This window comes from Triticum urartu, chromosome 1 (assembly GCF_003073215.2).
Source record: "Triticum urartu cultivar G1812 chromosome 1, Tu2.1, whole genome shotgun sequence".
NCBI classification, from domain to species: domain Eukaryota; kingdom Viridiplantae; phylum Streptophyta; class Magnoliopsida; order Poales; family Poaceae; genus Triticum; species Triticum urartu.
This window is the reverse complement of record NC_053022.1, coordinates 85,511,266-85,583,354: the sequence shown is the minus strand read 5'-3', so window position 1 is coordinate 85,583,354 and position 72,089 is coordinate 85,511,266.

The following is a 72,089-nucleotide window of genomic DNA, read 5'->3' as shown; positions in this document are numbered from 1 at the left end:
TTCATATCCGACAAGCCCAAAGAGCCGCTCGACGAGGGTATGTCGAGATGAGCTCGGGCCGGACTGCATAATCATCTTCGGCATGAGCAAAGGCAGTACAATAAAACATACCATGAAGTACTATGTTGTCCGGACACTTACGACTTCGCGAGGAGCTTGTCCCTGGGTAGCCACTCGTCGCCGTTGTTGGCGGCTGTCGTGGCACAATCCAGAGGGAGGGTCTTTCCCTTCTTGGACCCTTCGGCCTCCCCGGATGGGTCGGCCTTCCTTTTCTTGTCCCCCCCGGCTGGGGGGGGGGGCTTTTCTCCTCCTCCTCGTTTCCATGGGAGGAGTGCACGTCGGACTCATCGGATGATGAGTCCGATAGAACCTTGCGCCGGAGACCCTTTCGGGTCCCCGCGGCCTTCTTCTTGGCCTTCTTTTCTGGCACCTCGTAAGGTGCCGGAGTCAGCATCTTCGTTAGAAGAGCGTTTACAGGATCTTCAGGCAGGGGGGCTGGGCAATCAAGCTGCTCCGTTGTCTTTATCCAGTCCTGTTAATGACATGAAAGCTTAAATCCAGCACATAACTAAACCAGGGCAAATAAATACCCTGAGAGATATAAAAGCCTACCGGATGGGCGTGGCACTTTGCACTAAGTCCACGGTCCTCGGTGAGGGAGGGAGTCATCTCAGCGCCGTTGAACAGCACCCTCCAGACGTCCTTGTGCGTCGTGTCGTAGAGCTCTCACAGCGTATGGTGCTGGGCCGAGTCAAACTCCCACAAAACAAATGCCCGTCGTTGGCACGGAAGGATCCGGCGGAAGAGCATAACCTGGACCACATTGACGAGCTTGATTTTCTTGTTCGTCATGTTCTGGATGCAGGTCTGGAGTCCGGTCGGCTCTATAGAAGAACCCCAGGACATGCCCTTCTTTTTCCAAGAGGTGAGCCGCGTGGGGATTCCGGATCGAAGTTTGGGGGCCGCCACCCAGTTGGAGCCACGCGGCTCGGTGATGTAGAACCACCCCGATTGCCACCCCTTTATGGTATCCACGTAGGTACCCTCGTGCCAGGTGACATTAGGCATCTTGCCCACCATGGCACCTCCACACTCGACTTGCTGGCCACCCACCACCTTCGGTTTGACATTGAAGGTTTCCAGCCATAGGCCGAAGTGGGGCCTGATGGGGAGGAAGGCCTCGCACACGACGATAAACGCCGAGATGTTGAGGATGAAGTTGGGGGCCAGATCATGAAAATCCAGTACGTAGTAGAACATGAGCCCGCGGACAAACGGGTGGAGAGGAAATCCCAGTCCACGGATGAAATGGGTAAGAAAGACTACCCTCTCATGGGGTTCAGGCGTTGGGACGATCTGCCCCGCATTCGGCAGCCGGTGCGCGATATTCGCAGCTAGGTATCCGGCTTCCCATAACTTTTTGATGTTCTCCTCCGTGACGGAGGAGAACATCAACTTGCCTCCTGCTCCGGACATGATTGGAGTGGTTCGAGAAGAAGAACGCGAGCTTGGGCGCTAGAGCTCGGGTGTGCGGGAATGGGTAAGCGAGAAGGAAGAAGGCGTGGGTGAAAAAAGTAAATCTTTGTCCCTTTATAAGGGCGGAGGAGGCGATGAGTCTCCCCACTTGCCTGGCAAAACCTGTTATTCCCCAGGCGCCGTAATTGAGGGCGCGGTTGGGTTACCCACGTCCGTATTGATGAGAATCCCGTAATAAGGGGAACACGATATCTGCTTTGACAAGACGTATCAAGAAAACCGCCTCGCGATATGTGCGGAGCTGGTTGAGAAAAGCGGTTCGAATAATAACCGGGCCATGGTGTGATGTCATGCTGTCGAAACATGTCAGCAGATTAGATTTGTGGAAATATTATTCTTTCTACGGTGGTATGTGGAACTTATTTTGCAGGGTTGGACACTATCCTTGCATTCAAACTCTTCCATGGTGTATTCGGAGGAGGAACCCGCCTTGCAATGCCGAAGACAATACTGCGCACCGGACTCATCGTCATTGAAGCCTGGTTCAGGGGCTACTGAGAGAGTCCTGGATTAGGGGTCTCCGGACAGCCGGACTATATCCTTTGGCCGGAATATTGGACTATGAAAATACAGGATTGAAGACTTCATCCCGTGTCCGGATGGGACTCTACTTGGCCTGGAAGGCAAGCTAGGCAATACGGATATGGATATCTCCTCCTTTGTAACCGACCTTGTGTAACCCTAGCCCCCTCCGGTGTTTATATAAACTGGAGGGTTTTAGTCCGTAGGACAAGATACAATCACACCATGGGCTAGCTTCTAGGGTTTAGCCTCTCTGATCTCGTGGTAGATCAACTCTTGTAATACTCATATCATCAAGAACAATCAAGCAGGACTAGGGTTTTACCTCCATCAAGAGGGCCCGAACCTGGGTAAACATCATGTCCCCTGCCTCCTGTTACCATCCGCCTTAGACGCACAGTTCGGGACCCCCTACCCGAGATCCGCCAGTTTTGACACCAACTAGTCCACTGAAGGTCCCTTTGCAGGAACCCACAAGGTTTTGGGATACTGCTCAGGTTTCCAGTAGGTCCCATCAGCATTTAGTTTCCTCTCAAAGGCATTACCCTCTTTCCTAGGGTTCCTATTGAGTATCTGCTTTTTAAGCACATCACAAAGTGCCTGATGCCCTTTGAGGCTTTTGTACATGCCTGTCACATACAATTCCTTTAGCCCTACATGGTCAGTGATACTAGCAGCATCCTCATATGAGGTATTTGTGATAGCAGAGATAGTTGAAGAATTTGCACCAATAGAAGCATTTGAACTTTCAGGTGAAGAATTAGCAGATTCACATTCAATGCATTTCAAACATGGTGTAATGAATTCAAGCTGAGTGGAATTGATTTGTTGAGCAAGCAATGAATCGTGTTCCTTCTGAAGATCTTCGTAACTCACCCTTAGCTGCTCAAGATCTTGCTTTCTTTGAAGAAATTCATAAGAAAGATTCTCATGATCAGATAAGAGTGTGTTATGATGACTCTGAAGATTATCAAACTTAGTCTGAAGTCTCTGAAGACTTTCAACCAAAGCTTTAGAACGATACATTTCTTCACCCAACATATCATCGCTCTCATCTAGCATGTTTTGAACTTTCTCCAAAGCTCTTTGTTGTTTAGTGGCAAGGGAAGCAAGTTTGGTATAGCTGGGTCCAAATTCTTCACCAGATTCATCATTACTGGACTCAGATAGGTAGCATTCAGTTACCTTGTCACCTTTTGCCATAAGGCATGGTGCAGAGGATGATGATTCTGGATCGAAAGTCATAGCCTTGCGCGACTCCATGAAATCCTCAAACCAGGGATCATGATGAGTTCGATGACCTTCATAGACCTCAGAGAGTCGGTCCCAGATGAGCATCGCATGGCTGATGTCTACTACACAACATTCTTCTTGTAGACGTTGTTGGGCCTGCAAGTGCACAGGTTTGTAGGACAGTAGCAAATTTCCCTCAAGTGGATGACCTAAGGTTTATCAATCCATAGGAGGCGTAGGATGAAGATGGTCTCTCTCAAGCAACCCTGCAACCAAATAACAAAGAGTCTCTTGTGTCCCCAACACACCCAATACAATGGTAAATTGTATAGGTGCACTAGTTCGGCGAAGAGATGGTGATACAAGAGGTATATGGATGGTAGATAATAGTTTTTGTAATCTGAAATAATAAAAACAGCAAGGTAGCAAGTGATAAAAGTGAGCGTAAACGGTATTGCAATGAGTTGAAACAAGGCCTAGGGTTCATACTTTCACTAGTGTAAGTTCCCTCAACAATACTAACATAATTGGATCATAAAAATATCCCTCAACATGCAACAAAGAGTCACTCCAAAGTCACTAATAGCGGAGAACGAACAAAGAGATTATGGTAGGGTACGAAACCACCTCAAAGTTATTCTTTCCAATCAATCCGTTGGGCTATTCCTATAAGTGTCACAAACAGCCCTAGAGTTCGTACTAGAATAACACCTTAAGACACAAATCAACCAAAACCCTAATGTCACCTAGATACTCCAATGTCACCTCAAGTATCCGTGGGTATGATTATACGATATGCATCACACAATCTCAGATTCATCTATTCAACCAACAAAAAGGACCTCAAAGAGTGAACCAAAGTTTCTACCGGAGAATCACGACGAAAACATGTGCCAACCCCTATGCATAGGTTCATGGACCCGCAAGTTGCTCACCTTAACATACATCAAGTGGCACGCGGTATCCCATTGTCACCACAGATATCCATGGCAAGACATACATCAAGTGTTCTCAAATCTTTAAAGACTCAATCCGATAAGATTACTTCAAAGGGGAAACTCGATTCATTACAAGAGAGAAGAGGGGGGAAGAAACATCATAGGATCCAAATATAATAGCAAAGCTCGCGATACATCAAGATTGTATCATCTCAAGAACATGAGAGAGAGAGAGAGATCAAACACATAGCTACTGGTACATACCCTCAGCCCCGAGGCAGAACTACTGCCTCCTCGTCATGGAGAGCGCCGGGATGATGAAGATGGCCACCGGTGAGGGTTCCCCCCTCCGGCAGGGTGCCGGAATAGGGTCCCAATTGACTTTTGGTGGCTACGGAGGCTTCTGGCGGCGGAACTCCCGATCTATTGTTGCGTTCTGGAAGTTTTAGGTCACATAGGTATATATGGGTGCAGGAGGTACGTCAGGGGAGCCACGAGGGCCCCACGAGGCAGGGGGGCGCGCCCTAGGGGGGTGGGCGCGCCCCCCACCCTCGTGGGCAGCTCCCGTATCTTCTGACGTGGGGTCCAAGTCCATCAGGTGTGTTTCCTTCCAAAAATAACTTCTCCAGTTGATTTCGTTCTGTTTCGACTCCGTCTGATATTTCTTTTCTTCGAAACACTGAAATAGGCATAAAACAGCAAATCTGGGTTGGGCCTCTGGTTAATAGGTTAGTCCCAAAAATAATATAAAAGTGGAAAATAAAGCCCAATATTGCCTAAAACAGTAGATAATATAGCATGGAGCAATCAAAAATTATAGATACGTTGGAGACGTATCAAGCATCCCCAAGCTTGATTCCTGCTCGTCCTCGAGTAGGTAAATGATAAAAAAGATAATTTTTGATGTGGAATGCTAGTTGGCATAATTTGAATGTAATTCTTCTTACTTGTGATATGAATATTCAGATCCATATGATTCAAGACAAAAGTTTAATATTGACATAGAAACAATAATACTTCAAGCATACTAACAAAGCAATCATGTCTTCTCAAAATAACATGGCCAAAGAAAGTTATCCCTACAAAATCATATAGTCTGGCTATGCTCCATTTTCACCACACAAAATATTTAAATCATGCACAACCCCGATGACAAGCCAAGCAATTGTTTCATACTTTTAATGTTCTCAAACTTTTTCAATCTTCACGCAATACATGAGTGTGAGCCATGGACATAGCACTATAGGTGGAATAGAATGGTGGTTGTGGAGAAGACAAAAAGGGAGAGGATAGTCTGACATCAACTAGGCGTATCAACGGGCTATGGAGATGCCCATTAATAGATATCAATGTGAGAGCGTAGGGATTGCCATGCAATGGATGCACTAGAGCTATAAATGTATGAAAGCTCAACAAAAGAAACTAGTGGGTGTGCATCCAACTCGCTTGCTCACGAAGACCTAGGGCATTTTGAGGAAGCCCATCATTGGAATATACAAGCCAAGTTCTATAATGAAAGATTCCCACTAGTATATGAAAGTGACAACATATGAGACTCTCCGTATGAAGAACATGGTGCTACTTTGAAGCACAAGTGTGGAAAAAGGATAGTAGCATTGTCCCTTTTATTTTTTTTATTTTTTTATTTGGACTTTCTCTTTTTTTGGCCTTTCTTTTTTTATTTGGCCTTTTTTTGCCTTTCTTTTTTTACTTTGGGACAATGCTCTATTGAATGATGATCATCACACTTCTATTTATTTACAACTCGATGATACAACTCGATACTAGAACAAAGTATGACTCTATATGAATGCCTCCGGCGGTGTACCGGGATATGCAATGAATCAAGAGTGACAAGTATGAAAGAATTATGAGCAGTGGCTTTGCCACAAATACTATGTCAACTACATGATCATGCTAAGCAATACGACAATGATGAATGTGTCATGATAAACTGGATGGTGGAAAGTTGCATGGCAATATATCTCGGAATGGCTATGGAAATGCCATAATAGGTAGGTATGGTGGCTGTTTTGAGGAAGGTATATGGTGGGTTTATGGTACCGGTGAAAGTTGCGCGGTACTAGAGAGGCTAGCAATGGTGGAAGGATGAGAGTGCGTATAATCCATGGACTCAACATTAGTCATAAAGAACTCACATACTTATTGCAAAAATCTATTAGTTATCGAAACAAAGTACTACGTGCATGCTCCTAGGGGGATAGATTGGTAGGAAAATACCATCGCTCGTCCCCGACCACCACTCATAAGGAAGGCAATCAATAAATAAATCATGCTCCGACTTCATCACATAACGGTTCACCATATGTGCATGCTACGGGAATCACAAAATTCAACACAAGTATTTCTCAAATTCATAACCACTCAACTAGCATGACTCTAATATCACCATCTCCATATCTCAAAACAATTATCAAGTATCAAACTTCTCATAGTATTCAACACACTCATAAGAGAATTTTATTATTCTTGAATACCTAGCATATTAGGATTTTAAGCAAATTACCATGCTATTTAAGACTCTCAAAATAACCTAAGTGAAGCATGAGAGTTCATCTATTTCTTCAAAATAAAATTACCACCATGCTCTAAAAGATATAAGTGAAGCACTAGAGCAACAACAAACTACTCCGAAAGATTTAAGTGAAGATCAATGAGTAGTCGAATAATTATGCAACTATGTGAAGACTCTCTAACATTTAATAATTTCAGATCTTGGCATTTTATTTAAACAGCAAGTAAAGCAAAATAAAACGACATTCTAAGAATGGCAAACATCATGTGAAGAAGCAAAAACTTAGGATCAACCGATACTAACCGATAATTGTTGAAGAAGAAAGGTGGGATGCCAACCGGGGCATCCCCAAGCTTAGACGCTTGAGACTTCTTGAAATATTATCTTGGGGTGCCTTGGGAAACCCCAAGCTTGAGCTTTTGTGTCTCCTTAATTCCTCTCATATCACGGTCTCCCTAAATCTCAAAAGCTTCATCCACACAAAACTCAACAAGGACTCGTGAGATAAGTTAGCATAAACCATTGCAAAAAACTTATCATACTCTACTGTAGAAAATCACTAAAATTATTATTCAACATTTCATACCAAATTCCTCTGCATATTTAATAGTCCTATCCTCAAATAGAATCATTAAAGAAGCAAACATATGCAAACAATGCAAACATAACAGCAATCTGCCTAAACAGGATAGTCTGTAAAGAATGCAGCAACATCCATACTTCCCTAGCTCCAAAAATTATGAAATAAAACTCCCACTGTAGTAAATTTATCAGAGCTTAATATTCAAAAGGTTTCAACATTTTATCACATTCTGACTTTTCTAGGGAATTATTGCAACAGCGGTAAAATTTCTGTTTTCAAACAGCAACATGTATACTTGTAACATAGGCATAGTAAAGGCTATCAATGCCACTTTTATTGAAATAAAATATGCAAAACATTGTTCTAAATAACAGAAAGCAAATCCTCACAAAATAAATTGACGCTCCAAGAAAAACACATATCATGTGGCGAATAAAAATATAGCTCCAAGTAAAGTTACCGATGAACGAAGACGAAAGAGGGGATGCCTTCCGGGGCATCCCCAAGCTTAGGCTCTTGGTTGTCCTTGAATATTACCTTGGGGTTCCTTGGGCATCCCCAAGCTTAGGCTCTTTCCACTCCTTATTCCATAGTCCATCGAGTCTTTACCCAAAACTTGAAAACTTCACAACACAAAACTTAACAGAAAACTCGTAAGCTCCGTTACCGAAAGAAAACAAAACACTACTTCAAGGTACTGTAATGAACTCATTATTTATTTATATTGGTGTTAAACCTACTGTATTCCAACTTCTCTATGGTTTATAAACTCTTTTACTAGCCATAGATTCATCAAAATAAGTAAACAACACACGAAAAACAGAATCTGTCAAGAACAGAACAGTCTATAGTAATCTGGATCAAACGTATACTTATGGAACTCATAAAATTATCAACTAAATTGCTGGACCTGAGGAATTTATCTATTAATCATCTTCAAAAATAATTAACTAAATATCACTCTCCAAATAAAAATGGCAGCAATTCTCGTGAGCGCTAAAGTTTCTGTTTTTTACAGCATGATCAACAAGACTTTCCCCAAGTCTTCCCAAAGGTTCTACTTGGAAAAAACACTAATTAAAAGCATAAAACCACATCTAAACAGAGGCTAGATGAATTATTTATTACTAAACAGGAACAAAAAGCAAGGAACTAAAATAAAATTGGGTTGCCTCCCAACAAGCGCTATCGTTTAATGCCCCTAGCTAGGCATGATGATTTCAATGATGCTCACATAAAGGATAAGAATTGGAACATAAAGAGAGCATCATGAAGAATATGACTAGCACATTTAAGTCTAACCCACTTCCTATGCATAGGGATTTTGTGGGTAAACAACTTATGGGAACAATAATCAACTTGCATAGGAAGGTAAAACAAGCATAACTTCAAAACTTTAAGCACATAGAGAGCAAACTTGATATTATTGCAATTCCTACAAGCATATGTTCCTCCCTCATATTAATTTTCAGTAGCATCATGAATGAATTCAACAATATAACCAGCACCTAAAGCATTCTTTTCATGATCTATAAGCATAGAAAATTTACTACTCTCCACATAAGCAAAATTCTTCTCCTGAAAAATAGTGGGAGCAAACGCAACAAAATAACTATCATGTGATTGAAAATTAAGATCAAGATGACAAGTTTCATGGTTATCATTATTATTTAAAGCATACATGTCATTACAATAATCATCATAGATAGGAGGCATGCTTTCATCATAATAAATTTGCTCATCACAACTTGGGGGACAAAAAATATCATCTTCATCAAACATAGCTTCCCCAAGCTTGTGGCTTTGCATATCATTAGCATCATGGATATTCAAGGAATTCATACTAACACATTGCAATCATGCTCATCATTCAAATATTTAGTGCCAAACATTTTATAGATTTCTTCTTCTAGCACTTGAGCACAATTATCCTTTCCATCATACTCACGAAAGATATTAAAAAGGTGAAGCGTATGAGACAAACTCAATGCCATTTTTTATAGTTTTCTTTTATAAACTAAATTAGTGATAAAAACAAGAAACTAAAAGACTCTATTGCAAGATCTAAAGATATACCTTCAAGCGCTAACCTCCCCGGCAACGGCGCCAGAAAAGAGCTTGATGTCTACTACACAACCTTCTTCTTGTAGACGTTGTTGGGCCTGCAAGTGCACATGTTTATAGGACAGTAGCAAATTTCCCTCAAGTGGATGACCTAAGGTTTATCAATCCGTAGGAGGGTAGGATGAAGATGGTCTCTCTAAAGCAACCCTGCAACCAAATAACAAAAAGTCTCTTGTGTCCCCAACACACCCAATACAAAGGTAAATTGTATAGGTGCACTAGTTCGGCGAAGAGATGGTGATACAAGTGGTATATGGATGGTAGATAATAGTTTTTGTAATTTGAAATAATAAAAACAGCAAGGTAGAAAGTGATAAAAGTGAGCGTAAACGGTATTGCAATGAGTTGAAACAAGGCCTAGGGTTCATACTTTCACTAGTGTAAGTTCCCTCAACAATACTAACATAATTGGATCATAAAACTATCCCTCAACATGCAACAAAGAGTCACTCCAAAGTCACTAATAGCGGAGAACGAACAAAGAGATTATGGTAGGGTACAAAACCACCTCAAAGTTGTTCTTTCCAATCAATCTGTTGGGCTATTCCTATAAGTGTCACAAACAACCCTAGAGTTCGTACTAGAATAACACGTTAAGACACAAATCAACCAAAACCCTAATGTCACCTAGATACTCCAATGTCACCTCATGTATCCATGGGTATGATTATATGATATGCATCACACAATCTCAGATTCATCTATTCAACCAACACAAAGGACCTCAAAGAGTGCCCCAAAGTTTCTACCAGAGAATCATGACGAAAACATGTGCCAACCCCTATGCATAGGTTCATGGACCCGCAAGTTGGTCACCTTAACATACATCAAGTGGCACGCGGTATCCCATTGTCACCACAGATATCCACGGCAAGACATACATCAAGTGTTCTCAAATCTTTAAAGACTCAATCCGATAAGATTACTTCAAAGGGGAAACTCGATTCATTACAAGAGATAAGAGGGGGGAAGAAACATCATAGGATCCAAATATAATAGCAAAGCTCGCGATACATCAAGATCATATCATCTCAAGAACACAAGAGAGAGATAAAACACATAGCTACTGGTACATACCCTCAGCCCCGAGGGAGAACTACTCCCTCCTCGTCATGGAGAGCGCCGGGATGATGAAGATGGCCACCGGTGAGGGTTCCCCCCTCCGGCAGGGTGCCGGAACAGGGTTCCGATTGACTTTTGGTGGCTACGGAGGCTTCTGGCGGCAGAACTCCCTATCTATTGTTGCGTTCTGGAAGTTTTAGGTCACATAGGTATATATGGGTGCAGGAGGTACGTCAGGGGAGCCACGAGGGTCCCACGAGGCAGGGGGCACGCCCTAGGGGGGTGGGCGCGCCCCCCACCCTTGTGGGAAGCTCCCGTATCTTCTGACGTGGGGTCCAAGTCCATCAGGTGTGTTTCCTTCCAAAAATAACTTCTCCAGTTGATTTCATTCTGTTTCGAATCCGTCTGATATTCCTTTTCTTCGAAACACTAAAATAGGCATAAAACAACAAATCTGGGCTGGTCCTCCGGTTAATAGGTTAGTCCCAAAAATAATATAGATGTGGAAAATAAAGCCCAATATTGCCTAAAACAGTAGATAATATAGCATGGAGCAATCAAAAATTATAGATACGTTGGAGATGTATCAATGGCTGAGATGCATAATGTTCCTGAATTGATTTTGGGACAGCCCGGAGCAGATGATGTCCTTCGCCATGAGGTTAAGTAGAGTGTACTTGCGAATATCATCAGCCTCCGCCATTTTGCATAGATCGGTAAGACCAATCTCAGTGATGGTCCATAGTTCGCTGTTCATCGCCATGAGGCGCTTCTTCATCATGGCCTTCCACTTGGGATAATCATGACCGTCAAAGATGGGGCATGTCACTGTCTTCATTCCTGCAGTCGACATAACTAAAACTCTAGGAGGTTAAACCAAAATCACACAGAACAAGGGAGTACCTTGCTATGATACAAATTGAAAGTACATTAAGTCAACTAGAGGGGGGTGAATAGGCGATTTTTACAAATTCGTCGCTGAGGAATTTCACAGTGAGGAAATTCCTATGTCACAAATGACTAGCAGCGGAATAAGTACTCAGATGCAAGCACAACAGAACAAAAGCATAGTCATCATGATGAAATGAAAACAAGCACAGAGTACAGAAAGCGTAAACACAGGATAAGAAGGCTGAAGACAAGCTGACTAAAGAAATTGAACTGAGGAAATTGAGAAAGTCTTCAGTTAAATCTTCAAACAGTTGCAATCAAGTACACAACACAGTAATGCAGAAATGGAAGGGTTGAGGAAATAGAACCAGTTAGCTTGGTGAAGACAATGATTTGGTAGACCAGTTCCAACTACTGTGACAGTCGTACGTCTGGTTGGAGCGGCTAGGTATTTAAACCTGAGGACACATAGTCCCAGACACACAGTCCTCACCGTATTCTCCTTGAGCTAAGGTCACATAGACCTCGCCCAATCACTCGTGGGAAGTCTTCAGGTGACTCCCAAACCTTCACAAACTCGGTCACTCGGTGATCCACAGTTTCCTCTTGGATGCTCTAGACCATGACGCCTAACCGTCTGGAAGATGCACAGTCTTCAAAGGTAACAAGCGTCAGATCCACACAGGAACAATCTCTTCCATGATGCTCAATCACTTTGGGTTGGTAGGTGTTTGGTTTGGGGTTTTGGGTTTTTACTCACTTGATGATTTTCGCTCAAAGTCCTCGGAGGATGGAATGCTCTCAATGACAAGTGTCAGTTTCTCGCGGAGCAGCCAACCAACTAGTGGTTGTAGGGGGCGGCTATTTATAGCCTAGGGAGCTGCCCAGCATGATAAGACATGAATTCCCTTCAATGATATGACCGGTAGGTGGGTAGATATTTTGGGACAGCTGGCGCATAGCACAACAACGGTCGAAAATTTGACTATCAAATTACTCAGGGCTATCATGTTCCTCACTTGTAGGCAATCCGCACTGGCGAATTCCTAACTCCTCAGTCAGAACAAATTCCTCAGAGACCAGAAGAACTTCATCTCTGTCACTGAAGAAATTGACTGAACTGTATGATATTTCCAATGGCTTCACTCGAAGGGATTGGTAGGTGTATGATTTTGAGATGAGCATCACTTGGAAACTTTTCTTTAGTTTTACCTCGACCCCCTTTAATAGTACGGTGTTTCCTATGACTCAAGAAAGAGAAAAACAAAACTATGAAAACAAAAGTCTTCGAGCTTCATATTCCTCGCATGAATATCAAGTCTTCAGGATCACACCAATTTCTTCACTTTCAAAGTCTTCAGAAAGCCAAAGTCTTCAGTTGAAGACATTCATTTTTAGGGGCCGACTTTCTCTGTAAATATCAAACTCCTCATAGACTTATAGACCTGTGTACACTCACAAGAACATTAGTCCCTTAACCTATAAGTCTTCAATACACCAAAACCACTAAGGGGCACTAGATACACTTACATTCAGGCGCAACACTAGAGGTTTCCCTGGCAATTTCATCAGCGGCTAGAATAGCTTCATCAGCCCTGGTACTTTCATTTTCATCGCAGCCTAATTTTCATCAGCAGTGCTGGCATGTTCTTCAGTTGGCTGGGCAGATGCTTCATCCTGAGGAGATTCATGTTGCGTTGGGGCTGCAACATTGGAGGTGAATCCCTTCACCATGTTGACGAATCTGACTTTGGCTCCCAGCCAATCTGCACGGTAGATGTCAAATTCATCACCGAGTGCCTTGATCTCAGCTTGCACAGTCACAAGTTCATCGGTTGTCATTTTAATAGCGTTCTTCTTCAGAAAATTCTCTTTCTTGTACTGAGCCTTCTTGAGCTTCCTAGCCTTCTCGAATTTCCATTTTTCTTCGCCTATGAATGCGGTCATCATGTGACTTTGGCCAGGAGTGAGCTTGAAGTCAGGCATAGGTGTGTTGGGGTCCTTGTGCCAGAGATCAATGAAATCAAGGATCATCTTGGGATCCAACAGAAGAGGCACATCCATGCCTTTGGCTCTAGCGGCCCTTTGTTGTCTATCTCTAATGATTTCAGCGAGTTCTTCATCATCAGCTTCATCTTCACTGGACGGTACATGAAAGGCAACCTGCTTCTTGTGAGGACTTGGTCTAGAGCCTCGTCCAGCAGTAGCCTTGGTCTTCAGCAAGGTTGGGCCTGTTGAGGACTGCGGACGAGCTGAAGAACTTGTAGAGGCTCCTGGGGCAATTGAGATGCCTGTGGTCCTTTGGCAAGTGGCGAGGTGCACAGGTGCCGAGGACTTTGTCGGAGCAACTGAGGTCTTTGCAACAGGAGGAACTAGAGAAGCTTGAGGAATTTGCCGTGAGGGTGAGGGCATTTCTGAGGAACTTGGTGGTTTGCGAGCTGCCTTCTTGGGCATAGCCTTCCTGGGCTTGCTAGCAGAGGCCTCAGTAGTAGCAACAACAATGTCTTCATTGAATTTCCTAACTGCCTCTTTGGCCACTTTGGCCAATTTAGCTTGTCGCTTGGCCCATTCAGCAGGAAATTCCTCACCTCTTCTGATGCTAGAGGGATCAACTTCTTGACCAGGTGCCAGTGGAGGTCTAAGGCATGGAGGGTGTACGACGAATTTCTTCATGTACTTGGGAGTGACATAGCGATATTCCCTCCATTCTCTGGCCCATCTCCTCTCAATACCCTGCATAGATGTCTTCAGGGATTTCAAAGGCAGTGTTGACTTCCAATTTCTTCCCTCCCTTCTAAGGTTTCTTGCCGTCAGCCATTTTCTTTAGCTGAGGATTTTGAAAAATTGAGTTCTCTGAAGAGGTCTTCGAGGAACGCTGCAAATGAGTTAAGTTCATGAGAACCTAGTGATTCAGCAGTGGACATGTGTACCTGTGAACAGAGTATAGGTGCGAAGAATGTGGAGAGGTCACATGCGCTCTTAGAAGTTTTTGCAAAAAGAACAAGTTTGAGGAATTTGACCAGAGGTGTCTTGAGGAATTTCACTAAGCGTTTTTTGAGTTAGGTTCCAGCGTTGTATAGATTGGAAATCCACACAATTGAGGAATATTGAAGAAAAATATTGCTTAGAGAAACAGATCAAGAACAAATGCTTATGTGAGGTGTTTAAAGTGTGTAAGTTGAAGAATAAACACCTTTTGAAGATTTTGAAGAAATCACAGAATCAACGAAGGTAGTAAAAGTTACTTTTAATTACCCTTGATGAAGAACACGACGAACTGGGAGTAGTAGTTTGGAGGTTCGGCAGTCCAGATCTTCCACGCACTAACTTGGTAGAGTAAGACAGCTATGGGGGCGGCGCAGAGAAGAAATCCACGGCCGGCGTGAGTACGACGGTGAAGAGGTCGATGCAGTGAAGCTGTTCCTCACCGGCGATGATGGAAGTAGCGGCGGCGCTAGGTCTGGAAGCTCGAGTGAGGGGAAGTGAGGTCGAGCGGGGTAAATGCAGCCTGAGGAGGGTGAGGGGTATATATGGAGCCGAGGTGAAAAACTGCTCACCCGAGCAAATTGGACGAACGTGCCCCTGACTCTTCTCATCCTAGCGACATGTGTCACCCATGTATAGAGTGATGGCGATCGTGTGAGATCATGGGTGAATAGATAAGTCTTATCATGGGATGTGAACCGGTTTGAGTGGCAAAAGCCAAAAATTTAGATAAGAATATTTTAAGTTTTCATTCGCAAATTCTTTAGCTGACAAGGACACAGTGAAGATTTTGAATGGGTTTCAAGTAGAACGCACATGAAGAATTTGTGAACATATTGGGTTGAGTTTAGCATAGAGGGGGAAAGGGTCCGATCACATTCACTTAGCAGAAAAGGCAACTTGAAGATTTAGCAATAAGTCAATGTTGTAGAGGACTAAAAACTCAAGTATATATATAGCCAATGAAGAACAACGACAGAAAGAGTGAAGACTATGCAAAGTTGAAGAATTTGAACAACTGAGGAAATTCAAACTGAAGAAAAATTCAAATTGAAAAAAATTTCAACTTTTGTTGGTGGCGTAACCCACCGTATAAGAATGATGATTTCAAATGCCGCGTAAATTTGTCGTAGGGCTCTAAGAATCAAATTCTTCATTAATTTCTTCACACTTAGAGGGTTAGTCTTCATTGATTGAATAAAAACATTACTTCGTGTGTTGCGCATCTAAGTCATCAATTTTGCATGTGTTAGGATGCGTGTCCTTTTCAAAGGACATTCAAAGATTCTAAGATATTTAGCTCACACCGCAACTTGCTAAATCTCTTCTTATCCAAGGGCTTTGTGAATATATCGGCTAGCTGTTCTTCAGTCTTCACGTGCTCAATAGAGATCTCGCCCTTCAACACATGATCACGAAGAAAATGATGAAGAATCTGAATGTGCTTTGTCTTCGAGTGCTGAACAGGGTTATGAGCAATCTTGATGGCACTCTCATTGTCATAGTAGAGTGGCACATTCTTCACATTGATGCCGTAGTCCTTGAGGGTTTGCTTCATCCATAGCAAGCGAGCACAGCATGAACCAGCAACAATGTACTCAACTTCAGCAGTAGAGAGTGATATGCAATTCTGTTTCTTCGAGGACCAACATACCAAGGATCGTCTGAGGAAATGGCATGTGCCTGATGTTGACTTGCGGTCCACACGATCACCAACATAGTCAGAGTTTGAATATCCAATGATATCAAAAGCCGAGCCCTTGGGATACCATAATCCAAGTGTTGGAGAGTGAGCTAGATATCAAAGAATATTCTTCACAACCTTATGGTGTGATCCTTCGGTGTAGCTTGAAAGCGGGCACACATGCAAACACTCAGCATAATATCTGGCCTAGATGCACACAAATACAATAAAGATCCAATCATGGAGCGGTATACCTTTTGATCTAAGTCTATACCATTTTCATCAGTGCATAGATGGCCATTTGTGGGCATATGGATTTTGACGCCTTTGTAATCTTGCATGCCGAATTTCCTCAATAACTCCTTGAGGTATTTCTCCTGAGATATGAAGATGCCATTGCATTGTTGACGTATTTGAAGACCTAACAAGAATTTCAGTTCTCCCATCATAGACATTTGATATTCTTCACTCATCATATAGGCAAATTCATCACTATAACGTTGGTCAGTATAGCCAAAGATGATATCATCAACATATATTTGGCACACGAATAATTCATCATCATAGGTTTTGTTGAAAAGAGTTGGGTCAAGTGAACCGGGTTTGAAGCCTTTCTTCATGAGGAATTCCTTCAAAGTATCATACCATGCCCGAGGGTCCTGCTTGAGGCCATAGAGGGCCTTTGTTGAGTCGAAGACTTTGTCAGGATGCTTTGGATCTCCAAAACCTGGGGGGTTGAGCAACATATACTTCTTCCTTAAGCTTACCATTGAGGAATGCACTTTTCACATCCATTTGATATAAGATGATATTATGATGGTTAGCATAAGCTAGTAATATGCGAATAGCCTCAAGTCTAGCAACAGGTGAAAAAGTTTCATCGAAATCAATTCCTTCAACCTGTGTGTAGCCTTGAGCTACAAGCTGTGCCTTATTCCTCACCACAAGGCCATTTTCATCTTGCTTGTTGCGGTAGATCGATTTGGTGCAAATGATATTGTGCTTGCGTGGGTCTGGTCGCTTGACAAGTTCCCACACACTGTTGAGCTCGAACTGATGTAATTCCTCTTGCATTGCTTGAATCGACTTAGGTTCCAGAAATGCCTCATCTACCTTAGTGGGCTCTGTAATAGAGACGAAAGCAAAGTTCCCACAAAAGTTAGACAAATGTGAAGCTTTTGAGCGTGTGAGAGGGCCTGGTGCTTTGATGTCGTTGATGATTCTCTCAATCTGCACTTCATTTGCAACGCGAGGATGAGCTGGTTGACGACGTTGAGGGGGCTCAACATTTTTTTCAGAGCCATTTTCCTCACGTGCACTAGCATGCTGTTCTTCACAATCAGGAATGAATTCTTCAGCAGATTCTTCGGTAGGAATGAAATCCTCAGTGGCCTTGAACTTAATGGATTCCTCAGGTGGTATTTCATCTAGCAAGGAGGTAGGTGCTCTCTTTGCGAGCCGTTAGTTTCATCGAACCGCACATCTATAGTTTCATCAACCTTGTGGTGATAGGTGTTGAAGACTCTGTAGGTGTGCGAGTCCTTTCCGTAACCAAGCATAAACCTTCATGTACTTTTGGTGCAAATTAGAATTGTGATGATGATCTCTAGTCCAACATTTAGCACCGAAGACTTTGAAATAACTCACATTGGGTTTCTCGTCAGTGAGGAGTTCATATGAGGACTTTTTTAAGAATTCGTGAAGATATATATACCCTGTTGATGATGTGGCACACAGTATCAATTGCCTCAGGCCAGAAGTAAGGAGGCATCTTATATTCATCAAGCATAGTGTGAGCCATCTCAACAAGAGTCCTGTTCTTACGCTCATGACGCCATTCTGCTGAGGAGTATAAGGAGAAGATAACTCGTGAATAATACTAAGTTCATCAAGATAGTCATCAAGACCAGTATTCTTGAACTCAGTTCCATTGTCATTTCTAATGTGCTTGATCTTCACACCAAAGTTGGTTGAAGCCCTCGAGGAAAATCGTTTGAAGACTTCCTGCACTTCAGTTTTGTAAGTGATGATATGCACCCATGTGTAACAAGAATAGTCATCAACAATGTCAAAGCCATATAAAGATGCAGCATTGGTAAATGTGGCATAATGAGTAGGGCCAAAGAGATCCATGTGAAGCAATTCAAATGGACGAGTGGTAGCCATGATGGTCTTTGAGGGATGCTTGGCCTTGGTCATCTTTCCAGCTTCACAAGCTCCACACAAGCGATCCTTGAGGAATTTGACACCCTCGATGCCAATGACGTGCTTCTTCTTCGCTAGAGTGTGCAAGTTCCTCATGCCAGCATGACCAAGTCATCAATGCCATAGCCAGCCTTCTAAAGCTTTTGCAGGTAGACATGTAGCAGGTTGTGGTCCTGTAGAGAAATCAACAATATATAGATCTCCTCTCCTAAATCCTTCGAATACTTTGGAATTGTCAGCTTCCATGATCACAACACAATGATACTTTCCAAAGACAACAACCATATCAAGATCACAAAGCATTGAGACAGACATGAGGTTGAACCCTAAGGACTCGACAAGCATGACTTTGCCCATGTGTCGATCCTTTGAGATAGCAACCTTACCTAGACCCAATACCTTGCTTTCGCCTTTGTTAGCATAGGTGATATGCTTCAGATGTGATGGACATAAAGCAGTGTCCCTCAATAAGTTGCTGTCACCAGTCACATGATTTGTACAGCCACTGTCGAGGACCCACTCAGTGGCTTTGGGTTGACCATCCTGCAGATGAATTAGTGCATCTTACGAACTCATATACTTTAGTAGTGAAGAATATGACATCAAATTCATCAGATCAATTTCATCAAGTGATAGAATTGATATAGCATAATAAGGACGTGAGAAATGAAAGTTCATTTCTTCATGATTAGATTGCGTCCTTTCAAGCATTTGCAGGTCTCTGGCAAATTCTTAAGACGTTTAGGTTTGTCTGGAGACCTGACCCTGCATAAGAGATTAGTTCTTTTTCTTCACCACCCACATTTGGAGGGGAGGCAAAGAGTTCATCATTCTGCGAGCTCCATAAGAGAAAGGTGGCATTGAAGCCAATCCACTTCGTTTCACATAAGAGGGGTTAGAGTAAGCATATGAATAAGCAGAGAAATTCTTCCAGGAGTTGTGAATGATACGTCTCCAACGTATCTACTTTTCCAAACACTTTTGCCCTTGTTTTGGACTCTAACTTGCATGATTTTAATGGAACTAACCCGGACTAACGCTGTTTTCAGCAGAATTGCCATGGTGTTATTTTTGTGCAGAAATAAAAGTTCTTCAAATGACCTGAAAATCAACAGAGATTATTTTTGGAATATACAAAAAATACTGGCAAAAGAATCAAGGCCAGGGGGCCCACACCCTATCCACGAGGGTGGGGGCGCGCCTACCCCCTGGGCGTGCCCCTCTGCATCATGGGCCCCATGGTGCTCCACCGACCTCAACTCCAACTCCATATATTCGTGTTCAGGGAGAAAAAAATAAGAGAGAAGGATTCATCATGTTTTACGATACAGAGCCGCCGCCAAGCCCTAATGTCTCTCGGGAGGGCTGATCTGGAGTCCGTTCAGGGCTCCGGAGAGGGGAATCTATCGCCATCATCGTCATCAACCTTCCTCCATCACCAATTTCATGATGCTCACCACCGTGCGTGAGTAATTCCATCGTAGGCTTGCTGGACGGTGATGGGTTGGATGAGATTTATCATGTAATTTAGTTAGTTTTGTTAGGGTTTGATCCCTAGTATCCACTATGTTCTGAGATTGATGTTGCTATGACTTTGCTATGCTTAATGCTTGTCACTAGGGCCCAAGTGCCATGATTTCAGATCTGAACCTGTAATGTTTTCATGAATATATGTGAGTTCTTGATCCTATCTTGCAAGTCTATAGTCACCTATTATGTGTTATGATCCTTTAACCCCGAAGTGACAATAATCGGGATACTTACCGGTGATGACCATAGTTTGAGGAGTTAATGTATTCACTATGTGTTAATGCTTTGGTCCGGTAATCTATTAAAAGGAGGCCTTAATATCCCTTAGTTTCCAATAGGACCCCGCTGCCACGGGAGGGTAGGACAAAAGATGTCATGCAAGTTCTTTTCCATAAGCACATATGACTATATTCGGAATACATGCCTACATTACATTGATGAACTGGAGCTAGTTCTGTGTCACCCTATGTTATAACTATTGCATGAGGAATCGCATCCGACATAATTATCCATCACTTATCCATTGCCTACGACCTTTTCATATATTGTTCTTCGCTTATTTACTTTTCCGTTGCTACTGTCACAATCACTATAAAACCAAAAATATAACTTTTGATACCGTTACCACTACTATCATATTACTTTGCTACTAAATACTTTGCTGCAGATATTATGTTTCTAGGTGTGGTTGAATTGACAACTCAGCTGCTAATACTTGAGAATATTCTTTGGCTCCCCTTATGTAGAATCAATAAATTTGGGTTGAATACTCTACCCTCGAAAACTGTTGTGATCCCCTATACTTGTGGGTTATCAAGACTATTTTCTGGCGCCGTTGCCGGGGAGCATAGCTCTATTCTTTGAGTTACTTGGGATTTATATATGTTGATCACTATGAAGAACTTGAAAGATCAAAGAACCAAGATTTTTTCCTCAACTACGAGGGGAGGTAAGGAACTAACATCTAGCTCTGCACTTGATTCACCTTCTGTTTTGAGTAAACTTTCGACACCTACTACTGCTATTGATTCCGATAGGTCGCATGCTATTGATGATGCCACTTCTGCTATGCGTGATATTTATGATGAAACTACTTCTATGCTTGATACTACTGTGCCATTAGGTGAATTTCTTGATGAACAACTTGCTAGGGCTAGAGAGAATGAAATTATTGAATCTGATAATATTGATGAAAGTGATGATGAAGATTCTCCCCCTAGATATGAATTGCCTGTTGTGCCTGAGGGTTATGTTATGGATGAAGAAACTGCTAGATACTTCTTAGCTTGCAATGATTGATATGATCTTGAGAAATTATTAGCTAAGCTGAAAGAAAAATCTTTGAATGCTAGAATGAAATATGACCCTGCTTTTGCTACTTCACCTATCTTTATTATTGATAAGGATTATGATTTCTCTGTCGATCCTGAGTTAATTACTTTGGTTGAATCTGATCCTTTTTATGGCCATGAATCTGAAACTGTTGTGGCACATCTTACTAAATTAAATGATATAGCCACCCTATTCACTAATGATGAGAAAACTCGCTATTATTATATCCTTAAGTTATTTCCGTTCTCTTTAAAGGGTGATGCTAAAACATGGTTTAATTCGCTTGATCCTGGTTGTGTGCGTAGTCCCCAGGATATGATTTATTACTTCTCTGCTAAATATTTCCCCGCTCATAAGAAACAAGCTGCTTTAAGGGAAATATATAATTTTGTGCAAATTGAAGAAGAGAGTCTCCCACAAGCTTGGGGGAGGATTCTCCGATTACTTAATGCTTTGCCTGATCATCCTCTTAAGAAAAATGAAATACTTGATATCTTTTATAATGGACTAACCGATGCTCCCAGAGATTACCTAGATAGTTGTGCTGGTTGTGTTTTCATGGAAAGAACTGTTGATCAAGATAAATTTCTATTGAATAATATGTTGACAAATGAAAATAATTGGACACTTCCTGAACCAACTCCTAAGCCAACTCCGAAGAAAAGGGGTATTCTATTTCTCAGTCCTGAAGATATGCAAGAGGCAAGGAAATCTATGAAAGAAAAAGGAATTAAAGCTGAAGATGTTAAGAATTTACCACCTATTGAATAAATACATGGTCTTGATAACCCGACATTTGTAGTAAAGGTAAATTCTCTCTATAGATTTGATGAAGGTGATATTCCTCATTATAAGTCTGCCAGCCAATGCTTAGATGAGTTTGATAATTTTATTGTGAAACAAGAAAACTTCAATGCTTATGTTGGTAGACAATTGAAACACAATGTTGATATGATTGAACACTTGAGTGATTATATGTCTAGAGTTAAAGGTGAATTTAAACTTGTTAGTAAACATGCTTCTATGGTTACCACTCAAGTAGAACAAGTACTTAAGGCTCAGAATGATTTGCTCAATGAATTAAACAATTAGAAAAATGATAATGCTATTAGAGTTATGACTTGAGGGGGTAAAATGACTCAAGAGCCTTTGTATCCTGAGGGCCATCCTAAGAGAATTGAGCAAGATTCTGAGAGAACTAATATTGATGCACCTAGTTCTTCTAAGAAGAAGAAGAAGAAAAATGATAGGACTTTGCATGCTTCTAGTGAACCTGTTGTTGACACACCTGAGAAACCCAATGATATTTCTATTTCTGATGCTGAAACACAATCTAGTAATGAACATGAACCTAGTGATAATGTTAATGATGATGTTCATGTTGATGCTCAACCTAGCAATGACAATGATTTAGAGATTGAACCTGCTGTTGATCTTGATAACCCACAATCAAAGAATCAACATTATGATAAGAGAGACTTCGTTGCTAGGAAGCACGGTAAAGAAAGAGAACCATGGGTTCAGAAACCCATGCCTTTTCCTCCTAAACCATCCAAGAAAAAGGATGATGAGGATTTTGAGCGCTTTGCTGAAATGATTAGACCTATCTTTTTGCGTATGCGTTTGACTGATATGCTTAAAATGAACCCTTATGCTAAATACATGAAGGATATTGTTACTAATAAAAGAAAGATATCGGAGGCTGAAATTTCCACCATGCTTGCTAATTACACTTTTAAGGGTGGAATACCTAAAAAACTAGGAGATCCAGGAGTACCAACTATACCATGCTCCATTAAAAGAAACTATGTTAAAACTGCTTTATGTGATCTTGGAGCCGGTGTTAGTGTTATGCCTCTCTCTTTATATCATAGACTTGATTTGAATAAGTTGACACCTACTGAAATATCTTTGCAAATGGCTTATAAATCAACTGCTATACCTATCGGTATTTGTGAGGATGTGCCTGTTGTGGTTGCAAACGTTACTATTTTAACGAACTTTGTTATTCTTGATATTCCCGAGGATGATCGTATGTCGATTATCCTTTGTAGACCCTTTCTGAATACTGCAGGGGCTGTTATTGATTGCAACAATGGCAATGTCACTTTTCATGTTAATGGTAATGAGCATACGTTACACTTTCTGAGGAAACAACCTCAAGTCCACAGTATCAATTCTATTGGAAAAATTTCAACAATTGCTATTGGAGGTTTTGAATTTCCTCTTCCTACTGTCAAGAAGAAATATGATATTCTTATTGTTGGGGATGTGCATATCCCCGTTGAGGTAACCTAGTGTTATTCGAAATTTCTCCGGTTTCATGCGATTCGGAATGGGTTTGTTAACAAGACATGATCAACCTTGTTAGTGGATTCCTTTTGATGAGCATGAGATGGATGAAGTTAGAAGGCACAACCTTCCGTACCATCTTTTTACTTTCTGTTATTTATATTAAATAAAGCAAAAATAGTATTTTCTGTCTGTTTTCTGAATTATCCTTGCAATTAAAAATACCTTGAAAATAAAAGTTCACCAAACGCCCTAAAAATGAAACATTATTTTTTCCAGAATATTTAAGAATATATGGCACTGAGAACACACCATGGGGACCCACCACGTGCCCACGAGGGTGGAGGGCGCCCAACCCCCCTGGGCGCCCCATGCCTCGTGGACCCCATGTGGGTCCCCTCCACTTATTCTTGCACCCACACACTTCGTATTGCTCCATAAAAAATCACCCACCAGCTCAAACCCGAGTTCTAGCTCATCTTGCTGCCATTTTCGATCTCCTTGCTCAAAGCTCGATTCACAAAACTTCTTTGGGGGATTATTCTTTGGTATGTGACCCCTCCAACAGTCCAATTAGTTTTTGTTCTAGTGCTTTGTTCATCGCAAATTTTTGCTGCTTAGGTGACCCTGTTCTTGAGCTTGCATGTCAAATTTATGTGGTCAAAAGTAGTTTTAATGCATGATATAGCCTCTAGGCACTTGTAGGAGTAGTTGCTATCAATTTTGTTGAGTTTGGTTCAGTTTTATTTTGAGTCACTAAAAATTTCAGAAATTTTTCAGAGGAAGAAGTATGTTTTGGAAAATGTACCAAGGTGGCTCCTCAAGGAAGCAAGGCCCAAGGCTCGCAATACGGGAGCCGAACAATGAACTACCAAGGGAGGCTCAAGTGCGGCCTTGTGAATGGCCGTCAGAGGATTTCATGTTTTGGGCAGGCACCAAGGAAGAATTTAACACATATGTGCGTAACGCTGATCTAGAGAGCTTCGAGGCAGATAAGTGCCGGCAATACCTCTACTTAACTGATACATTTGTGAGAAGGTTTAAATTTACATCATCACACAATTGTCAAACTGTCCTATTTGATCTTTATGATAAATCTTATACCATGGACTTAGAAGATTTTAATACTGCATGTAAACTCCCATAGTGGGGTAGTGCTAGTGAGCCTCGCAAATCTGAATATAAATACTTTCTTGCGAGTATAAATGTGGGGGAATCTAGGGAAATCACGCAAGCGACCATAGGGAGCATTCATTTTCCTGCCATACATTATTTTGCTCTCTTCATAGGTAGGTGCATTAATGGTAAGGATGAAGCATGTCACATGTGTGTTCCCGACCTAAGTGTTCTCAAGAGTGCTGTATTAGGAGATAGAGAATATAACTTGGGGGCCATTGTTGCACGTAGGTTGCATACTAATAATATTAATGGAGATTTCTTTGGTGGAATTTAGGCAACCCATTTAGCTGATTTTCTTGAGATACCCATACGCGGAGATGGTATTGAGTTGCCTCCTTCTTATTTAGATTATAATGCCATGGTTCGTCATCAGTTTGTTGAGAGGAATGACCAGTCCCTCCAGTACCGACTAATCTTTGACAGACAACGCACCTATCACGTCGCTCTCCCTGCTCCTACTTTCTTGGACTTTCAGGCAAAAAAGAGATATGTTATAACCAGGGAGGAGGCGAACGAGTACGAGAGGAGGATGGAGGCAGCTCGCCTCCAAGCTGCAGCTTTTCAGCCAGTAGCTGATGCATCTCAGTATGACCCCATCTTCATCTTCGGATATCCACCAGGCCATCCATGGGCATAGACCAACTTATGCCAAAAGCCTAAGCTTGGGGGAGTACGTATCTCTCACCGACATTACATTCATGTTCACACACTCATGCCAGTTGTCGGCGCTCATATTTTTTCATTGTATCATCCATGCTAGTTTATTTTATTTTTAAGCTTTCTTCTTGTGCGTTTGAAAAACCTTAAGAAAAACCAAAAAAATAGTTGTAGCTTTTAGCTAGTTTACTTTCCATGCCTGTAGTAGTATTAATTAAAAGAAAACCCAAAAATATTTCTCGTTCTTCTTCTGCTGTTGGGAGCTTTCCCGTGTAAATAGTTTTGTTCCTTTCTTTTCTTTGGGGGTCGGGAGGAGAAGACCATGATGAAAATGTTGAGTGGCTCTTATATGCATTAGTGTTGATATAACAAAGATCCCATATTACCTTGTCTTCTCCAATGTATTGAATGCTTGCAGATTCCAGCTTAGTCCAATGCACATGCACTATTACTATTATCCACACTATTCGGTTGTGCAAGTGAAAGGCAATAATGACGATATATGATGAACTGATTGAGATGACAAAGGCCGGTATGAAGTCGACCTCTCTTGTTTTTGTAAATATGATTAGTTCATCATTCCTGATTCAGCCTATTATGGATGAAACATGTTTGCAATGACAATTAGAGATTATAGTTGCTTATGTCATGCTTAATTAGCTAGGAGTTTATAATGGTTTACCTTGCTTGTCAACATGCTATTAAAATGGTTGTGATGTGGTATGATAGGGTGGTATCCTCCTTTGAACGATTCGAGTGGCTTGACTTGGCACATGTTCACACATGTAGGTGAAACAAAATCAACATAGCCTCCACGATATTTATGTTCATGGTAAATTATATCCTACTCATGCTTGCATTCAGTGTTGATTAATTTTAATGCATGTTCATGACTATTGTCACTCTCTAGCTGGTCGCTTCCCAGTCTCTTTCTAGCCTTCACTTGTACTAAGCGGGAATACTACTTGTGCATGCAACTCCATAAACCCCAAAAGTTGTTCCATATGAGTCCACCATACCTTCCTATAAACGGTATCTACCTGCCGTTCCAAGTAAATTTGTATGTTCCAAACTCTAAACCTTCAAATAAACATTCTATTTTGTATGCTCGAATAGCTCATGTATCAACTAGGGTTGTCTGTATCTTCCATGCCAGGCGGGTTATTCTCAAGAGGAGTGGACTCCACTCCTCACTCACGAGAAAATGGCTGGTCACTGGGATGCCCAGTCCCATGCTCAAATCAAATCAAAATAATTGCAAACAAAATTCCCCCAGGATTGTTGTTAGTTGGAGGCACCCGTTGTTTCAGGCAAGCCATGGATTGATGCTTGTAGGTGGTGGGGGAGTATAAACTTTATCATTTTTCTTGGGAACCGCCTATAATGTGTGTAGCATGGAAGATATCGAGATCTCTCGGTTATTATGTTGACAATGAAAGTATACCGCTCAAAATATTATTCATCTCTATTTCAAAAGCAAGCTCTAGCACCTCTACAAATCTCTGCTTCCCTCTGCGAAGGGCCTATCTATTTACTTTTATGTTGAGTCATCATCCTCTTATTAAAAAGCACCAGTTGGAGAGCACCACTGTCATTTGCATGTATTATTATTAGTTTACATTGAGTATGACTTGACTGGATCTCTTTTACCATGAATTACAATTTCCAATCAGCCCTTGATCTTCAGGGGTGCTCTGCATTTATGTTTTGCGGTCTTAGAAAGGGCTAGCGAGATATAATCTTGTTATATCATATATGATTGGTTTGAGAAAGTGTTGTCATCCGAGATTTATTATTATTGCTCGCTAGTTGATTATGCCATTGATATGAGTAAACATGAGACCTAAATATTATTGTGAATATGGTTAGTTCATAATCTTTGCCGAAAACTTGAATGCTGGCTTTACATATTTACAACAACAAGAGCAAACAGAGTTTGTAAAAGTTTTTCTTTATCACTTTCAGTTTGTCAACTGAATTGCTTGAGGACAAGCAAAGGTTTAAGCTTGGGGGAGTTGATATGTCTCCAACGTATCTACTTTTCCAAACACTTTTGCCCTTGTTTTGGACTCTAACTTGCATGATTTGAATGGAACTAACCTGGACTGACGCTGTTTTTAGCAGAGTTGCCATGTTGTTATTTTTGTGCAGAAATAAAAGTTCTTGGAATGACTTGAAAATCAACGGAGATTATTTTTGGAATATATAAAAAATACTGGCGAAAGAATCAAGGCCAGGGGGCCCACACCCTGTCCACGAGGGTGGGGGCGCGCCTACCCCACTGGGAGCGCCCCCAGCCTCGTGGGCCCCCTAGTGCTCCACCGACCTCAAATCCAACTCCATATATTCGTGTTCGAGGAGAAAAAAATAAGAGAGAAGGATTCATCGCGTTTTATGATACAGAGCCACCGTCGAGCCCTAATCTCTCTCGGGAGGGCTGATCTAGAGTCCGTTCGGGGCTCCGGAGAGGGGAATCCGTCGCCATCGTCATCATCAACCTTCCTCCATCACCAATTTCATGATTATCACCACCGTGCATGAGTAATTCCATCGTAGGCTTGCTGGACGGTGATGGGTTGGATGAGATTTATCATGTAATTGAGTTAGTTTTGTTAGGGTTTGATCCCTAGTATCCACTATGTTGCGAGATTGATGTTGCTATGACTTTGCTATGCTTAATGCTTGTCCTAGGGCCCGAGTGCCATGATTTCAGATCTGAACCTATTATGTTTTCATGAATATATGTGAGTTCTTGATCCTATGTTGCAAGTCTATAGTCACCTATTATGTGTTATGATCCTTTAACCCCGAAGTGACAATAATCAGGATACTTATCGGTGATGACCGTAGTTTGAGGAGTTAATGTATTCACTATGTGTTAATGCTTTGGTCCGGTACTCTATTAAAAGGAGGCCTTATTATCCCTTAGTTTCCAATAGGACCCCGCTGCCACGGGAGGGTAGGACAAAAGATGTCATGCAAGTTCTTTTCCATAAGCACGTATGACTATATTCGGAATACATGCCTACATTACATTGATGAACTGGAGCTAGTTCTGTGTCACCCTAGGTTATAACTATTGCATGAGGAATCGCATCCAACATAATTATCCATAACTTATCCATTGCCTACGAGCTTTTCATATATTGTTCTTCGCTTATTTACTTTTCCGTTGCTACTGTCACAATCACTATAAAACCAAAAATATTACTTTTGATACCGTTACCACTACTATCATATTACTTTGCTACTAAATACTTTGCTGCAGATATTATGTTTCCAGGTGTGGTTGAATTGACAACTCAGCTGCTAATACTTGAGAATATTCTTTGGCTCCCCTTGTGTCAAATCAATAAATTTGGGTTGAATACTCTACCCTCGAAAACTGTTGCAATCCCCTATACTTGTGGGTTATCAGTGAACATATTGATTTGAAGAATAATGCACATATTCATAGCCCTTAGATCTTCCCTGCGGAACAGAATTGTTAGCACTATGATGTTCATATGATGACTTTGATCCACGTGAGGAATTTGGTCCATATGAGGACTTGGATCCGTATGAAGACTTTGGTCCATATGAAGAATTTGATCTGGGGTTCCTTTTCTTCATAGGTGGAGTCATGATGACATTCACCTGAAGACTTTCAAGGCACCTTTTGGGAACCCAGATTTTCTTCGTAGGGGGACCGTTCCTGCAGTTAGTGCCAACATATCTAGCAAATACTTCACTATTCTAATTTTTGAACAGTTTATAGTTGGAGTCAAATGACTCATCAGAAGAATATGAAGATTCACACATAAAGCAAGATAGAGTAGATGGATCCACGGAAGGTCCCTTTGCAGCAACCCACGAGGTTTTGGAATACTACTTAGGTTTCTAGTAGGTCCCATCAGCATTTAGTTTCCTTTCAAAGGCAATACCATCTTTCCTAGGGTTCCTATTGAGGATATGCTTTTTAAGCACACCACAAAGTGCCTGATGCCCTTTTACGCTTTTTTACATGCCTGTCACATACAATTCCTTGAGCCCTGCATGGTCGGTGATACTAGAAGCATCCTCAGATGAGGAATTTGTGATAGCAGAGAGAGTTGAAGAATTTGCAGCAATGGAAGCATTTGAACTTTTAGGTGAAGAATTAGCGGATTCATGTTCAATGCATTTCAAACATGGTGGAATGAATTCAACATGAGTGGAACTGATTTGTTGAGCAAGCAATGAATCGCGTTCCTTCTAAAGATCTTCACAACTCACCCTTAGCTGCTCAAGATCTTGCTTTCTTTGAAGAAATTCATAAGAAAGCTTCTCATGGTCAGATCAGAGAGTGTTATGATGACTCTGAAGATTATCAAACTTAGTCTGAAGTCTCCAATGATTTTCAATTAAAGTTTTGGTGCGATCCATTTCTTCACCCAACATATCATCGCTTTGGTCTAGCATATTTTGAACCTTTTCAAAAGCCTTTTGTTGTCTCACAACAATCTTAGCAAGTTTAGAATAGCTAGGCTTGAGATTTTCATCAAATTCATCCTCACTTGATTCAGAGGAGGGATATTTGAGTACCTTTGCACCTTTTGCCATGAAGCAATAGGTGGGAGCGTAGTCATCATCATCGTCATCAGCAGTGTTGGGGAGGTCATTTTCCTAAGAATTGAAGATGGACTTGCTGACGAACGTGGTAGCGAGGGCTAGGCTTGCCATACTAGAGTCTGACTCCTCAGATGCCTCCTCTTCCTCACTTTCCTCAGATTCAGCCTCAGGGTCCATTTCCTTGCCAATGAATGCCCGAGCCTTCTTGGAGCTGCTCTTCTTGTGAGATGAAGACTTCGAGGATTTTGATGATGAGGACTTTGAAGATTTCTTCTTCTTCTTTGAGTCATCAGAACTGTAATCCTTGTACTTCCTCTTCTTTGATTCCTTTTCCCATTGAGGCAATCTTGAATGTAGTGACCAGGTTTCTTGGATATGTGGAAAGTTCTCTTCTTGTAGTCACGGGATGAGGAATCTGATCTCATGTCATCATTTCTTGATGATTTACCAAAGCGACCACGTCTTGAGAACTTCTGGAATTTCCTCACGAGCATTGCAAGCTCCCGGCTCACTTCTTCAGGATCACCAAGGCTACTACCATAATCCTCACCTTCGGATTCAGATACTGCCTTGGCCTTCAGAGCGCGTGATCTGCCATAGCTCGGTCCGTAGAGATCTCTCTTCTCAGCAAGTTGGAAATCATGAGTGTTTAGCCTCTCGAGGATATCAGCGGGATCAAGTGACTTGTAGTCTCCATGTTCTTGTATCATCAGTGCAAGGGTGTCAAATGAGGAATCAAGCGATTTCAGTAATTTCTTCACCACCTCATGGTCGGTGATGTCAGTGGCACCAAGTGCTTGAAGCTCATTTGAGATGTCAGTGAGGCGATCGAAGGTTTGCCGAACATTTTCATTGTCGAGTCTTTTGAAGCGGTTGAAGAGATTGCGAAGAACATAAACTCGAGAGTCACGCTGTGTCGAGACTCCTTCATTGACCTTGGACAGCATATCCCAGATAAGCTTTGCTGTCTCCAAAGCTCTCACTCTGCCATACCGCCCTTTGCTCAGATGGCCACATATGATGTTCTTTGCTTGAGAGTTGAGTTGCTTGAATCTCTTCACATCAGCAGCATTGATGGTAGGAGTGACAGAGGGAACACCATTTCCCACAACATACCAGAGATCATTGTCAATTGCCTCAAGATGCATTTGCATCTTATTCTTCCAGTAGGGGTAGTCCGTCCCATCGAAGGTAGGAAACCCACTAGAGACCATGATCATACCTGCGGTCGACATAACTAAAACTCCAAGCGATTAAACCAAAATCACACAGAACAAGGGAGTACCTTGCTCTGATACCAATTGAAAGTATGTTAAGTTGATTAGAGGGGGCGTGAATACGCGATTTTTACCAATTCGTCACTGAGGAATTTCACAATGAGGAAATTCCTAAGTCACGAACGACTAGCAGCGGAATAAGTACTCAGATGCAAGACCAGAATCACAGTCATCATGATGAAATGAAAACAAGCACATAGTACAGAAAGCGTAAACACAGGATAACCAGGCAGAAGACAAGCTAACTGAAGAAATTGAGCTGAGGAAATTGAGAAAGTCTTCATTTAGAGTCTTCAAACAGTTGCGATCGAGTACACAACATAGTAATGCAGAAATGGAAGGGTTGAGGAAATAGAAGCAGTTAGCTCGGCGAAGACAATGATTTGGTAGACCAGTCCAACTGCTGTGACGGTCATACGTCTGGTTGGAGTGGCTAGGTATTTAAACCTAAGGACACACAGTCCCGGACACACAGTCCTCACCGTATTCTCCTTGAGCTAAGGTCACACAGACCTCTCCCAATCACTCGTGGTAAGTCTTCAGGTGACTTCCAAACCTTCACAAACTCGGTCACTCGGCGATCCACAGTTTTCTCTTGGATGCTCTAGACCATGATGACTAACCGTTTGGAAGATGAATAGTCTTCAAAGGTAACAAGCATCGGATCCACACATGAACAATCTCTTCAGTGATGCTCAATCACTTTGGGTTGGTAGGTGTTTGGTTTGGGGTTTGGGGTTTTTCCTCACTTGATGATTTTCGCTCAAAGTCCTCGGAGGATGGGATGATCTCAATGACAAGTGTCAGTTTCTCGTGGAGCAGCCAACCAGCTAGTGGTTGTAGGGGGCGGCTATGTATAGCCTAGGGAGCATCCCGACATGATAAGTCATAAATTCCCTTCAATGATATGACCGTAAGGTGGGTAAGATATTTTGGGACAGCTGGCGCATAGAACAGCAATGGTCGGAAATTTGCGGTTCAAATTCCTAAGGGCTATCATGTTCCTCACTTATAGGCAATCTGCACTAGCGAATTCCTAACTCCCCAGTTAGAACAAATTCCTCAGAGACCAGAAGAACTTCGTCTCTGTCACTGAAGAAATTGACTGAACTGTATGAGTTTTCCAATGGCTTCACTTGAAGGGATTGGTAGGTGTAGGATTTTGAGATGAGCATAACTTGGAAACTTTTCCTTAGTTTTACCTTGACCCCCTTTAACAGTATGGTGTTTCCTATGACTCAAGAAAGATAAAAACAAAACTATGAAAACAAAAGTATTCGAGCTTCATATTCCTCGCATGAATATCAAGTCTTCAGGATCACACCAATTTCTTCACTTTCAAAGTCTTGAGAAAGTCAAAGTCTTCAGTTGAAGACATTCATTTTTAGGGGTCGACTTTCTCTGTAAATATCAAACTCCTCATAGACTTATAGACCTGTGTACACACACAAACACATTAGTACCTTAACCTATAAGTCTTGAATACACCAAAATCACTAAGGGGCACTAGATGCACTTACACTTTGACTGAAGACTTTCTCAATTTCCTCAGTTTGATTTCTTCAGTCATCTTGTCTTCAACCTACTTATCCTGTGTTTACGCTTTCTGTACTCTGTGCTTGTTTTCATTTCATCATGATGACTGTGCTTCTGTTCTGTTATGCTTTCATCTGAGTACTTATTCTGCTGCTAGTCATTGGTGACTTAGAAATTTCCTCACCGTGAAATTCCTCAGTGATGAATTTGTAAAAATCGCCAATTCACCCCCCTCTAGTCGAGTTAACACACTTTCATCAGCCACCAAATCTGCCGGGTCCCAGCTATCATCGGGAAAAATATTTTTTCACATGACAAGGAGACACTTCCTTCCATGCGAAGATACAGCCGGTGGGTCCCAGCTCTTAGGGGGAGGAAATAGGTTAATAAGGAGGAACTATCCTTGCATGCGACCATGGACCTCATGGGTCCCGGCTGTCAGGCTCTCCCAGTATAGTCCTCTTCCGACGACTCTCGTTTGTTGACCACGCCGTGTCGAGCGCAGCAAGGCAATGGACGATGGTGAGGCCCCAGACTAGAACAACCCGGAGATGGGGAAGACGCGGCAGTGGTGTCGCAGACGGAGAGGAGTGGGAAACTTGATTGGTTTGGGTGCGGGGTGGGCCAATAACAGGAGGTGCGGAGTGGAGGGATGGCCTGGCCGTCGGCAGGGTAGCGTTTTGCTGCGAGGCACGCAAAACAACGTCGCTGGACGCCGGAGGCTGGAGTAGGCGATCCTGGCAGCGCTGGGGGAAGAAGAAGAGAGATTGAAGAAGAATGCCGGCCGTTGGATGTAAATCCAATGTCTTGCTTAGGCTTTGACCTACTGGCCCACATGTCAGCCAGTCCATTTGGTGGGCTGGGTGAAACAATGATGTAGCATCTATGCAGCCCGTTTATATATATGGTAGAATTTAAAGCTCATTTGTTTTTTTTTCTCGAAATCCGCGGACTTGCTGGGCTGGGTGAAAATATCATGTTGGGCTGGACAAAGAAATGTTATAAAAACATAAACACATGATTGCATGTCTATTATTGCATTTGTCAGTAAAATCTTTGCAAGCTTATGTACGCAATCACTAGGAGTTAACTTGCCAAGTTATATATATAAAATTATTATTATTATTTTGTAAGAACTTTCAATTTACGAAATAAAATATCATTTTAATTTGATGAGTTAATAGGACGTGGGGTTTTATTATTTTTTAGGCTAGACGTGGGACAGTTGAGTTCGTTCTAGGGAAAAGTACTGGGAGAAAACTCAGTTTACATTGAAAAAGGAAGTGGGAGACAATTCAGATATATGATTAATGAAAACGAAAAATAAAGGAAGTTTGAAGGTCTATAAAATGGTTGGACGAATGGCTGGCTTAACGGAACCTTATGTTGTTTCTATTATATAATATATGTAATAAAATAAGATATATATATATATGTGTGTGTGTGTGTGTGTGTACTATTATAGAAGGGAAAACATAGGTTCAGTTTTGCATTCTTATAGAAAAAATAGAACTGAGTTGTGCGTCGTCTTGAAAAAACAAACATAACTTGGGTTGCTGATGTTGTAGACAAGCTAGGTTGGGAGGCCTAGAGGCCGCTTGATACCTGTTGGATCCAAAAAACGTTGAAACATGTCATGCCCTGCCCATGTTAAACTACAAAACGTAGGCCATGGACCTAGTGGGCCCGGGACGGTCAGCCTCTTGACGAACAGTTGTCTCCCGATTCCTCTTGTGTGACCATGTTGGGAACGACATACGGCGGTGCCGCGGCGAGGGCACCAAGGCAGAGGACGACGTCAAGACCTTGGACCGAATGAACCGGAGTGGGCGAAGACGCAAGCGGAGGGGAGTATGAGGGTTGACTTGTTCGGGTGCAGGGTGGGCCGGTGGAGCCACCGCCGCCGGACAATGTGTGGGAGTAGAGGGATGGCCTGGCCAACGCCATAGGCTATGATGGCTAGCCGCTGTATAGGAAGAGGACGAAAGATTGAACAAAATAAAGAAATACAAATGGATAGGTGGTTGGTCCCATATGTCTGTGTACGAGACCTGTTGGGTCCACCTGAGAAGGGGAATACGTTGGGAGGAAGGAGATTCAAAGCACCACAACCGAGTTAACTAGTTTTTTTGAAACAAACGAGTGAACTAGTTACATACATAAGAAAATAGCCACTAAAAAAGCAAACATGTTAATGGGTTCTTAGAAGAAATATTTCAGACAAAAGAGATAATTACGACACATAGGCTAATGCATGAAACACACAGATGATAAAGGTGCTTATAAACAGATAAAGTACAACATCTAGACCTTCCTGGCATGCTTGATCATGACGCTGCGTCTGTCCGTGTACTCATTGGTTACGGGAAGCAGACACACCCTCATGTCCAAGATGAAGGAAATATGCCCTAGAGGCAATAATAAAGTTGTTATTTATATTTCCTTATATCATGATAAATGTTTATTATTAATGCTCGAATTGTATTAACCGGAAACTTAGTACATGTGTGAATACATAGACAAACAGAGTGTCACTAGTTTGCCTCTACTTAACTAGCTCGTTGAATCAATGATTGTTATGTTTCCTAACCATAGACATGAGTTGTCATTTGATTAACGGGATCACATCATTAGAGAATGGTGTGATTGACTTGACCCATCCGTTAGCTTAGCATGATGATCGTTTAGTTTGTTGCTATTGCTTTCTCCATAACTATACATGTTCCTATAACTATGAGATCATGCAACTCCTGAATACCGGAGGAACACTTTATGTGCTACCAAACGTCACAACGTAACGGGGTGATTATAAAGGTGCTCTACAGGTGTCTCCGATGGTGTTTGTTGAGTTGACATGGATCAAGATTAGGATTTGTCACTCTGATTGTCGAAGAGGTATCTCTGGGCCCTCTCGGTAATGTACATCACAATAAGCCTTGCAAGCAATGTAGCTAATGAGTTAGTTACATGATGTAGCATTACGGAACGAGTAAAGAGACTTGCGGTAACGAGATTGAACTAGGTATTGAGATACCGATGATCGAATCTCCGGCAAGTAACATACCGATGACAAAGGGAACACCGTATGTTGTTATGCGGTTTGACCGATAAAGATCTTCGTAGAATATGTAGGAACCAATATGAGCATCCAAGTTCCGCTATTGGTTATTGACCGGAGATGAGTCTCAGTCATGTCTACATAGTTCTCGAACCCATAGGGTCCGCACGCTTAACGCTTGGCGACGATCGATATTATGAGTTTATGTGTTTTGATGTACCGAAGGTAGTTTGGAGTCCCGGATATGATCACGGACATGACGAGGAGTCTCAAAATGGCCGAGACATAAAGATCGATATATTGGACGACTATATTCGGACACCAGAAGTGTCTCGGGTGATTTCGGAGAAAACCGGAGTGCCGGAGGGGTTATCGGAACCCCCCGGGGAAGTATTGGGCCTTAGTGGGCCTTAGGGGAGAGAGGGCAGCAGCCCAGGAGGTGATGCCCCCAAGGGGAGTCCGGATAGGACTAGGGGAGGGGGCGCGGCCCCTCTTTTCCTCTCCCTCTCCCTCTCTTTCCTTCCCCTTCCTCCTTCCTAGTAGGACTAGGAAAGGATGAATCCTACTCCTACTAGGAGGAGGATTTCTCCTCTCCTTGGGCGCCACTAGGGCCGTCCGGCCTCCCCCCTTGCTCCTTTATATACGGGGGCAGGGGGGCACCCTAGAACACACACGTTGATCATTGATCTCTTAGCCGTGTGTGGTGCCCCCTCCACCATAATCCACCTCGGTCATATCGTAGCGGTGCTTAGGCGAAGCCCTATTTCAGTAGAATCATCACCATCGTCATCGCGCGGTCGTGCTGACGAAGCTCTCCTTCAACACTCTGCTGGATCATGAGTTCATGGGACGTCATCGAGCCGAACGTGTGCAGATCGCGGAGGTGTCGTACTTTCGGTACTAGGATCGGTTGATCGTGAAGACGTACACTACATCAACCGCGTTGTCATAACGCTTCCTCTTACGGTCTATGAGGGTACGTGGACAACACTCTTCCCTCTTGTTTCTATGCATCACCATGATAGATCTTGCGTGTGCGTAGGAAATTTTTGAAATTACTGCGTTCCCCAATAGTGGCATCCGAGCCAGGTTTATGCGTAGATGTTATATGCACGAGTAGAACACAAAGGAGTTGTGGGCGTGGGTATATACATATTGCTTGCCATCACTAGTTGATTCTTGATTCAGCGATATTGTTGGATGAAGCGGCCCAGACCGGCATTACGCGTATGCTTACACGAGACTGGTTCTACCGACGTGCCTCGCACACAGGTGGCTGGTGGGTGTCAGTTTCTCCAACTTTAGTTGAATCAGATTCAATGAACAGGGTTCTTTCTAAAGATAAAAAAGCAATCACTATACCACATTGTGGTTTTTGATGCGTAGGTAAGAACGGTTCTTGCTCAGCCCGTAGCAGCCACGTAAAACTTGCAACAACAAAGTAGAGGACGTCTAACTTGTTTTTGCAAGGCATGTTGTGATGTGATATGGTCAAGACGCGATGAGATATAAATTGTTGTATGAGATGATCACGTTTTGTTAAAGTTATCAGCAACTGGAAGGAGCCTTATGGTTTTCTCTTTATTGCATAAGATGCAATCGCCATATAATTGCTTTACTTTATCACTATGCGGTAGCAATAGTTGCAAAAGAAATAATTGGTGAGACGACCATGTGGCGACACGTTGATAGAGATCAAGATGATGGAGATCATGGTGTCATGCCGGTGACGATAGATATCATGATGGTGTTTTGGAGATGGAGATCAAAGGCACAAGATGATGATGGCCATATCATTTCACATATTTTGATTGCATGTGATGTTTATCCTTTATGTATCTTGTTTTGCTTAGTTCGGCGGTAGCATTATAAGATGATCTCTCACTAAATTTCAAGGCACAAGTGTTCTCCCTGAGTATGCCCTGTTGCGACAGTTCATCGTGCCGAGACACCATGTGATGATCGGTTGTGATAAGCTCTACGTTCACACACAACAGGTGCAAGCCAGTTTTGCACACGCGGAATACTCGGGTTAAACTTGACGAGCCTAGCATATGTAGATATGGCCTCGAAACACTGGAGACCAAAAGGTCGAGCGTGAATCATATAGTAGATATGATCAACATAGTGATGTTCACCATTGAAAACTACTCCATCTCACGTGATGACCAGACATGGTTTAGTTGATTTGGATCACGTGATCATTTAGAAGACTAGAGGGATGTCTATCTAAGTGGGAGTTCTTAAGTAATATGATTAATTGAACTTTAATTAATCATGAACTTAGTCCTGATAGTATTTTCATAACTGTGTTGATCAATAGCTCGCGATGTAGCTCCCCGTTTATTTTTGATATGTTCCTAGAGAAAAACTATGTTGAAAGATGATAGTAGCAATGATGCTGACTAGGTCCGTGATCTGAGGATTATCCTCATTGCTTCATAGAAGAATTATGTCCTTGATGCACCACTAGCTAACGGACCTATTGCATGAGCAGGTACAGACGTTATGAACGTTTTGTAAAGATCGGTATGATGACTACTTGATAGTTTAGTCCACCATGCTTCACAGCTTAGAACCGGGACTTCAAAAATGTTTTGAACACCACAGAGCATATAAGATGTTCTAAGAGTTGAAATTGGTATTTCATACTCATGCCCGTGTCAAGAGGTAGAAGACCTCTGACAGTACTTTGCCTACAAGATGGAGGAGAATAGCTCAACTAGTGAGCATGTGCTCAGATTGTCTAGGTACTACAATTGCTTGAATCAAGTGGGAGTTAATCTTGAAGATAAGATAGTAATTGACAAAGTTCTCTAGTCACTATTACCAAGTTACTAGAACTTAGTGATGAACTATAATATGCAAGGGATAACAAAAGTAATTCCCAAGCTATTCGCGATGCTGAAATCGGCGAAGATAGAAATCAAGAAATAGCATCAAGTGTTGATGGTTAACAAGACGACTAGTTTCAAGAAAAAGGGCAAAGGGAAATAAAGAGGAACTTCAAAGAAGAATAGCAAGCAAGTTGCTGCTCCCATGAAGAAGCTCAAAGCTAGACCCAAGACTGGAACTGAGTGCTTCTACTACAAAGGAAATGGTCACTGGAAGTGGAACTGCCCTAGATACTTGGCAGATTAGAAGGATGGCAAAGTGAACAAAAGTATATATTTGATATACATGTTATTGATGTGTACTTTACTAGTGTTTATAACAACACCTTAGTATTTGATATTGGTTCAGTTACTAAGAGTAGTAACTCGAAACGGGAGTTGCAAAATAAACAGAGACTAGTTAAGGCGAGGTGATGATGTGAGTTGGAAGTGATTCCAAGGTTGGTAAGATCACCATCACACACTCCCTTTACCTTCGGGATTAGTGTTGAACCTAAAATAAATGTTATTTGGTGTTTGCGTAGATCATAATATGATTGGATCATGTTTATTGCAATACGACTATTCATTTAAGTCAAGGATAATTGTTATTCTGTTTACATGAATAAAACCTTCTGAGGTCGTACACCCAAGGTGAATGGTTTATTGAATCTTAATCATAGTAATACACATATTCATAATATTGAAGCCAAAAGATGCAAAGTTAATAATGATAGTGCAACTTATATGTGGCACTGCCGTTTAGGTCATATTGGTGTAAAGTGCATAAAGAAACTCCATGCTGATGGGCTTTTGGAATCACTTGATTATGAATCATTTGATGCTTGCGAATCATGCCTCGTGGGCAAGATGACTAAAACTCCATTCTCCAGAACAATGGAGCAAGCAACTAACTTATTGGAAATAATACATACTGATGTATGCAATCCGATTAGTGTTGAGGCTCGCGGCGGGTATCATTATTTTCTAATCTTCACAGATGATTTGAGAAGATATGGGTGTATCTACTTGATGAAACATAAGTCTGAAAACATTTGAAAAGTTTAAAGAATTTCAGAGTGAAGTGGAAAATCATCATAACGAGAAAATAAAGTTTCTAGGATCTGATCGTGGAGGAGAATATTTGAGTTATGAGTTTGGTCTTCATTTGAAACAATGCAGAATAGTTTCACAACTCACGCCACCTGGAACACCATAGTGTAATGGTGTGTCCGAACGTCATAACCGTAGTTTATTAGATATGGTGCAATCTATGATGTCTCTTACCGATTTATCACTATCGTTTTGGGGTTATGCATTAGAGACAACTGCATTCACGTTAAATAGGGCACCATCTAAATCCGTTGAGACGACACCATATGAACTGTGGTTTAGCAAGAAACCTAAGCTGTCGTTTCTTAAAGTTTCGTGCTATGATGCTTATGTGAAAATGTTTCAACCTGATAAGCTCGAACCCAAATCGGAGAAATGCGTCTTCATAGGATACCCAAAGGAAACTGTTGGGTACACCTTCTATCACAGATCCGAAGACAAGATATTCGTTGCTAAGAATGGATCCTTTCTAGAGAAGAAGTTTCTCTCAAAAGAAGTGATTGGGAGGAATGTAAAACTTGATGAAGTAATTGTACCTTCTCCTGAATTGGAATGTCGTTCATCACAGAAATCAGTTCTAGTGATTCCTACACCAATTAGTGAGGAAGTTAATGATGATGATCATGAAACTTCAGATCAAGTTACTACCGAACCTCGTAGGGCAACCAGAATACGTTCCGCACCAGAGTGGTATGGTAATCCTGTTCTGGAGGTCATGTTACTTGACCATGACAAACCTACGAACTCTGAGGAAGCGATGATGAGCCCAGATTCCGCGAAATGGCTTGAAGCCATGAAATCCAAGATGAGATCCATGTATTACAACAAAGTATGGACTTTGATTGACTTGCCCGTTGATCGGTGAGCCATTAAGAATAAATGGATTTTCAAGAGGAACACGGGCACTGATAGTCACTACAAAAAAAAGACACATTCGTGACATTTTGGGCCGAACGAAATTTTTTTCTGTCATACATATGACACTTCTATGACGATAATTGTGACAAAACCCGGTATCATCATAGATGTGGTGGGCTCCTACTTTTATGACAAAAAATCATGACAGAAAATGGGCTTTTCGTCCTGGGCGGGCCGGAGACGCAGCTGCAAGACATTCTTTGGGCCGTCCATGACGGAAAAAACCGTGGTAGAAGCGAGGGGGAGGAAAATTTTGGGGAGTTCCTGGTTACGGTGGGAGGTCGGGGCCGAGCGATGCATGTTTCTCTCGTACACGTACGCGCGTGTGTGCGAGGCGTTGGCTCTAACTAAACCCGAGCGAGGCGTTGTGCTCTAACTGAACCCGAGCGATTGCACTGCAGGCTACGCGTTACTGAACCTGAGCGATCGATCGATGGCTGTTAACTGAACCCGATCGAGTGATTCCTTCGCTACTGCTGCTAACTGAAGCCGATCGATTGGATGAACAGTGAGCGTTGGGGGGGGGTGTTGGATGAACAGTGAGCGGTGGCGTTGCCTCTGGATGAACAGGACCCCGTGGTGTGGAGGGCTGGATGAACAGTAGACGATGGAGGGGTGCCCATGGAGGGGTGGTTGAATAGGTCCCCGTGGCGTGGAGGGCTGGATGAACAGTACACAGTGGAGGGGTGCTCGTGCAGGGGTGGTTGAACAGTAGCCGGTGGAGTAGTGCGCGGTGGAGGCTGGATGAACATGAGCCCATGGAGGCTGGAGGAGGTTGACGGTAGCCCGTGGAGGCTGGAGGAGGTCGACGGTGGAGATGAACAGTATCTCGTGGAGTCCCGTTTTGCGGTACGCCACACCCCTCCCGATGAACAGGACCCCCGTTTCGAGCGTAGCGCTCCAACACAAGTCCGTTTCGTCCGTTTTGCGGTACGCCACACCCCTCTCGATCAACAGGACCCCCGTTTCGACCGTAGGAGGTCTGTTTTGTCCGTTTTGCGGTACGCCACACCCCTCCCGATCAACAGGACCCCTGTTTCGACCGTAGGAGGTCCGTTTCCTTCATTTTGCGGTACGCCAGACCCCTCCCGATCAACAGGACCCCGTTCCGAATGTAGGAGGTTTGTTTCCTCCATTGTGCGGTACGCCAGGCCTTGTTTCCATCGCCTGTTCTATCCAAGCCCTCCCGATGAACACGCCCACGCATTCCGTTCCGACCCAGTCGGTTGGCTACCATGCGTTCCGTTGCCTCTCGATGAACATGACGCATTCCGTTGCCTCTCCATGAACACGACGACGACGCTGTTTCTCCGTTCCGACCCAGCCATGTACACAAGCCCTGGCCGTACGTATGCGTGAGTAGGCGTTCGAGACCCCGCCCGTATGTACACATACGTGGCCGTATTTTCTTTCTTGCACCCTAGCCGCTGTACGTACGTGTACATGCTACGTGCGTGCGCGCCTCTACATCCACAAGTATATATGTACATACATGTTCGCGACTAGAATGACAACGCTACGTACGCTTCGACCAGGTGGGTCCCGACTGTCAGGCACTTCCTTGCCTGAGAAGATGTAGCTGGTGGGTCCCAGTAGTCAGGGGGCGAATTGTTTTTTTCCCGGACGCACTTCCTTGCGTGCGAAGATGTAGCTGGTGGGTCCCAGCAGTCAGGGGGAAATGTTTTTTTCACAAAATACAGTGGCCTGTCCGGTGGGTCCCAGCTATCAGGTGGAGGAATCATTATTTTCCACGTAATAAGGAGGCACTTCCTTGCTGCGGCCGTGGACCCAGATGTCAGCCTCTCCACATACAGTTCACGTCCGATGGAAGTCGTTCCTTGACCACATTGACCAGGACGCACCGAGAGCACCACGGCGGTGGACGACGGCGAGGCCTAGGAAGGGGACGACGCGGAGCCAGGGAAGACACGGCAGTGGAAGCCCGCGCGGAGAGGAGTACGAGGGTTCACTGGTTCGGCTGCGGTGTGAGGATGCCATTGCCGTAGGGCCTGGCCAGCGGTGGGAATAGTAGGGGGCGGTGAGGCCTCCGCGGCAGCACAGCCGACCACGGGAGGCAGGAGCATGCGGCACGACCGGCGCCGCTTTGGGCGGCTGGAGCAAGAAGACCAGAGGTTGAAGAAGCACTACGGCCGTTGGATGGACATCGTACGGTCACTGGAGCTAGAATCGTTCATATTGACTAAGTTGACAAAGCCCTCCATCCCCATCAACTTAGTTGGCCCACAAGTCATCCTCCCACTATGGTGGGTCCCAGCTAGCAGGGGGTATTCATTTTTTATGCATAATAAGGAGGCACTTCCTTGCGTGCGAAGATATAGCTGGTGGGTCCGACATGTCAGCGGGGGAACGTTTCTTTCACGAAATACAGAGGCCCTTCCAGTGGGTCCCAACTGTCAGGTGGAGGAATCATTATTTTGCGCGTACAGTCCATGGCCGATGGATGTTGTTCGTTGATCACATTGACCAGGCCGCGCCGAGAGGACCATGGCGGTGGACGACGGTGAGGCCTAGGAAGGGAACGACACGGAGCCGGGGAAGACTCGGCAATGGTTGCCCACGCGGTGGGGAGTACGAGGGTTTACTGGTCCGGCTGCCATCGCCGGAAAATAATAGGAGGTGTGGGTTAGTAGAGGAATGGCCTAGCCAGCAATGAAGTAGGGTGGGGCGGTGCGGCCTGTGCGGCAGCACAGCCCGCCACGAGAGGCGGGAGCAGACAGTCCCACTGGAGCTGGTTTGGGTGGCTGGAGCAAGAAGATCAGATATTGAAGAAGCAGCACGGCCGTTGGATTAACATCCAACGGTCACTGCTGCTAGAATCGTTTGTGGACTAAGTTGACAAAGCCAAAGTACACGTCAACCTAGTAGACCCACAAGTCAGCCTCCAAATCTATCCCAAACAGCATACAACCCGAAATTTCTAGCCAGATTCAAATTAATTTTAAATCTAAATATACCTTAATTTAAATTCAATGAAATTTTACCCGCACAAAAATAATGAAATTTAAAATATCAAAACCCGAAAGAAAACAATATTTTGGAACTAATTGCGTGTTTGCTGTATTTTTTCATTTTACAGCCCATTTATTATTATTTATAGCCCATTTCTTATTACTTATAGCCCATTTTCTGGGAAAAATGCATCCCTCCTCGTCTTGAAAGATTTCCGGCCCAACAGGGCGTAGAAAAGCAAGTAGGCCTATGTTGGTTATTCTGCAAAAAACAAAATAGCTGGCTAGCCATTTTCAGAAAGGAAAAAAACAAACTGGGCTGGTCATGTTCTAAACATATGAAATAAAAGCCTGGGCTAGACAGGCCACGGGTCCTGCACAACCCAGTTGATACCCTTCTCCGTCCCGAAAAAACAAAATTACTGCGCGCTGCTGGATCCCTACTGTCGTCCACACCATGTACAGTCATCTCCTTATTCCTCTCGGTTGTTGACCATGTTGACAACACCGGAGGGCGGCGCTGCGGCGAGCGAACCAAGGAGGAGGACGATGGTGAGGCCTCGGACGGGAACGAACAGGAGCCGGGGAAGATCACAACCAGCCGTGGGAGGCGGGAGCAGGCAGTCCCGCCGGCGCTGGTTTGGCTTTGGCGGCTCAAGGAAGAAGAGACTGAAGAAACGCGACAGACGTTGAATGTCAATCCAATGGTCAAGGTTGGCACAATCGTTTGCTGACTAAGCGGACACCAAGTAGCATACTTTTTTATATATAGGAAGAAAACCGCGAGGAAAATGCGTTCGTCTGCCGTCGTCCTCACAGGGAACGTTCGCCACATAAGTGACTAGCACCCTTGGTTTTCAACTGAGAGGTCTTGGGTTCGAGTCCCAGGAACTCTCATTTTTGTCCTCCTTCCTTCCTCGCAAAAAAGGGAAAGAAAATCAAAGACTTGGGAAGGCGTACAGAACAAGCTAGTGTACCAGTAAAGAGACGTTGCCGAGTTTTAGAAAAAAGAAAGACGTGCTCCTGTAGCTGGTTCGAATCCAAACCTAGACTATGACTATATATGGTGATATGCAACTCTGCAAGTAATGAAACTGACATATCCAACATTAGCTTCTCCTCTTCTTTACTTACTTTGCGTAGCATCAGAAGCTCTGGCCGCAGCAACCATGTCCGCTAGCTGCTCGTCCACCCGCTCTTCAGCAGGCAACAACCAGATATGCGCCAAGTCGCCACCCGTACCATCGCCTGTGGGTCTCATCACACCCCCTGTCGGTGTCAAAACCGGCGGATCAAGGGTAGGGGGTCCCGAACTGTGCGTCAAGGCCGGATGGTAACAGGAGACAAGGGACACGATGTTTTTTACCCAGGTTCGGGCCCTCTCGATGGAGGTAATACCCTATTCCTGCTTGATTAATATTGATGATATGGGTAATACAAGAGTAGATCTACCACGAGATCAAGGAGGCTAAAACCTAGAAGCTAGCCTATGGTATGATTGTTGTGTATGGAGTTGATTGCCTACGGACTACAACCCTCCGGCTTATATAGACACCGGATAGGGTTAGGGTTACATAGAGTCGGTTACAATGGTAGGAGATCTCGAATATCCGCATCGCCAAGCTTGCCTTCCACGCCAAGGAAAGTCCCATCCGGACACGGGACGAAGCCTTCAATCTTGTATCTTCATAGTCCTGGAGTCCGGCTGAAGGTATAGTCCGGCTACCCGAACACCCCCTAATCCAGGACTCCCTCAGTAGCCCCCGAACCAGGCTTCAATGACGACGAGTCCAGCGTGCAAATTGTTCGGCATTGCAAGGCGGGTTCTTCTCCAAATCTTATGTACCTGTAGGAATAATGTCCGATTTTTGTAATGTAGTGCTACTCGGCTTCTACGCCCAATAATGGCCGTCTTCCACGTGTTCAAACGAATGCGAAAAGCCGGGGTGTTTTTTACATCCACACCCCTAGCCGTATAAATGAGCCGCCTATTTAACGGGATGGGGATTTAGGTCCAAACCACATCTTCTCCTTTCCGCGAGTTATCATCAGAGCGCTTCCAGCAAAGGTCCATTCCATCATGACCAGCCGTCGCAGCTCCTCCCCTCGCCCCTCCGGTCCCAAACCCGGGGACTGGGAGAGTTGCACCATCCCGCATAGCAAGTTAGCGTCACTTCAGGCCAAGGGATTTCTCCCTCAGGCATACATGGTCCCGGTCCGAGCCGGTCTCGCCACCTACAATGGCAGAAAACAAGCGGAGAGCACCCCCAATCCTTCTAAAGGAGAGTGGGTGTGCCTCGTCCCCTATCTAATAAGGGGGCTGGGATTTCCAATTCACCCATTTCTCCGCGGGCTTCTGGAGTTCTATGGCCTCCAACTGCACAACCTCACGCCGGCTTCTATATTGCATATTGCGGGTTTCGTCGCCCTTTGCGAGCTATTTTTAGGCGCTGAGGCTCATTTCGCGCTGTGGAAGAGGTTATTCTGCCTGGTGCCCCGTTCTAAAGAGGGGTCTATATACCAAGTGGGCGGAGCTGAAGTATGGCGCATCGCCGGGACCGGATACCTATCCGGAACCCCAAAGAGGGCGTCCGAGGACTGGCCTTCGGAATGGTTTTATATAGATGACGTCCCGCTACCGGACCCTATCCGGGTCAGTCTCCCTGAGTTCAACAGTGCTCCATTGAAGAAACGCTTGAGCTGGCGTCCGCGGAGCTCTCAGAGAGAAAGTGACAGAGACGTCCTTTACCTGATGGGCCGGATAAGACTGTTGGCTCATTCCGGACTAACCATGATTGGAGTCATGGCCGCATGCATTATGCGGGGGGTGCAGCCGTTTCAATATAGAGGCCACCCCATGTGGGATTTCAACAGGGAGGATGACGCCACACGTTACGGTCGTAAGGGGCCGGCCTCAGCTGCCACCCTAGTAAAGATCTTATCCTCTTTGTACAAGGGAGAAAAGGAGGAATTCCTCCGCGTCAATCCGCAGGCCGGATTTACTATGTACGATCCTCCAAGTTGGGTAAGTGAATAATTGCGCTTGCCCATTTGTTTTGTACTCCCACGGATAGATATGTAGTCCAACGACTTCAATGCAGGAACTGCGACAGGTGGTAAAGGATATGAACAGCCGCCCTCCACAGCCCGAGGACCCAGAACGGTCCCTCGATCTGGACTCCAAAGAGGATCCGGACATATCGGTGGAGCTTATTGACGGGGTGTTCCATCAGCTAAGCAAGGACAACACCTTGGTAGCCATCACGGCTGATTACCCAGGGTTAATCCCGGCCTCCCAGGTGACAGAAACCGGAGTCTCATTCCCTTGAGAGAGATTCCACTCTCAAGTATTCCGGTGTTTCTGATGACAACCGTGTTTTGTAGGGGAGATTTCCGAGGCAGGAGGCCGAACCTGCGGCGGCTAGCCAACGAGAGGCCGCAGGGCCCCGTGGGGCAAAAAGGAATGTAGTCCGGACTGAGATGCCGGCGCAAAGGTATAGTGCACCCTCTGTTTCCCTGATGTTATTCTGTCAGGGCATATTAACGTTTGTGCTATCTTCAGAACGAAGAGACCTCGCCGGACTACATCTAGAGAGGTTGCGAATCGCGCCTCCACCAGCCAGGCTCCAACGTCTGGCCAGGAAGCGGAGGCGAGCACAAGGCGCGCACCGGACGCTCCTCCGACAGAGCATGCGGACAGGCTGTCTGCCACAAATTCTGAAGTGGAGAGTGCCATGAACCACAGGCGTCGCCGGACAGTTCTACGCGACGCTTGTTTCTCCCAAGAGGCTTTAGATGCCTTTAATTCGGGAGATGCGTACCTCCGTGCCGCTCGAAATGGTTTAGCCAGAGCCACGGAGTAGTATGTAAAAGACATACGGGTAAGAAAATTTTGGTCAAATATATATATATACCAGTAGCCCCCGAGACTTGAAACAATTAGAGCAACTGATTTAAGGATCATTTAATATGCAGCTTCTTACAGAGAAGAATACCGTACTGTCCCAGGAGCTAGAAAAGTGCAAGGCCCAACTAGAGGCCGCACTAGCCGCAGCAGGGGAGCCCAAAGAGACCCCCTTAGGTAAGATACACTTCGACAGATTAGTATTGTGCGGTGTGGGTGCAAATCTGACAAATCATATTGCAGATGGCGCCGGACTAGATCCGGACAAGCAACAACTCTTACGCTGGCTAAAGGCCGGTGAGAGTATGTTGACAAAGGTGAGGCGAGAGAAGAATGATCTTCAGGATGCCAACACCAAGCTGGACGTCAAACTTAAAGATGTTCGTGGCCAGCTGTCGGACTCCACGAAGGAGAATCAGCGGCTTCGACGTGGCATTTTTAGTAAGTTCTTGAACGAACTTTGAAAAAAGAGTTCGGCGAGGAAGTCGACTAACAGAGTAACGTCTGTAGGTATGCTCATAGGTCGTCCTGCAGAGGAGATGCCCGGTTCTACGGGTGACCTTCTTCCCGAACTCATGAACTCATGCAACTACACGAGCGAATTCGGCAGGCGATGCGAGGCGTTGCCCAAGCCTTATGGCCTGCCCACTCCATGCCCGAGGGCCTTGGAGAGCTTGCGGAGAAGCTGAAGGGAGCTTGGCGGCGCTTCCGGTTGTGGAAGATATCGGCCTGCCGACAAGGCGCTAGGGAGGCCTGGGCCATGGTGAAGACCTGTTTTACGAAGTCTGACCCAAACCACATGGCCGAGGTTGGACCAGTGGGGCCTGATGGGAAGGAGATCCCTGTAAGCTTAGTATACCGCCAAGTAGAGTTAGCCGCGAAGTATTCCCAGCAGGACTGTAAATTAGACAGCCTGTTAGATGGTATAGAAGAGGAATACAATCAGTCAGAATGACTATGTAATTTTGAATTGACATGTGTAATGCCTTCTAGCCGGATTGTAGATCGTTTGTCGTTGCCGACCTTTTCGCTTCAACCTCGGGACCTGACGGTCCGGAGTGTGTCCGAATACCATAGCGGTTATATAAGAACCGTGGTATGTGTGGAGACCAGGCGTAGGGGTCATTAGTGCTTTATCAGACAAGTGCCCAACTAGTTATGTTATATTACATGGTTAGTAAGAAACATCTTCCAGAGAGAATAGTTCCGTTAGGGGTTCCTTTCGCTGGGAGGCATGCCTAAAGTGCATGTCCGGACTGCGTAAAAAGACGCAGAAAAAAGCATCTGGGGGCGCATAAAATGAGTAAAAAGATCATCTTTTATCTCACCGACCGAATATTCCCTTAAGAACGCTTGCTTTCGGCTTCACCCAGTCTGAGGTACACATCCGGCTGACCCGGCAGTAACAATCGCAGAGGTGCTCCCTTTACCGCCTAGCCGAACAATCGGGAACGTAGGGGTAAGCAAAGGAGCCTGGCAACCCAGCTTGGCCAAAACTTAAGTCATATCGATGCATATAATGGTGAAGAAAAAGGTACATGCGGAAGTTTGACGCATGTGTTGGGCGTGAAGCCCGTATAAGTAAGCTTCTGTTAAAGAAGCCCCCAGGTTTAATGAGCGCGAGTGGCGCGTCACTAGATGAGCCTTTAAGGGCTATAAAAGAAAAGAGGGGAAGGAGAGAAATGTAAGACAGAAAAATGCAAAAAATGGACAGAGGAAGGAGACAAACACAGAGTCCGGCGCTAGGCATAGAATCTTTGGAGACGGGTGGCGTTCCACGGGTTCGGCTCGAGTCGGTTATCCGACGCATCTCGCAGGCGGTACGCCCCGCTAGTCAGGACTTGGTCGATTATGAATGGACCTTACCACTTGGGCTTGAGTTTGTCCTTTTTCTTATCCGGTAGGCGCAGAACTAGTTCGCCAACATTGTAATTTTTGGCCCGTACTTCTCTGCTTTCATATCTTCCGGCCTGCTGTTGATAAAATGCGGAACGGGCTTTTGCCACGTCAAGCTCCTCCTCCAGGGCGTCCAAGTTGTCCTACCGATCGAGCTCGGCTTCTCTTTCTTCGTACATGCGCACTCTAGGTGAGTCATGAATTATGTCGCAGGGCAGAACTGCCTCTGCGCCATACACCATAAAAAATGGTGTGTATCCGGTGGTGCGATTTGGCGTGGTCCGCAGCCCCCATAGCACGGAGTCGAGCTCCTCTACCCAGTGCATGTTAGATTCCTTGAGGGACCGCACCAGTCTGGGTTTAATGCCGCTCATGATAAGACCATTTGCATGTTCGACCTGGCCGTTGGTTTGTGGGTGATAGACGGAAGCATAATCAAGCTTGATGTCCATGTTTTTGCACCAGAGTTTTACCTCTTCGGCGGTAAAGTTTGTACCGTTATCGGTTATGATGCTGTGGGGGACGCCATAACGGTGTACAACCTTGGATATGAAGTCTATCACAGGTCCGGATTCGTCCGTTTTAACAGGCTTGGCTTCTATCCATTTGGTGAATTTATCCACCATGACCAGTAAGTATTTTTTCCTATCGGTCCCACCTTTAAGGGGTCCGACCATGTCAAGCCCCCAGACCGCAAAAGGCCAGGTGATGGGTATAGTTTGGAGTGCGGTGGGTGGCATATGGCTTTGGTTGGCAAAAAGTTGGCAACCAGTGCATCGTTGGACTAGGTCCTGAGCGTCTGCCCGGGCCGTCGGCCAATAAAAGCCTGTACGGAAAGCCTTGCTAACAAGGGACCGAGCAGCGGCGTGGTGACCACCGAGTCCGGCATGAATTTCAGCCAGAAGGTTCCGCCCTTCCTCTTCGGAGATGCACCTTTGAAGGACTCCGGTAGTGCTTTTCTTATAAAGCTCTCCCTCATGGACTCTATAGGCTTTAGATCGCCGCACTATGCAGCGAGCCTTGTTTTGGTCCTCTGGGAGTTCCTGCCTAGTAAGGTAGGCTAGGAATGGTTCTGTCCACGGGGCGATGACCGCCATTATTACGTGGGCCGAAGGTGTAATTTCATTGGCAGAGCCTCCGATTGTGTCAGATTGTTCGGCGTCGAGTGGTGTGGCTGGGTCCGGGCTGTTATTTGCGGGTTCCCCCTCCCACGCTACGGGTTGCTTGAACAATCTTTCCAAAAAGATGTTGGGGGGACTGCATCGCGTTTTGCTCCGATGCGTGCCAGGACGTCCGCTGCTTGATTGTTTTCTCGGGCTATATGGTGAAACTCCAGCCCTTCGAACCGAGCTGACATTTTTAGGATGGCGTTGCGGTAAGCTGCCATTTTTGGGTCCTTGGCGTCAAAGTCTCCATTTATTTGGGATATCGCGAGGTTTGAATCCCCGCGTACCTCTAGGCGCTGGATACCCATGGATACTGCTATCCGGAGACCATGTAGGAGGGCCTCATATTCGGCTGCATTGTTGGAATCCATGTACATGATCTGGAGCACATATTGGACTGTGTCTCCTATGGGGGACGTCAGGACGACGCCAGCCCCCAGTTCGGCCAACATTTTGGAGCCGTCGAAATGCATAATCCTGTTTGAATATGTGCCGTACTCTTTAGGGAGGTCGGCCTCCGTCCATTCTGTGACGAAGTCGGCCAAAACTGACGATTTAATAGCTCGCCGTGGCTTTTTCGGACCTGTAATTATCCGGCGTGCCGAACACCACATCTAGTGTGATTTTTCCTGTGCAGCGCGCTTCCCGACTGGGGATTATTCCTTTAAAGGTTGTGCTGCTTCGCTCGACGCGGTTCCAGTCTATTTCCATTTTTTGAAGGGTTCCTCATAAATGAGGTTCAATCCGCTGCCTCCATCCATGAGCACCTTGGTGAGGCGAAAGCCGTCCACTATGGGACTGAGGACAAATGCGGCTGGTGCTCTGGCTGTTCGGAATCTAGGTTCATCACTTGCGTTGAAGGTAATGGCAGTGTCGCTCCATGGATTTATTGTTGGAACTTGATAGACTTCGGCGAGGCTGCGGAGTGTTCTTTTTCGCACATTGTTTGATGCGAAAGTCTCGAAGACTGTGAGAGCGGTACTGGTGTCCTCGGGCTGGCTTTCTGCGGCCTCCAGAATTAAGAGGTCCTTGCCGATTTTGGCCACCTGCCGGAGTATCCAACATGCTCTAAGGCTGTGAGTTGGTGTGGCGTCTTCTGTACTGTGAATTCTACAGGGTCCATCAAGCCACCTTTCCAGTGCGGTTCCATGCCCTGTAGAGGGTTTTGGTTTTTTGGTTTTTATCCCGGGTGTCCTATGATGATGCACCCTCTTAGTTCGGACGGGATTACTATTCAAGGCCGGATTATCCCAAAACTTTATTTCGTTTTTCTTGGCGCTTTCCATCGCACAGTATTTTTGTACTATGGACGCCAAGTCAGCGAAGCATGTAATATCACGACGACTTACGGCGTTAAGGATTCCCTCGTCCGTGCAATTACTGCAGAAAATTGAGATTGCATCTCCCTCGCGGCAATCCTTTATCCTGTTCATAGCCAGGAGGAATCTGGCCGAGTAATGATGTACTGTTTCCTCGGGCCTCTGCCTGATTTGGGAGAGATCGCTTATGTTCGGGTGGGTGGGTGTCATTGAATCTGAAACCTCACCCAATCCAAGATTCGGAGGTCGAAGAGTTTCCGAACTCTGAAGTTCGGATTCTTGGATGTTGTCCAACGAATCTAGCCCGTTGCCTATTCCTAAGCTCAGGTCTTGAGTTACATCCTCCTCTCCGCGGGTATCCGGCTTGGAGGAGTCGGGAATTCAGACGTAGCTAGTCCTTAAAATAGACGAAGGGTCGCCGCACTGCGCCTCTACCACGGCAACGTGGTGGGTGACTTGGGGAGAGTTAATTTCTCTTAGATCGAGTTGAAGCCCAACCTGGTCGTAATCCGTAGCGACCCCCAAGGCGACGATGCGATCCAAGAGCTCGTTTACGGAAGAGAGCTCCATTGGATCTAGCTGCTCGACGAGCTCCGAGGTGACGTGTAGGTTGCTTTTGATGACCCGAGAGGTCACCGTCGGTGCAACAGCCGAACAGGCGGTCATGAGGAAACCACCTAGCCGGAGGGTTTGGCCGACAGCCAAGGCTCCCTTAGCAATGACGCCGTCTTTAAAGACGGGAGGAGGCATCCTTCCTGATTGTGACGGCACAGAGGAACTCTCAATGAAAGCACCAATGTCGGTGTCAAAACCGGGAGATCTCGGGTAGGGGGTCCCGAACTGTGCGTCAAGGCCGGATGGTAACAGGAGACAAGGGACACGATGTTTTTTACCCAGGTTCGGGCCCTCTCGATGGAGGTAATACCCTACTCCTACTTGATTAATATTGATGATATGGGTAATACAAGAGTAGATCTACCACGAGATCAAGGAGGCTAAACCCTAGAAGATAGCCTATGGTATGATTGTTGTGTATGGAGTTGATTGCCTACGGACTACAACCCTCCGGCTTATATAGACACTGGATAGGGTTAGGGTTACATAGAGTCGGTTACAATGGTAGGAGATCTCGAATATCCGCATCGCCAAGCTTGCCTTCCACGCCAAGGAAAGTCCCATCCGGACACGGGACGGAGTCTTCAATCTTGTATCTTCATAGTCCTGGAGTCCGGCTGAAGGTATAGTCCGGCTACCCGAACACCCCCTAATCCAGGACTCCCTCACCCCCGCCGGCACGCACACCGCAGCCGATTGCTCATCACAACCCGCTGCCGTTGGTGTGGTGCCACTTCTGCAAATCACGCAGAGTCATCCGTCGCGTCTCAACCACAATCCGCAACCCTGGCCGAGTCTTCTACAAATGCCTGAATCATGGGGTAATAATATGTTTAAGTTTTGTTCTGCTGCTTTCAGTTGCTGATTTTTTTAATAGTTTGGTTGATGATCTTCCAATTGATTCGTGCAGAAAAGGGAAGATTCGTGTGATTTGTATTTTTGGGAAGTTGCTGATGTGGGGGAATGCAACTACGCTGATTATTTGGTTAGCTAAGGAATCCCAATACCAGCAGGTTGGGGTGTTGGACAAGTAACAGAAGGAACGACAGAAGAGGAAGATGTAGAGCAGAAGGTTAAAGATGCAGTTCCTCTGATCATGGCCAAGAAACAGCTGCTGAATGACCTTGACAGCAATGAGGAGATGAAAGAGCTTGTGAAGATAATGGGCAAAATCGATGTGCTCTGTAGGATGATTGTCTCTTTATTTGAAGTGTATGTAGCACTAGTGATGTATTTAGTGGTTACGACATGAGCACTTTGCTGAAACTAGTAATGAATGAAACCTGTATAGCAGGCTGGGCGTAGTGTTGTGAACATCTAATGATTTCTATTAACGGAAATCAAGGGGTATCCCCTTTTGCTTATATAAATAAATAAATAGCAGAGGCCCTGTCGGGTCAGCTTTGTTCTCATTTGAAGACGTCGAGCAAATTGCAGTCCAACAACAAACTATGTCATCAAATTCAAGTTTCACAGCCAAATATGAGTACAACTAAACAACAATGTCATCATGTTTTAGTTGTCATGCAATCACCAAACACAAATCATCATACATAACAAGTGATATTCTCACAGCAAAATACTAAACAACATGTTCATCAGGTTTCAGTTGTCATAGCAAACACAATTTCACATAGTAGATAAAAAAACGTCTTCTGACAGGAAAATACGACAAAAGCAATGTAATCATCATCCGCAGCAGCAGTGTCAACATCTTCGCCATGTGTATCAGTCTGAATCGTAATTCCCGATGGTGTCATCTTCTTCTTCGTCCTCAACGTCCTCAAACGTTGGCTTCTTCTTGATCAACTCTTGTATGTCCACAACACGACTGGCAATCTTTTCGCCGGCGTCATTGACGTGATGGTTCCCAAAGATATTAGGAACATCTGTGTTATCTTTACATCGGGAGCAGTGTAAGCATCATCTTGTTGTGCAACTTCGTTAAACGAATTCCTCTACTCAAACCTTTGCAATACTCTCCAGTCATCGCTATGTGCAAACGTGTCTTCCAAGAAAAATATTTGTGTTGCTTGATTTGCCAAAATAAAAGGCTCGTTCATCTGGTAAGCCGCCTTGACATTGATGGATTTGAAATAATCATCAGCTCTGGGTTTTGCGATCCTGGAAAATGGGTTATACCAACGACAACACAATAGAACCACACACCGATGATCCTCGAAACTGGAGATATACTGCAACTGAACAATGTCTTTTATGTTAGCATACATTTTAGTTGTCTCTTTGTCATATGTATCCGTGCTCATGACGGCACTGTTTTGTGTCTTCCTGCCTTCGTCTCGTGCAAGGGTGTTGTAGCGCACATCTCCAACAACGCAAGATTCATAATGTCTTACCCGAGTATCAGGACCCATTGCTAGTGAGTAAAGGGCATCATCAACTGCCTGCCCATCCTCCCGCATCTTCTTAACCTATGGTTAGAAAATAGACAAGCTGATCATCTTATGTACTCATTATATTAAAAAAAACAGACAGTGCACTTCAAAAGCTTACATGGTTCTTGAACCATTTCGCAAATCCTGCCATAACCAGTTTGTCAATGTTTCTTGGATTTTGCGGCAGTAACTCCTCTTTGTAGATGCTGCACAACATAGTGATCGTGTCAAACATATAAATATATAAGAATGTGTTGCAAGTTTAGTAGATTATGATGTATAAGCCGCACTACTGCACTTACTTGATATAAGGTAGTATCTCAGGACAGTTATTCAACACATACCAAACCATTTTGTCCAAATCTTTAGGTTTTTCCTCTTGTCGACTCTTCCCTGTAACTCGAACAGAATAATCAAAAACATTGAGCCCGGGATTGTCTTCACCCACCTCTTTGCTAAGCTGATCAGCTGTTTCAATGTATTTCGAGCAGAATGTCAACGCTTCTGTAGCAATGTAGGCCTCTACAATGGAACCCTCGGGTCTAGCTCTGTTCCTAACATAGCCCTTGAAAGTGCCTAGCCGCCTTTCAATAGGGTACATCCAGCCATACTGTACTGGACCTCTAAATAGTGCCTCATCAGGTAGATGAACAGCCAAATGCACCATCACATCAAAGAAGGATGGAGGATATATCTTCTCAAGGTCGCATAGGATAGTTGGTATCTTGTCTCTAAGATGCTCCAAAGCATCTATCTTGATATTCCTACTGCAGAGTTCCCTGAAGAATTATCCCAACTCTGCAACTGCTCTGTATAAGTCAGGGCGGCCCAATCCTCTAAGGATAACAGGTAAAACCCTTTGAACTAGGACGTGGCAGTCATGAGTTTTCAACCCTTGTACCTTGTTTCCATCTGCACCGACTCTCCTTTCAGGGTTGGAAGAAAATCCATGTGGGAATCTCACACGTGACAGGACCTCGCAGAATTCTTTTTACCTTGTCCAAGACGTACACAGCTGGTGCCATATCCCGTGGTTTACCATCATCTTGCACCTGCAAATCCTTTCTGATACCCAGGTGTGTGTAACACCCCGGATATGACTTTCCCAATTTGTACTCCAACTCTTGCCGTTTCCGGTGTTAAGTTATTTTATTTTCTCGGGTTCGGGTCTTTGTCTTCGTGTGTTGTTATCGTTGTCATGCATCTCATATCATGTCATCATGTGCATTGCATTTGCATACGTGTTCATCTCATGCATTCGTGCATTTTCCCCGTTGTCCGTTTTGCATTTCGACGCTCCTTTCTCCTCCGGTGGTCATTTCTACCTTTCTTTCATGTGTGGGGATTAAACATTTCCGGATTGAACCGAGACTTGCCAAGCGGCCTTGGTTTACTACCGGTAGACCGCCTGTCAAGTTTCGTATCATTTGGACTTCATTTGATACTCCAACGGTTAACCGAGGGACCGAAAAGGCCTCGTGTGTGTTGCAGCCCAACACCCCTCCATTTTGGCCCAAAACCCACAAAAACCCTCTCCATCATCTAGAGCGTTCGATCACGATCGTGTGGCTGAAAACCGCACCTCATTTGGACTCTCCTAGCTCCCTCTACCTATATAAACACCTTCCCCTCCGAAATTCACGGGCAAACCCTAATTTTTTCCCTCTCCTCGCGCCGCCGGACGAGATCCGAACGGCCGGACGCATCCGACCTGCGCGCCGCCGTCTCCACGCCAATCGCGCTACGCCACGTGGCACAGCAGCCGCCGCCGCTGAGGCCTGTTCGGCCCAGGGCGGGCCCTCGCCGCCGCCAACCGGGCCGCCGCCTCCTCATCGCGCGCGCTGCCCGCACCATCACCCCGCCGCCATCTTCGGCCCTCCGGCCGCCGAACCTCGCCTCGCTGCCATCCGCGTTCACCGGCACCGGCAGCCGCCCCGCTCTGCCGTCTGGGTCGCCGCCGCACCGCCTAGCTGCTCCGCCCGGTGCGCCGCCCGTGCTCCGGCGGCCGCGCCGCTTCTCGCCGGCCATCGTCGCCTCGCGGAGACCTCGAGCCGGCCACCGCCTCCCCTGTCTCCGGCACCAACTCCGGTGAAGACCCGGCTCCGCCTCGATCTGCGTGCACTCGGGTCAAAACCCTAGATCTGTTCTTGGAGGTGGTAATTTCCCACGTTTCATATGCACTTGTTCATCGCATCGTAAATTTGCATCCGTAGCTCCGTTTTGGGCATATAGCATATCAAAATGTTCGTCTCAGAGAGTACATCATTTCATTCCACTGCATCATTTTCATTTGAGTTCATCTTGATGCCCAAAATGCTGTTAGAAGAGGGCTACTTGAGATAATTGTCAGATCTGCTGCTCCATTTAGAGATTTGCCATTTTTGCCATGATTATTGTGTGCACGATATGCCCATGAGCTCTACATATGTTTTGTTAAGGGTTTTTCCATCTTTCCAGAGGTGCAATCCATGTATTTTTGTGATGTGTGTGGTGACTAGCACAAGCTTGCCAAGTGAGGCACTTGGTAATGCTGATTTCACTGTTTATCTCATATGGCCATATGTTCATGTTGTTTCCTAGTGATCCGTGCCACTTTTGAGGATGATCAGTAAGGATGTTTTGTTAATCTTGTAGTTCTATATCCATCCATGTCTTTGTTTGCAATTATGGAACAACCTAGCTTGAGTCAATCGAGCTCTACTTTTGCTACTTCGTGAATCTGGGCAGATTGCCTACTTGTTAGCGATTTTGCCAATGATGTTGTAGTTGATCCGTGCATGCTATGTTATTGTTCTTGCCATGTATAGCTTGCATTTTGTGTATTCTTGATGTATGCATGCTTAGATTATCATGACTTGCTCCGTAGTGAGTGCATCGAGCTCGTAAACATGCCTACTTGATATCTGTTTTCAGCATGCTCCAGTTTTCACTAAGTCTGTGATCTGATTATGTTTTTGCCACGTTCACATGCTTGCAATTGTATTTTCTGATCCCTTTTGGCTCAAGGTCACTAAGGGACTTTTGTTAAGCTCTTTGAGTAGCTCCATGCCATGCTTTACTTTGCCATGTTCAGGTCCTGTAGCATGTAGTTTTGATGCTCCAAAGAGTGCTACCTGATCTGAAATTCCAGACAAGTGTTAATTTCACTAAGTCTGAAATCTGTTTGCCATATGCATTTTTGCCATGCTTGTTTGAACCTGTTAATGGATGATTTGGCCGTAGCTCAGTGCTAGACTTTTGTTAAGAATCTTGAATGCATACCTGCCATGTATTTTTATGCCATGTTTGGGTGTTGTAGCTTGTTCATCTCATTGCATTAAGATGGCTACTTGCTGTAAATCGCAGACCGGTGCCATATTTGAATCGCTTGCCATTTCCAAACTGTAACTCCGATTCCGGCGTTCTTTATATCGCTTTCAAGCGATTTCATCTCATATTTCCAGTGGCACACTTGGATTTCCAAGTTGAGGCCAGGTTCATGCATCCCTTGTCAAATCTTGCATATGCATCCCGCATCGCATCCCGGATAGCATACCATGTTTGCATCTTATTGTTTGATCCTTGCACGTGGTTGATTGTGTCCTTGTTGCTTGTTTGTCTTGTTTGGGTAGAGCCGGGAGACGAGTTCTCTAACGAGGAGCCTGTTGGGTTTGCTTTCGAGGATCCAGTCAACTCTGACAACTTTGCAGGCAAGATGATCATACCCTCGAAATCACTACTATCTTCGCTTTGCTAGATGCTCGCTCTTTTGCTATGCCAATGCTATGATGCCTACCACTTGCTTTCAAGCCACCCAAATTGCCATGTCAAACCTCTAACCCACCATGTCCTAGCAAACCGTTGATTGGCTATGTTACCGCTTTGCTCAGCCCCTCTTATAGCGTTGCTAGTTGCAGGTGAAGATTGGAGACCGTTTCTTATTGGAACATTTATTTAGTTGTTGGGATATCATTATATTACCATGTTATCTTAATGCATCTATATACTTGGTAAAGGGTGGAAGGCTCGGCCTCTCGCCTAGTGTTTTGTTCCACTCTTGCCGCCCTAGTTTTCGTCATATCGGTGTTATGTTCCCGGATTTTTGCGTTCCTTACGCGGTTGGGTTATAATGGGAACCCCTTGATAGTTCGTCTTGATTAAAGCTTTTCCAGCAATGCCCAACCTTGGTTTTACCATTTTCCACCTAGCCTCTTTTTCACTTGGGTTTCCGGAGCCCGAGGGTCATATTATTTAAACCCCCCCGGGCCAGTGCTCCTCTGAGTGTTGGTCCAAATAGAGCCACTTGCAGCGCCACCTCGGGGCAACTCGAGGGTTGGTTTTAGTTGTACGTAGTGTTCATCTGAGTGTGCCCTGAGAACGAGATATGTGCAGCTCCTATCAGGATTTGTCAGCACATTCGGGTGGTGTTGCTGGTCTTGTTTTAACCTGTTGAAGTGTCTTGAAGAACCGAGGTACCGAGTCTGATCGGAACGTCTCGGGAGGAGGTCTATTCCTTCGTTGACCGTGAGAGCTTGTCATGGGCTAAGTTGGGACTCCCCTGCAGGGATTTGAACTTTCAAAAGCCGTGCCCGTGGTTATGGGCAGATGGGAATTTGTTAATGTCCGGTTGTAGATAACTTGAACCTTAACTTAATTAAAATGAATCAACTGAGTGTGTTACCGTGATGGCCTCTTCTCGGCGGAGTCCAGGAAGTGGACACGGTGTTGGAGTAGTTTGCGCAGGTTGCTCTCTAGTTTCTCGCTCGCGCTTTGCCTCCTCTTCCCGCTCTCTTTTGCGAACAGGATAGCCACCATATTTGCTAGTCGCTTGCTGCAGCTCCACATATTTACCTTGCCTTACCTATAAGCTTAAATAGTCTTGATCACGAGGGTGCGAGATTGCTGAGTCCTTGTGGCTCACAGATTACTATTACACCAGATGCATGGCCTGATGATTCCGCTCCAGGTGACGCGCTCGAGCTCAAGTGGGAGTTCGACGAGGACTCTCAACGATACTATATTTCCTTTCCTGATGATCAGTAGTGGTGCCCAGTTGAGGGTGATCGGGACCGTGTCGCATGTTGGGTTATCTTTTATTTTTGCGCCGTAGTCAGGCCATGAGTGTTTGGATGATGTAATGTTATTTATGTACTTTGATTGACGTGGCGAGTGTAAGCCAACTATGTTATCTCCCCTTTTATTATCTATATTACATGGGATGTTGTGAAGATTGTCTGACTTGCGACATATGCCTTCAATGCGATTATGCCTCTAAGTCGTGCCTCGACACGTGGGAGATATAGTCGCATCGAGGGTGTTACAGTGTGTCAAATCAATCCTAGATTTTAAGGTATCTTTTGTCTTGCCTTCAATATTAAGAAGTGTGCTGATAATGCTGTCACATATATTTTTCTCGATGTGCATCACATCAAGATTATGCCGCAGATCCAAATCTTTCCAATACTCCAAGTCCCACAAAGTGGACCTACGGGTAAACAATAATCTCTCTTCTACGCTGCCACGCTTCCTTTTCCCGCTACCATTACCAGGATGGTTTCCTGGTGTAATATGCCTGACCTTCTCTAATTCCACTTGCAACTCATCGGCGGTGAGCCTCTTTGGCGCATCACAGTTTTCATGCTTTGCATTGAACAAATGTCTTCGGTATTTTCTAGGATGCGGCTTGTCCTTGGCAAGGAAACGGCGGTGTCCAATGTAACAGATCTTGCTAAGTATTGCGTATGTCAGCTGAGGGAGTCCTGGATTAGGGGGTGTTCGGATAGCCGGACTATACCTTCAGCCGGACTCCTGGACTATGAAGATACAAGATTGAAGACTCCGTCCCATGTCCGGAAGGGACTTTCCTTGGCGTGGAAGGCAAGCTTGGCGATACGGATATGAAGATCTCCTACCATTGTAACCGACCTTGTGTAACCCTAACCCTCTCCGGTGTCTATATAAACCGGAGGGTTTTAGTCCATAGGACAACGTACACATCAACAACCATACCATAGGCTAGCTTCTAGGGTTTAGCCTCCTCGATCTCGTGGTAGATCTACTCTTGTACTACCCATATCATCAATATTAATCAAGCAGGACGTAGGGTTTTACCTCCATCGAGAGGGACCGAACCTAGGTAAAACTTCGTGTCCCTTGCCTCCTATTACCATCCGGCCTAGACGCACAGTTCGGGACCCCCTACCCGAGATCCGCCGGTTTTGACACCGACATTGGTGCTTTCATTGAGAGTTCCTCTGTGTCATCGCCGTCAGGCTCGATGGCTCCTACGATCATCAATAGCGATGCAGTCCAGGGTGAGGCCTTCCTCCCCGGACAGATCTTCGTCTTCGGCGGCTTCGCACTGCGGGCCAATTCGCTTGGCCGTCAGGTCAGATTTGGAAGTTTAAACTACACGGCTGACATCCGCGGAGACTTGATCTTCGAGGGATTCGAGCCACTGCCGAGCGCGCCGCACTATCATGACGAGCATGATTTAGCTCTGCCGCCGAACAGTGCCCTGGAGGCCGCACCCGCGTCAGCTCCGACCCTTAATTCGGAGCCAACTGCGCCGATCGAGGATGGGCGGTTGGACGCCACCTCGAGGGCTGCGACCCCAACGGCGATTGAGCCGAACACCAGCCCCCGTACTCTGCGAGACTCGTGACTCCACGGAGCCAGACTCCTCTCCGGACTCCAAACCCTCCGCGCCCCTGCCGATCAAATCCGATTGGGCGCCGCTCATGGAGTTCACTGCTGCGGACAACTTTCAGCACTCGCCTCTCGGCGATATCCTGAAGTCACTGAAGTCTCTCTCTTTATCAGGAGAGCCCTGGCCGGACTATGGTCAGCAAGGTTGGGGTACGGACGATGAAGAAATTCAAAGCCCACCCACCACCCACTTTGTAGCCACTGTCGACAACTTAACCGACATGCTCGAATTTGACTCCGAAGACATCGATGGTATGGACGCCGATGAAGGAGATGATGAAGAACCAGCACCTACTAGGCCCTGGAAAGCCACCTCGTCGTATGACATATACATGGTGGACACCCCAAAAGAGGGAGATGGTGATGGAACAGCGGAGGATGACCCCTCCAAGAAACAGCCTAAGCGCCGGCGTCAGCGGTGCCGCTCAAAATCCCGCCAAAACAAACACGGTGATTCCAGCACGGGAGATAATAATACTCCGGAAAGCACCGAAGAAAACCCCCTCCAGCAAGATTTAGCATAGGAGGATGGAGAAACCAGCCCTCATGAGAGAGCGGCAGACAGAGAGGTCAAGGACGATAATTATATGCCTCCCTCCGAAGACGAGGCAAGCCTCGACGACGACGAATTCGTCGTGCTAGAGGATCCCGTCGAGCAAGAGCGTTTTCAACGCAGGCTTATGGCCACGGCAATAAGCCTCAAGAAAAAACAGCAACAGCTTAGAACTAATCAAGATTTGCTAGTCGACAGATGGACTGAAGTCCTTGCGGCCGAAGAGCATAAACTCGAATGCCCCTCCAAGAGCTACCCAAAGTGCAGGTTGTTACCCCGATTAGAGGAGGAAGCACTTGATGCGGCCGACTGACCACCTCGTGGCCGCGACAGAGAGGCCTCTCGGCCCTCCACTCAAGCCGCACCCTGTACCAAGGCACGGGAATATGCGCCAGACTTACGAGACATGTTGGAGGACAAGGCAAGGCAAACAAGATCGATCTACGGATCGCGTGGGCGCCCCACGGCTCGAGACGGTAACCGTCATGCCGGCCACAAATTCGGCAGGGCCGAACACATACAAGGCTCATTGGAGCTACGTCATGATATAGCCCAGTACAGAGGCGTCGCACACCCACTCTGCTGTACAGACGAAATAATGGATCATCAAATCCTCGAGGGTTTCAAACCCGTAAACATCGAATCATATGATGGCACAACAGATCCTGCGGTATGGATCGAGGATTATCTCCTTCATATCCACATGGCCCGCGGCGATGATTTCCACGCCATCAAATACCTCCCACTCAAGCTTAAAGGACCAGCTCGGCATTGGCTCAACAACTTACCAACAAGATCAATCAGTTGTTGGGAGGACCTGGTAGCCGCATTCCTCGACATTTTCTAGGGCACTTATGTGCGACCCCCAGACGCCGATGACCTAAGTCACGTAATTCAGCAGCCAGAGGAATCGGCCAGGCAATTCTGGACATGGTTCCTAACAAAGAAAAATCAAATAGTCGACTGTCCGGACGCTGAGGCCCTAGCAGCCTTCAAGCACAATATCCGTGACGAGTGGCTGGCCCGGCACCTTGGATAGGAAAAGCCGAAATCTATGGCAGCACTCATGACACTCATGACCCGCTTTTGCGTGGGAGAAGACAGCTGGCTTGCTCGTAGCAACAATATGACCAAGAACCCTGGTAATTCGGACACCAGGGACAGTAGTGGCAGGTCGCGTCGCATTAACGGCAACAATGCTGAGGATACGGCAGTTAATGCCGGATTCAGAGGCTCTAAATCCGGTCAGCGGAAAAAGCCATTCAAAAGGAAGCCCTTCCAGTTTGGACTGAATACTCGACCGCTTGTGCCAGATACATGGCACCCCTGAAAAGTCGGCCAATTACACCAACAGGGATTGTTGGGTGTTCAAGCAGGCAGGCAAGTTAAACACCGAAAATGAAGACAAGGGGCTGCATAGCGATGACGACAAGGAGCCCCGGCCGCCGAACAATAGTGGACAGAAGGGTTTTCCCCCACAAGTGCGGACGGTGAACATGATATACGCAACCCACATCCCCAAAAGGGAGCGGAAGCGCGCGTTAAGGGACGTATATGCGGTAGAGCCAGTCGCCCCAAAGTTCAACCCATGGTCCTCTTGCCCGATCACCTTTAATCGAAGGGACCATCCCACTAGCATCTGTCATGGCGGATTCGCCGCATTGGTTCTAGACCCAATTATTGACGGATTTCATCTCACTAGAGTCCTTATGGACGGCGGCAGCAGCCTGAACCTGCTTTACCAGGATACAGTGCGGAAAATGGGCATAGAACCCTCGAGGATTAAGCCCACCAAAATGACCTTTAAAGGCATAATACCAGGTGTAGAGGCCAACTATACAGGCTCAGTCACACTTGAAGTGGTCTTCGGATCTCCGGATAATTTCCGAAGCGAGGAGTTAATCTTCGACATAGTCCCGTTTCACAGTGGTTATCACACACTGCTCGGGCGAACCGCATTCGCTAAGTTCAATGCGGTACCGCACTACGCATACCTTAAGCTCAAGATGCCAGGCCCTCAAGGAGTAATTACGGTCAATGGAAACACCGAACGCTCCCTCCGAACGGAGGAGCACACGGCGGCCCTTGTAGCGGAAGTACAAAGCAGCCTCTCCAGGAAGTTCTCCAGTCCGGCCACTAAACGACCGGACACCGTCAAGCGCGCCCGGAGTAACCTACAACAAGACCTCCTGGCACGAGACGAGCAGGCGTAGCAACGCGGCCCCAACCCCAACCCTCGCAAAAAGGTGACGCCAGTACTTCGCGTACATAACTACGCTCTAGAGATACCATGGGCACAGGGGGAGGGGCACCATCACGGCACACCCAAAACACGGCTTAAACCGTACCATGGGCTGCCGATTTTTTAATTTTCTCTAACTTTCAGGACTCCATCGTTCAGAAGGCCTGTTCGGCAGTTCAATTGCCACACAAACAATGCAAGAACCAGGGAAGCAAACAAGCCACGCCGCATTACGGAACTCCCAGGTGGTCTCTATCACGAGCAGTATACCCGTTCCGCATACTATTCCACAGCTTGCCCCTGGAACGGACATGTAAACTAGTCCAACCTTCCACTTATCGCATTACTTGTATCGTTCTGCCTTGATCGCACCCCTTTTTAATAAACAATGCATAGCTTTCGTCTATTTTTGCATTACCTTTTTTCTTTATATATGTTCCTTAATGACATGTTGCACCCGTACATGTTGGTACGGCCAAAATATGCCAGGGGCTTTAGTACCCCTCAATATGGTGTGAGAAGTCCGAACACTTTAACAAGTGCGGCACCCCGAACTTATAGCATTATATGCATCGGCTCTGAATCATGTCTTGAGTCAATAGTTGGGTTTGCCCGGCTCCTATGTTTTGGTGCCTTACGTTCCGCTATATCGGCTAAGGTAGCACTAGGAGAACCACTGCGATTGTGCTCCAGTTGAGCTGGGTCGAGCACCTCAGTGAAGAAAGCTAAAACTGACTGTCATGATGAAGCGAGAGCTGGTCACTGTTCGAGAGGTTTTTTCGAGTCCCTAAAGACTTATGCCGCTTAGGGCGAGGAGCCGGCTCTGTCTGGCCAAGGCGTGGATAGCGCCCCGAACTCGGTCTTCCGAATACCATGGGCTTTGCTGAAATTTAAAATTATAGAATTCTATGGCTAAGTGAGAGTGTTCACGCATTATAGTCCGATTTCCTTGTTCGTTGGGCTGAGCGCCTCCCTCGAAGGACCCAAACATGGGAAAAAGAGCGCTCAGGTTTATCCCCGAACACCCCAGCACTAGCGGCACGGGGGCAGAAGCCGACGACTCGCCATCTCTCAGAATTGATAAACAACCACACAGAAGGTAATATTTTAAATTCCAACAGCATTGCTTAGCGCATATAAACAAGTTTTCAGCGCACAGGACAAAATGAGCAAGTTTCACTCAAAAATTACATCCCTAGAACATTCATCCGCCACAAGGCAGGCACCCTTCAGAACATCCTTATAGTAATTCTCGGGCTTACGATGCTCTTTCCCCGGCGGTGGCCCGTCCTTCACCAGCTTCTCAGCATCCAGCTTGCCCCAGTGCACCTTAGCACGGGCAAGGGCCCTACGGGCACCCTCAATGCAGACGGAGCGCTTGATTACTTCGAGCCTTGGACAGGCCTCCACCAGCCGCCGCACCAGCCCGAAATAGCTCCCAGGCAGAGCCCCTCCAGGCCACAGCCGAACAATGATGCCCTTCATGGCCTGTTCGGCCGCCTTGTGGAGCTCGACCAGTTGCTTCAGCTTGTCGCTCAGGGGCACGGGGTGTCCGGCCTCAGCGTACTGAGACCAGAACACCTTCTCCGTCGAGCTGCCCTCCTCGGCTCGATAGAATGCGGCGGCATCAGACACACTCCGGGGAAGATCTGCGAACGCTCCTGGAGAGCTCCGGATTCGGGTAAGTAACAAGTAACTCACGTTTATGTGTTTTATTTGCATAAAGAATGCCTTACCCGCCTCTATCTTCTTCACCTCATCCAACTCCTGGAGGGTCTTCTGGGATTCGGCCTTGGCAGACTTGGCATTTTCAATAGCCACCGCGAGCTCGGACGCTCGCGTCTTTGAGTCAAGCTCCAAACTCTCATGTTTTTCCATGAGAGCCTGGAGCTCTTGCCGCACCTTGCCAACCTTGGCCTCATACTTTTCCCGCTCGGTGCGCTCCGAGGCAGCCCTCTTCTCGGCCTCGACCAGCGCTTGCTTAAGGGTCGCCAATTTAGACATGGCCCCTACAATAGCCACGATAATCCTGTCATTCTTTGCAATTGCACATTTTTATATATTTAAAAACAAGGTATTTCTCACCTTCATTGTCCTCGAGCTGCTTCTTGGCACGCCCGAGCTCTTGCTCGGACCGCTCGAGGTTCTGCTTTAGCGTGTCCACTTCCGCAGTCAGTGCGGCGGACGCAAGCAGGGAAGCCTGCACATCCCTATTGACTCATTTTTGTTAGACTCCTGCAAATTTTATTTGATCCTCTATTCGGCTTTTCCTCCTGAACGCCAAAAAGAGCATCAGGGGCTACTGTCTATGCGGTAATATTATTTACACATTCTTTACTTACCTCAAAGCCTGTTAAAAGGCTAGTACAAGCTTCAGTCAGTCCGCTCTTGGCGGACTGAACCTTCTAGACCACCGCACTCATAATAGTGCGGTGCTCCTCGTCGATGGAGGCGCCTTGGAGCGCCTCCAACATATTGTCCGGCGCCTCCGATTGGACGGGGGCCACCGGCACGGCGGACTTGCTCCTCTTGGAAGGAGGTCCCTCGCCGGACTCTGGAACCTCTGAAGGTTCCGGAGCGGTGTCCGGCCTAGAGCCGAACTTGGAGCCCTGGGGGGTTTCATGCCCTTTACTCCTGGAGTCCGGGAGGTCGCCTTGCGGCGCCTCTAGGACCACCCCCTCCCGGCTTGGAACCTGTTGGGACAACACTTCGATGCCGTCCGTAGGGCGGGGGGAGGAAGCCGTCGGAAGCGAGTTCACATCCGACGAGTCCAGTGAGCCGCTCGATGACGCTTCGAGCCGGTCATTGGGTGGGGTGCATAAACATATTCGACGTAAGAGAAAGCTGTGCAATAAACGAATACTATGTATTACTCTGGTATCCGGATACTTACGATTTTGCCAGGGGCTTGGCCCTGGGCTGCCACTCCTCTCCGCCGCCGTCGGCGTCGGTGGAGCAGTCCGGAGGAAGGGTTTTCCCCTTCTTGGACCCTCCGGCCTCCCCAGAGAGGGCGACCTTCCTTTTCTTCTCTCCCCCCGCTGGAGGGGGGGAGGTCTCTTCTTCTTCCTCCTTGTCTTCACGGGAGGAATGCACCTCGGAACCGTCGGATGAGGGATCCGACACCTCCTGGTGCCGGGCACTCTTTCGAGTCCCCGCGGCCTTTTTTGCGGCCTTCTTCTCCGGCACCACATAGGGTGCTGGAACCAGCAGCTTCACCAAGCGAGCGTCCACTGGGCCTTCGGGCAAAGGAGCCGGACAGTTGATCTGTCCGGATGTCACCTGCCAATCCTGTCAAAGGTAAGGGAGTTTAGATCCCGCATGGAGTCAAACTATGAAAAACTGATACCCTGTAAAAGGAAAAAACAGCTTACCGCGAGAGCATGACGCTGCACACTGAATCCGTGATCCTCGGTAGTGGATGTGGGAGCCTCGGTGCCCTTGAAAAGCACCTTCCAGGCATCTTCGTACATCGTGTCGAAGAGCCTGCTGAGAGTTTGGTGCCACGCCGGGTCGAACTCCCATAGGTTGAAAGCCCGTTGTTGACACGGGAGGATCAAGCGGATGAGCATAACCTGGACTACGTTGACAAGTTTGAGCTTCTTGTCCACCAGGGTTTGGACGCATGTTTGGAGTCCGGTCAGCTCTCCCTTCTTACCCCACGACAGGCCCGTATCCTTCCAGGAGGTGAGCCGCGTAGGGGGTCCGGATCGAAACTCAGGGGGTGCGACCCATTCGGCGTCGCGTGGCTCGGTGATGTAAAACCACCCCGATTGCCACCCCTTCAGGGTCTCCACAAAGGAGCCCTCAAGCCATAGGACGTTGGCCATCTTGCCCACCATGGCGCCTCCGCAATCCGCCTGGTTGCCGCGCACCACCTTCGGCTTGACATTGAAAGTCTTGAGCCATAGGCCGAAATGGGGGCGGATGCGGAGAAAGGCCTCGAACACGACGATAAACGCCGAGATGTTGAGGACGAAGTTCGGGGCCAGATCGTGGAAATCCAGGCCGTAGTAGAACATGAGCCCCCGGACAAATGGGTGGAGAGGGAAGCCTAGTCCATGGAGGAAATGGGGGAGGAACACCACCCTCTCATGGGGCCTAGGGGTGGGGATGAGCTGCCCCTTTTCGGGAAGCCGGTGCGCGATGTCGCTAGACAGGTATCCAGCTTTCCTCAGCTTTTTAATGTGTCCCTCCGTGACGGAGGAGACCATCCACTTGCCTCCCGCTCTGGACATGGCTGGAGAAGGTTGAGGTGGGAAGTGCGGACTTGGGCGCTGGAGCTCAAGTGCGCAATAATGGATAGGCGAAGGAGGAAGAAGGCGTAGGTGAAAAGGTGGATCCTTATCCCCTTATATGGGTGGACGCAACTACATGTCCCCACCAGCCTGGTAAAACTCGCTTATCTCCAAGTGACGTAATCAATGGCGTGGTTGGGTTACCCACGCCCGTATTGATGAGAATCCCGGGATAAGGGGACACGATCTCTGCTTTAACTAGACGTGCCAAGGAAACCGCCTCGCATGACGCGCTGAGGTGGGATAATGAAACGACTCGGATAAAGGCTTGGCCGTGGTGTGACACGCTACGGAATACGTCAGCAGATTAGATTGGTGTAAATATTATTCTCTCTATGGCAATATGTGGAAACTTATTTTGCAGAGCCGGACACTATCTTCGTGTTCAAAATCTTCTATGAAGTACTTGGAGGAGGAACCCGCCTTGCAATGCCGAAGGCAATCTGCGCGCCGGACTCGTCGTCATTGAAGCCTGGTTCAGGGGCTACTGAGGGAGTCCTGGATTAGGGGGTGTTCGGATAGCCGTACTATACCTTCAGCCAGACTCCTAGACTATGAAGATACAAGATTGAAGACTCCGTCCCGTGTCCGGAAGGGACTTTCCTTGGCGTGGAAGGCAAGCTTGGTGATACGGATATGAAGATCTCCTACCATTGTAACCGACCTTGTGTAACCCTAACCCTCTCCAGTGTCTATATAAACCGGAGGGTTTTAGTCCGTAGGACAACGTACACATCAACAACCATAGCATAGGCTAGATTCTAGGGTTTAGCCTCCACGATCTCGTGGTAGATCTACTCTTGTACTACCCATATCATCAATATTAATCAAGCAGGACGTAGGGTTTTACCTCCATCGAGAGGGTCCGATCCTGGGTAAAACTTTGTGTCCCTTGCCTCCTGTTACCATCCGGCCTAGACACACAGTTCGGGACCCCCTACCCGAGATCCGCCGGTTTTGACACCGACAATAGCGGATTCCTGTCACAGTGAACACATGCATTGTAACCATGTGTCGTTCTCCCTGACATAGTGCCCAAAGCCGGATAATCATGGATGCACCAAATTATAACAGCACGCAAAAAGAAATCAGCTGGTGGGCTGCTATATAGGTCTCGAGTGAGAACACCCTTCCATAGATGTTGAAGTTCCTCCACAAGAGGCTTCATGAACAAATCAAAATCCTTTCCAGGACTTTTTGGACCTGGGATGAGCAAGGCCATCATGTAGTTTGATTCTTTGGTGCAGACATTTGGAGGCATGTTGTAAGGGATAACAAGCACTGGCCACATGCTATATGTGGCGCTCTGGTGGCCAAATGGGTTAAATCCATCTGAAGCTAAGCCAAGTCTAATGTTTCTCGGGTCAGCAGCAAACTATTTGTGTTTATCATTGAAGCTTTTCCACTCACTACCATGAGATGGATGGCTCATTACATTCTGATCTCTGTACTCCTGGTTCATAGAATGCCACAGTACATCCTCTCTTGTTTCAGCATCATGAAACAACCTCTGCAATCTTGGTGTAATTGGAAAATGTCTCAGAACATTATGAGGAATCCTATTCACAACATCGCCATCTTTCCATCTTGATGATTTGCATTTCGGGCATTCACTTAAGTTGGCATAATCCTTCCGGAACAGAACACAATTATTCTTACAAACATGGATCATATCATATCCAATTCCAACTGCACGAAGGAAATTCTTCATTTTAGTGTAGGTGTGTGGCAGCTTAGACGCATCTGGGAAAGACTTGCGGAAAGCAGCCAACATCACATCGAATGATTTTTTGTTCATCCACTCAGATGTCTTCACGTGAAGAAAGGTGACCATAGCTGAGAATACTGACAGCTTATTTCCTGGGGTGATAGCAACGTTGCATTGTTCCAACATGCAGGCCCACCATTTTTCTTCTACAGGTGAAAGTTCACGAAATGCATGAGCATTTCGTAGCATTGTTTTAATGTTGTTCAAACTCACCGGCTTCGCCACCACCACCTCCTCCTCCTCTTCTACCTGAGCATCTGGCAGATCAAGATGGTGATTTGCTGCTTCCACATAGTCAATAACATTGACGTTCACAGTTTAACCATGATGAACCCACCTAGTATATGTGACCGGCATCCCATACAAGTGTAGATGATTTTGCACAGTTGACTGGGGTCTTGTAACTAAATTCATACAATTGCTACATGGGCAGAGCACATATGATTTCGGACCACCGTACTCAGCTCTGATAAAGTTCATGAAGTTTACAACCCCCTCGACATATGCAGCGGAGAATCTTCGAGCAGAAGTTATCCAAGTCCTGTCCATCTGTTAGACATACAAATTAGTTCTTCTACTAGATATTACAGGAAAAACATATATGCTTTTTTATGAAGTCCAGAAAAAAATACCTAGGTCGATGTCTAAAGCTATGGCAAGATATTTGGACGAGCAGATCTAAGTAACGAAATATATGTAAAGCTAATTCAGCAAATAGATTTGAGTGCCAAATTATGGCAGGCTGTTTCAGTAGTCAATGAGGCCGAGCACACACCCATCGAACTATCGAAGGCCATCGCAGCAACAAAGATTGAGTATAAAATGGTGTAGAGCTATTTCACCTAACAGATTGGCTACTAGACTATGGCAATCTACATCACAATAAATATATGGCAGGATATTTTAGCAACTAATCGGCCTTGGCATGCCATCTCAGCTAAGCAGATTGAGTGAAGAACAGGGCAAGGAAGCTTCTTAAGCAGAGCATATTGACAGTAAACTACTTCGGCAAACCATGAGATTAACAGTGTCTATCAGCTAACATTCAGCACTACACCGACATGAACGGGGCCTCAGTCTAGAATGCGCGTACCGTGGGAGAAGCTGACCGCCGTGCGTCTCCACACGAATGTCTCTAGCGGTGGTGGCGCTGACCACCGTGCGCCTCCACAGGAACGTAGCCAGAGGTGGCGGCGCGGCTAGAGGACGATAGTCTACGAGAGCGTACTGTGGGACCGAGAGGATCGCCGAAACGCGGCGCCGACGTATCGGCGCGGCGGGGAGGGCGGCTTTGGCGGAGCGAATGGAGTGGAGGGGACAGGGGGGAGGTGTTGGAAATATTCCCTAGAGGCAATAATAAAATGGTTATTATTTTATTTCCTTGTTCATGATAATCATTTATTATCCATGCAAGAATTGTATTGATAGGAAACTCAGATACATGTGTGGATACATACACAACACCATGTCCCTAGTAAGCCTCTAGTTGACTAGCTCGTTGATCAATAGATAGTTACGGTTTCCTGACCATGGACATTGGATGTCGTTGATAACGGGATCACGTCATTAGGAGAATGATGTGATGGACAAGACCCAATCCTAAGCCTAGCACAAGATCGTGTAGT